General features: G+C 42.8%; 5 protein-coding genes across 9 annotated transcripts; 4 read left to right on the top strand and 1 right to left on the bottom strand.

The window, feature by feature from the left end:
- The first annotated feature begins 488 nt into the window (after positions 1-488).
- On the top strand, positions 489-6332 carry LOC111586054 (potassium voltage-gated channel subfamily G member 3-like). Of its 2 annotated transcripts, XR_002747925.3 has the most exons (3): positions 489-1875; positions 2951-3707; positions 5694-6332. XR_002747925.3 is itself a non-coding variant. In XM_035941752.2 (2 exons), the coding sequence occupies exons 1-2, from the start codon at positions 1220-1222 to the stop codon at positions 3594-3596; spliced, it is 1302 nt and encodes a 433-aa protein (XP_035797645.1). In that variant the 5' UTR covers positions 491-1219; the 3' UTR covers positions 3597-6332. The 2 variants fall into 2 exon arrangements, 1 of the variants encoding a protein (XP_035797645.1); XM_035941752.2 differs by having other exon boundaries at positions 491-1875; positions 2951-6332.
- Positions 6333-11198: 4866 nt separating this feature from the next.
- Positions 11199-16016, top strand: LOC111586055 (cytochrome c oxidase subunit 7A-related protein, mitochondrial-like). Its single transcript, XM_023295734.3, has 3 exons — positions 11199-11534; positions 13143-13277; positions 15806-16016. The coding sequence occupies exons 1-3, from the start codon at positions 11487-11489 to the stop codon at positions 15944-15946; spliced, it is 324 nt and encodes a 107-aa protein (XP_023151502.1). The 5' UTR covers positions 11199-11486; the 3' UTR covers positions 15947-16016.
- Positions 16017-19214: 3198 nt separating this feature from the next.
- On the top strand, positions 19215-30696 carry tspan14 (tetraspanin 14). 2 transcript variants are annotated; one of them, XM_023295731.3, is made up of 9 exons: positions 19215-19278; positions 20195-20275; positions 22190-22240; positions 22380-22526; positions 22658-22828; positions 24644-24769; positions 25355-25405; positions 25560-25673; positions 29926-30696. In XM_023295731.3, the coding sequence occupies exons 2-9, from the start codon at positions 20195-20197 to the stop codon at positions 29989-29991; spliced, it is 807 nt and encodes a 268-aa protein (XP_023151499.1). In that variant the 5' UTR covers positions 19215-19278; the 3' UTR covers positions 29992-30696. The 2 variants fall into 2 exon arrangements, with proteins under 2 accessions (XP_023151499.1, XP_023151500.1); XM_023295732.3 differs by having other exon boundaries at positions 19259-19345.
- Positions 30697-30941: 245 nt separating this feature from the next.
- LOC111586050 (EMAP like 4) lies at positions 30942-54322 on the top strand. Of its 3 annotated transcripts, XM_023295725.3 has the most exons (24): positions 30942-31232; positions 32882-33067; positions 33759-33879; positions 34385-34552; positions 38166-38306; positions 39485-39510; positions 40883-40918; positions 41892-42012; positions 45386-45535; positions 45626-45695; positions 46139-46249; positions 46383-46478; positions 46611-46745; positions 47383-47518; positions 48693-48841; positions 49152-49277; positions 49657-49788; positions 49870-49937; positions 50685-50773; positions 50863-50960; positions 51306-51393; positions 51467-51565; positions 51843-51973; positions 52258-54322. In XM_023295725.3, the coding sequence occupies exons 1-24, from the start codon at positions 31208-31210 to the stop codon at positions 52708-52710; spliced, it is 2955 nt and encodes a 984-aa protein (XP_023151493.2). In that variant the 5' UTR covers positions 30942-31207; the 3' UTR covers positions 52711-54322. The 3 variants fall into 3 exon arrangements, with proteins under 3 accessions (XP_023151493.2, XP_023151495.2, XP_023151494.2); XM_023295727.3 differs by lacking the exon at positions 34385-34552; XM_023295726.3 differs by lacking the exon at positions 40883-40918.
- Positions 54323-56371: 2049 nt separating this feature from the next.
- On the bottom strand, positions 56372-57969 carry wu:fj16a03 (uncharacterized protein LOC335475 homolog). Its single transcript, XM_035941751.2, has 3 exons — positions 57809-57969; positions 56880-56981; positions 56372-56622 (listed from the first exon to the last, which is right to left on the bottom strand). The coding sequence occupies exons 1-3, from the start codon at positions 57852-57854 to the stop codon at positions 56537-56539; spliced, it is 234 nt and encodes a 77-aa protein (XP_035797644.1). The 5' UTR covers positions 57855-57969; the 3' UTR covers positions 56372-56536.
- Positions 57970-70171: the final 12202 nt, after the last annotated feature.

Here is a 70171-nt window from a genome sequence, read left to right as displayed (position 1 = left end):
TTTGCTTCCTTTGAGTTTCTTGATAAAATCATGTGTATCTTTCACATAACTGGCATGTTTCTGTGAAACTGGTGGACTCTGCTGTCTGATACAACTCTGAGCCACAGTTCCTGACGATGGGTCGACCGCATGGAACCTCCTGAGGGAACGTCCACTTCTCTGGAGGTTTATGGAGCTTCAGCAGTACGAAGAACAGCTTTGGTCTGGACCCAGGAAGTATTGGAACTGTTTGGATGAAATGAATTTGTTTTGATCTAATTTTACCGCAGTGTCCTGAATGATGCTCTGTGTTTCTGAGTGAATGGAGTGAGACAATAAGGCAGTGTTTGTGTTGCTCAGTTGTTTGTTATATTTGCAAATCTAGAGCAGAACATGTAAAGGCAGCGGTGCATTCATTCCACTGAGGCTGGTAGTTTGATTCATCTGATGGATGTGAGAAACAAACAGTGAAGAATAAGAAGCTTCTCCAGCAGAGGGAGACGTTTCTGCAGAAGCAGCTCTGAGTTCCTCACATCATTATTCATCTCTGCTCTGATGTTGACTGAAACATGAATCTGTGATGTGCTTTAATGTTTCATCTGTCAGCATGATGAGAGAATGAAGGCAGAACAAAGCAGGATGAGGAGAGGAGGAAGGAAGATGAGGAGGTTCACATTCAGTTTGTGAATCAAACTGTTGGAATCATCGACTGATCATCCTCCTCAGACAGGAGGAAGAGGAGGACGAGGAGGAGGAGGAGGATGGAACAGGATCCTCAGCTGTGATTTGTTCTGCTGCTGTTGAGGATTTAAAGCTGATTTCTGGTGAGTGTTGAACAGAGTGAACTCCGTCTGTCAGCTGTTCGCTCTGGTTGGATTTTGGCTCAGAGTTCGACTGAAAATATCCGATGATGCAGGAAGTGAGGTCGTCTGAAATGAAAAATCTGCTTCATGCTGGTTTTTGACACATTCTCTGTTTCCTTCAAGATGTAAAGAAGATGTTTGGAAGAAACGGATGTTTTCTCATGAAGATGAAAAGATGTTTAAGATGAAAGCAGCAGAAAACTAGATGCTTGCTGGTTTCATTGGAAAGAAGAAGGTTTGGGAGTCGCTTCAGTTGATGAAGCTTGTGTTTCTACAGAAGATAGACTCTGACTTTAACAGCAACAGAACGGCTGTAGCAGCAGACAGCATCTCCAGCAGACATAAGCTGCATGTTCCTCTAACAAGAAATCATCTCCATGTTTGGATCACAGCAGATGAAGTTTGGAAGCAGCCTGTGGTCTCCTCAGCAGAGGACAGAGTCTGGGAACCGACTGAAGATGAGGTTTGGAAGCCGTCTGTGCACCCTGAACGTTGGAGGTCGCAGGTTTTCCTTCTCGGCGGAGCTCATGAAGCACCTCCCTCTCAGCAGACTTAGCCGGCTGCATCGCTGCGTGTCGGAGAGCGAGCTGCTGGAGCTCTGCGACGATTATGACCGTGACCGGAACGAGTTCTTCTTCGACCGCCACTCCGAGGCCTTCAGCTTCATCATGCTGTACGTGCAGCACGGGAAGCTGCGCTTCGTACCGCACATGTGTGAGCTGTCCTTCTACAACGAGATGCTGTACTGGGGCCTGGAGAGCTCTGACCTGCAGCCCTGCTGCCAGCGCCGCCTTGACGACCGCATGTCCGACTGCTTCATCCACTACTTTCCTGAGAAGGAGCCGCGAGGCCCCGAGGAGCCCCGGAGCCCCTGGCTGGAGAGGATGAGGAGGACGTTCGAGGAGCCCACTTCCTCGCTGGCAGCGCAGATCCTGGCTTCGGTGTCGGTGCTGTTCGTGGTCATCTCCATGGTGATGCTGTGTGCCAGCACCTTACCGGACTGGACGGCTGCTGAGACCGTGGAGCAACAGAGGTAGGCGTGTGGATAGACACACGTATGACACATGTTCACCCTGGAGGCTTTATGTGTTTCACTGTGAATGAATCTGACTCAGCGGACAAAAGATGCATTTAAAAATCTGCCAGAGGCTGAGAGTTTCTCAAGGTTTTCTGCTTCTCTGTTTTTAAAATCCCATTTATACAGAAACACAAAAACCTGTGAGCAGCAGCCGACACACTTCTACACTTTATCAGACGCTTTAGACCCCAACCCTAACCCAACAACCATCTGGTTTCAGTCAGAATATGTCGTGCAGTAAAGCAGCTCTGCTGGCTGGTTTTAGTTCATTACTTACTTTAATCACAGAACTCCCTGCTGCAAATAATCCATCCAAACTGTTTCTCCATCACCATCTGAAGCTTCATCCTTAGTTTAGCGGCACCAACAATGATTGTGTTTGGTTTAAAGAGCTGCAGCAGAGACATCGTGCTCAGCCACATGCATCAGATCCACATGTTATTATAGAGGTATTATAATAATAATAATACCTTAGTCATGCTATATATCAGTTGACTGTATTCTGTGAGGAGGAAGCCATGCTCTGAGCAGAATCCTGGAGGTTGATCAGCTGGAAGAGCCAGAAACAAACCCCCTAAAAACATCTAACAGGAAGAAGAAACAGAAAATGGAAATAGAGCAGGAATACAATACAATAACTTTATTAGGGTTAGTTTAAATAGATTTAGAATACCTTCAGTTCTTTCAGATCAGCTGATGTCGGCCATGTTTGATGCTGTCAGAAACAGCTGATCAGTCATGTGACTGTTTGCTACTTTATTCTGAAAAGGTGTTTCCTTCTCCCATGAAGCTCAGCAACTTTTATGGAAAAACACGATGACAGAGCCGGAGACATTTGGTGTTGTGTGTTTCTGTGAACTTTTTGGAAGAGAAGCTTTAAATGTGAATGAAACTCTGGAGGCTCTGATGCTGAGGAAACACTCACTAAAACACGCTGCTGGTGCTACGACAGCTCTGATTGGTCCTCTTGTTTGTCTAGACGTTCATTGGTCCTCTCTGTCTCTTCTTTGTGATTGGCTCCTGTCTGCAGGGTCATCGAGGCGGTTTGCATTGGTTGGTTCACAGCTGAGTGCATCGTCCGTTTCCTCGTGTCTCGTGATAAATGGGAGTTTGTCCGTCGTCCTCTGAACATCATCGACCTTCTGGCCATCCTGCCGTTCTACGTCTCCGTTACCGTGACGTTCCTGACGGGGGAGAACTCCCAGATGCAGCGTGCCGGCGTCACGCTGCGCATCCTGCGCATGATGCGGATCTTCTGGGTGATTAAACTGGCGCGTCACTTCCTGGGGCTGCAGACGCTCGGCCTGACGCTGCGGCGCTGCTACCGCGAGATGGTAATGCTCCTTGTCTTCGTCTGCGTCGCCATGGCGATCTTCAGCGCGCTAGCACAGCTGCTGGAGCACGGCCTGGACGCGGAGACCGGAAGCCAGGACTACGCCAGCATCCCCGCCGCCTGCTGGTGGGTCATCATCTCCATGACGACGGTGGGATACGGCGACATGTATCCGGTGACGGTGGCGGGCCGAGTGCTGGGCGGACTCTGCGTGTTGAGCGGCATCATCCTGCTGGCGTTGCCCATCACCTTCATCTACCACAGCTTCGTCCAGTGCTACCACGAGCTGAAGGTCCGATCGGCCCGCGGAAACCGGGTCGTATCGGCCGAATACGTCCACTGACCTCAGCGCTGGACCAATCAGAACAAGGCAGCAGGAAGAGAGGAGAGTTCTGACCTATCAGAGGCGTCTTGTCCCAGGACACTCTTCCTGTGTCCACCTGTTGACTCGCAGGTGAGCCAGGTGTTCAGGTGTTCAGGACCTTCAGTCTCAGGCAGATGGTTCCTGACACAGCAAACAGAACCACTAAAGTCCAAGGAGTTCATCTGAACCGCTGCTGGTTCAGATTTTGTCATTCTGTGTTTGAACTGAGCGCATCAGCAGGAAACAGTTGTTTAACCCTCGTGTCGTCCTGCGGGTCAAATTGACCCGTTTTAAAGTTTGAAAATGTGGAAAAAAATACATTTTCACAGTGAAACTTCTGATGTCCACATTTTCAACATTTTTGGGAAATCTTTGAACATTTTTTGGTGGAAAAAAGAAATCTTAAAAATGTCTCTTAAGAACATTAACCAAAAAAATCAACCAAAATCCAGTGAATTTCGCTGGATTTTGGTTGATTTTTATGTGAATGTTCTTAAAGAAAATATTAGAAGTTTTACTAATACATATGGAATCACTTTAGATATTTATAGGATTTTTTTGGAAGGTTTTTACTAATTTTTTGAAAATATTTACAAGAATTTTCTTGCCAAATTTGGGGGATTTTTTTTTAAAAGTAAAACTTTCAAGGGAAGCTTTTCAGGAATTATTGGAATTTTCTTCCTGAAGGTTTTGCAAATTTTCAGAAATTTGGGGAATTTTTTTGCTGAATTTTGGGATTTTTTTCAGACAAGGAAACAATATTTTTTGGCGCCCATAAATGAGGACAATGGGAGGGTTACATTCATCTAATTTCTCTTGAATTTCCAGTGAGGTTTCCTGGACTGCACTCTGGAATGTGACCCAGCAGAGTTGGTGTTCTTCCAGAGGAGCGTTTCACTCTCTGAGTTTTTCTTCCCACACAGCCGTATGCAGCCTCAGGTGAAAATAAACCCACTTTATTCTGCAAGTCTTCAACTGTGAGGATGGATAATAAAGTGAGCAGCTTTTTCCTTCGAGGATCACCAGATCTGAGCGTTTCTGAGCGCTCCGTGATCCGACCGATGAACCGCTCAGAACATTTAAAGCTAAAGACACTAAAAACCTGAGCTGCTCCTCACTCTGTCTGTCAGGCCCTGCAGCGCCCCCCTCAGGATGGACTAAACCAGCAAGCTGGACACTGTCCTTGGTTTCCACAGCAACAGCAGACTCAGAGACAGGAAGTTGAAGTGTTGAAAACATTTGGTTTGAATGTCAGGACAGAAGAGCTGTTGTAGTGTGAAATATCTCACTTCCTCTTCTTCTATGTGAAACTGCAGAGTTTCGACCAAAGCTCAGCTCTGAGTCCCTTTAATTGACAAAAACAAGAAGAACCAGACACATTTACAGACAATAAACTGCTGGGTTTAAATAAATCTATCAGTAATGTCTGGCATTCGGGTTTGTATCCATCTTGCTGTAATTTTACTGAATATTTTAAGGTCAGAGTTCAACCAGCTGATTGGTCTCATATTGTCACATTTGTTCGGGGGTTTCCTGTTTAAGGAATAATATAATTAGAAGAATAGATGATGGGGAGCTCATTCTGAAAAGCCTCCAGAACATTTACAGGAGTGGTGCTAACAATTAGGTTTTAATTTTCCTGTACAAATCAGTTCTGAAAACATCTGGTCCTGCCCTTTTTCCAGGTTTCATACAGTCAGTCACACTTCCAGTTCATTCTTTGGTAGAGTCTAAATCCAGTTGTCCTCTGGGTTCTTCTGAGATGGACGCTGTAGTTCACCTGTCTAGGTGTCCCGGCTCCAGGTAGCAGCAGGACTCTCTCCCTCCCTTCCTGAGTCAACCACCAGGTTAGCAGGAGGCAACAGGTGTTCCTCACCTGTAATCAGCTGACCTGGAGTGAGCAGGCGGATTGGTTCATCATCTACTCCCTGGGATCCAAACCTCAGCAGGTCTACAGGCTAGTATCAGTCACATAACCAGACCGTGAACAAGCAGCAGTCAGTCAGTCGAGATTCTTGTTTAGTTCTGCTCTCTGTGGGTTTTGTCTTGGCTGATTTCCACTCTGTGTTTTTCCAGCCTGGACTCAAACCCTGGATCCATTTCCCTTCAGTCCTCAGCCGTTTGTAGCCACGCTGTCCCCTGGATTCTTCCTCATCTCGGAGCATCCACGCCTCACCTGGTTCTGGTCTCCTCACGCCGTCTCCTGCTCCACTCCGCCGTCCACCTCCTCACCTCCTGATGACTCCCCCGGCTTCCCACTCGGTTCCCTGTCAGCTGAGTTACCGGTCCTTAGCCAGGCTGGCAGCTTATTTAGCGTACTGTTAGATTCAGGGTTTTTTATTTGCCTTTGTATGTCTTGTGCAGTCGTGTAGTGTTTTGCTGCTTGTACAGCTTCCGTTCTATTTCGTATTCCCGCTTTCGTATCATCTTTGGTTGTTTTTTCTCTGCTAGGGTATTCCTAGAGTTGCTTACCCGCCCTGTTTAGCGGAGCATTTCCAGTCCTGATTAGTTCTACGTAATGTAGATTCTGCCGTAGTATTTCCTGTGTACTTTACTCTCCTGCCTAGGTAGTACCTTCCATGGATTAGCCACTTCGTTCCTGTTGGATTAGAGTTAGTGTATTTGTTCCGCCTGCCACTTCCAGTTGTAGTTCTTAGTTCAGATTTGTAGTTTGCTTTATTTTTCCATTATTGTAAATAAAAACCTTAAACTGTTCCTGGAGTTTGTTTCTCATTCCTGCACCTGAGCCTCCCCAAGAACTGAAACACTTCATGTTTTTAATGTCTGTCTTCAGGTTTGTAATGGAAGCATTAATGTTTATAACTGCTGTAGTTGAGCTTTTAGTTTCCAGGTGTTTTATTTGCCAGTAGTTTACTTGCTTTATCTCCTTGTTCATGAAATGTTTGAGTCTTTAGAGACTTGCGGCGGCTCTAAAGGCTGTTAGCTCGTCATACTCTGCTCTCAGAATTACTAGTTCTTTCTGTTCATGGTCACTTTGCTGATCAACTTTTTCTTGGACGATTCTAATTTTATCCTCCAAAAATTGTCTTTTTTGTTGTGCTCTTTTAGAGTTAGAGCAAGTGTAGCTTATTATATGTCCCCTAAGAAAAGCTTTAAATGCTTCCCACCTGGTACTGGCATAAGTTTGTGTCATATTCATTTTAAAGAACTCATCTATGCATTTTCCTAAATAGTCTCTAAAGTCCTGGGGCCTCATTTATAAAGCTTGCTTACGCACAAAACAGGGCTAGAAAGTTACGTACGCAACTTCCAAAGCAAAGGTTGTGATTTATAAAATAAACTTGGCGTGAGAATATGTGCACTGCTGCCCCAACATTGATGCTTGCTTACAGACATTTTGGAGACAGAGGGAATGGCAGTGCCAGACGGTGAGGTGGTGAATTGAAGCCAGATTCATCTCAAACCTTTATTGTCATCACATATTAGACTTGTAGAGCCGGATAATCATAAACCCCCATTGTTATATATGTTCCTATAGTGTGCCATTCGGCCTACGACTGTATTTGCAGAACTATGTTCATATATCAAACTTCCATCTTCAAATGATATAGAGCAGTGGATGGCACTGATTGATTACTAATTGGGACAAGGCATGTAACAATCAGTCCAATTGCTGACCAAGCGGATAAATAGCGGGTGACAGCTGTGCGTAATGTGGCACAATGGATGCGCTGGCATTGCTGGAAGATCACATAAATGGTAGAATAAGAATGGAAAGAGTTTTTAGGGACCACGGAGATATCCTGGCCCATGATGATGACTGGCTAATAAGCTGATTTAGATTCGCCAGAGCAGTGCTCTTGGATCTATGTGCTGAACTGGGCCCTGTCTTAGACCGACCTACCTGCCAAAACCACGCCATCCCGGTACAGACACAGGTGCTGACCACTCTGGGGTTTCTGGCGACCGGCTCCTTCCAGCGGGAATTGGCCGACAGATATGTGTTTTATATGAAGAATATATAAGGTTACATTTTTTGTCTAAATCCTCTTTGGGTCTGATATACAGTTAAATGATGTCCTTTAGCTCTGGGATATCACAACCATCCCTCAATATCCTGCCATCCCGCAATAATGCCAGCTGTTTTGGATGGCATTATAAACATGACCAGTCGATACATCAGGTTTCCTTACACTGTGGGTGAACAGGCCAACATTAAACGGCAATTTGCAGCAGTGTCCGGTTTCCCAAATGTAATCGGCGCAATGGACTGCACTCATGTTGCTATAAGGGCTCTGAGTGAAAATGAATTTGTGTATGTGAACCGAAAAAAATGTACATTCAATCAATGTACAAATTACTTGTACATCGGACATGATCATAACAAATTTAGTGGCACGGTGGCCTGGGTCAACACATGACTCATTCATCCTGACACACAGCAGTGTAGGGAAAAGACTGCAGGCCAGCGCTGTGGGGATGGCTAGCTCCTGGGTAAGTAGCTACATGAACACCATTGTAGTGATTCTACCCATTAAAGCTGAGTATTTATTTACTCTTCTGTTAGACCTTGCAGATGACAGTGGCTACTCCCTCAGACACTGGCTTCTAATCCCTTTCACCAACCCGCAGAGTGCAGAGGAGGAGCGTTTTAATGTGGCACACTCTCGTGTGCGCTCGATTGTGGAGCGAGCCATCGGCCTCCTCAAAGGTCGGTGGAGGGTTTTGGATGCCTCGGGGGGCAGACTGCTATATCACCCCAAGAAGGCGTGTAAAATCATTAGGGCTTGTGGAGTTCTACACAATGTTGCTCTGAGGAATGCCATTCCCCTCCCACCTGGCCTCCCTCTCCCACACCATGAGGACCCCGACCCACAACCATCTACCCGACATGAGGAGTTCTAACACGGAGCAAGGCTCCATGAGGGTGTTATGCAGCGTTTACAATAAGACCGAAAGTAAGTTTCATTTTTAAACAAGATCTTTAATAGAGGCAGCAATGTCAGACAGGACCTCACACATGTTGTTCATTACTGCGTATTTGCTGGAGCTCATCCCGCACTTCATTTATGGCACCGATGGTGTCCCTTTGTGTTTGTAGGACTCTGTCTGTCAGGATCTGACCACTTCTAGGTGTGCCATGGTCTCAGGATGTACTTGTACTGGGGACAGCCAGGCTTCATCCACGCTGACAGGACACGCTGTGGTCAGAACCTCCTCGTCAGCCAGTGTTTCCAACTCTAGAGTGACTGAGGACAAAAAGCATAAGTTCACTGCCTTTTTACAAGTCCATTTAAATATCTAATAAACAGATAAAACTGTACTTTACCGGTCTCCTCTGTGGGCTCTGCCAAATCGGTGTCTCCTTCCTTCTCTAACACGATTCCACACACGCTGGCCGTCCCGAGGATGGATGCTATCCTGCTGTCCAGAGGTGTGGGCTCAGGTTTGCCCCTATCCCCACCTGTAGCAGACATGCTTTGGCGATGGCATGTCACTCTCTTCTTGGCCTCCACCTTCAAATCAGACCCCTTCTTTTTCACCTCTGCCACAGTTCTCTCTGTGGCACTCACTGTTGACAGAGGTAACAACGTGCTGCCACTCAGTGCCTTTTCTTTTGTTAGTGATGCCACTACTATGACCACCAAACAAGATACTCTTCCTGGCCTCCACCTCATCCACAAGCACCTCTATCTCGGGCTCCGAAAATGTACATTTTCTTTGTTCTGCCATGACTGAGCGTAAAATGCTGTGGATCAGCAGCTTATTTATATGTAAATACATTCATGAGTTACTTTACATTGACCATTCATGGTAAAATGTGGGTGTGTTGTGGGCGGGATGTGAGGTGGATCCACCTGCACAATCTTCCAGCTGGAGTGTGATTTATAAATGGGAAATTGTGTGCAGCTGTGCGTAGGCACAGTTTTATAAATCAGAATATTTTTTGGCGTACACCTATTTCAGATTTTCGGCGTAGTCAAACTTTTAGTGTGGATCCTACGCAATGTTTTATAAATGAGGCCCCTGGTCCTGTAGGTACCTGAGCTGAAAGTCCATCTAGGTGGGTCACCTTAGTGTCCTCATATACGACACGGTCTGAATTTAAAATCATAGGAACAGTTTGTATTTTGGAGAATAATCCCACAGATATTAAGAAGTAATCAATATGTGAGTATGTATTGTGTGTACTGGAGTAACATGAACAATCCTTGCTATCTGGTTCAATTCCCTCCATGTGTCTATCAGTCCTAGTTCTTCAGTAAAACATAGAATAGTTCTGCATCGGTTCTGACTGATTGTAGACCTGCTGAGGTTTGGATCCAGCTACAGTTAGCATCTCCTGCTATTATCTGTTGAGAGAGGAAGAAACAGATTTGTAGAGAAGTCTGGATCATCTACAGTAGGACCATACACATTTACTAAGTTCACATGTTCTGACCAGAGTGAACCGTGGATAATAAAGTATCTGTCCGTCTTAGCTTGAAATGGGATTAATTTATGCATAAATAATAATCTTACTACTTTCCTCTTCCAGAATGTGTTTCTTGTAGGAATATGATTTTAGAATTCAAATCTTAAAGGTCAATCCTAACCTGTTTAATTTTGTGTAAACCTGCAGTTCCCAGAGATGAAGTTAAACTTTGCTCTTTGAGACATCACTGATAAAATACTACAGGTCTCCATCTGACAACTTCTACTCTTCAAGGATCCAAACTAAAGTGGATGCCACAGCCTCCATCCACCACCCTGAACCTGGTGAAAACATTCCCCGTCTTCCTGATACCCAAGAATCCACTGGAGGGTTGAAGGTAGGAGTCTAACTGGATGAACCAGGGTTAGATCTTCAGGTTCTGCTGATGGACCGGGTCATGTTCTTTCCTCTGCTTGTGGATCTCCTCAGACAGATCAGTCTCACTGCTGGTTCTCATATTTAACGTCTTTCTTCACCCGTGCAGCGCAGATTATCATCAGTTGGTCCCTTTGGTTGAGTTACTTCATTATTAATGATCTTGGTGGGGAGTTAGTATCTATATCTATCTCTATCTATCTCTTTATCTCTATATTTCTATATCTCTATCTCTTTATCTCTATCTCTATATTTCTATATCTCTATCTATCTCTCTATCTCAATTTCTAGCGCTCTCTCTATTTCTATATCTCTATCTCTATTTCTATCTATCTATCTATCTATCTATCTATCTATCTATCTATCTATCTATCTATCTATCTATCTATCTATCTATCTCGATTTCTGTCTCTGTACTTCTATCTCTCTCTCTATTTCTATATCTCTATCTATCTTTATTTCTATCTATCTATCTATCTATCTATCTATCTATCTATCTATCTATCTATCTATCTATCTATCTATCTATCTATCTATCTATCTATCTATCTATATCGATTTCTGTCTCTGTATTTCTATCTCTCTCTCTATTTCTATATCTCTATCTATCTCTATCTATTTCTATCTATCTATCTATCTATCTATCTATCTATCTATCTATCTATCTATCTATCTATCTATCTATCTATCTATCTATCTCGATTTCTGTCTCTGTATTTCTATCTCTCTCTCTATTTCTATATCTCTATCTCTATTTTGATGTCTCTATCTATCTTTATCTCTATCTCTGTTTCTCTCTATCTCTCTATTTCTATAACTATCTATTTCTACATAACTATCTATTTCTATATCTCTATCTCTCTATCTATTTCTTTATCTCTATCTATCACTATCAATCTCTATCTATCTCTATCTCTAACTACCTATTTCTATATCTCTATCTCTCTCTCTATCTCTCCTGTGTTTTACTTCAGGCCATCCAGACAGCCGGTGTGATGTCATGACGCAGCGCCGTGCTGTCAGCGGTCCGACAGGTAACGTCCGCAGACCAGGTGAGGATGAACGGACTGAGTGGAGGGAAGCTGAGACGCTCCGCGGCTCCTCAGGTGAGGCTGACAGATGCTAATGCTAATGCTAATCAGAAACAACGGAAGCTCCAGGTGATTGTTAGTGAGCTCACATATTGATTGTCAGGTATCGATTATTGATCACACCCGATCTGATCAGCTCTGACAGTAATATCAGCTCATAGTAATCAGATTACTTCTCACAGTAGAGTAACTTCTGCTATCAGATTACAACCACTGATCTCATGTACTCACTGCTGATCAATATAGTTATCGATTAATGTTCATGCTGATCAGTGTAAAGCTGATTGAGCTGTAATAATCAGTATGTGATCGATTATTATTACTGATTACTGATAATTGATCGTTCCGTTGAACAGTTTGCAAACAGCTGGTGGTTCAGTTTGAACCAACAAATTGATCAATATTATTGATCGATGAAGTCTCTTCTTACTGAGATCAATAATATTATCAATTAGCTGATTCAATAATTGAAAGTTAACCAGCAGCCAATCTAATAATTAGTTATTTCTGTCAGAAAATGTCTGAAATATTTTAGTAAAAGCTCTAATCAATAATCAATAGTTTGAAGTTTGTTTCTGTGAGCTGCTGTTGGTTTAATGGAAATGATGTTTATACTGAATGCAGATCTGTTGGTTCTCCTCAAACAGCTCAGAGGAACAAAATAAACATTATAAAGAACTGAACACAGAAATAATCTACATCTATAAACATACCAAAATAAAAGCACAGACATAATCTACATCTATAAATATACCAAAATAAAAGCACAGAAATAATATACATTGACAAACATACCAAAATAAAAGCACAGAAATAACCAATATCTATGGACATACCAAAATAAAAGCACAGAAATAACCAATATCTATAGACATAGCAACATAAAAGCACAGAAATAATCTGTCTATAATCATACCAAAATCAAAGCACAGAAATATCAATATCTATAAACATACCAAAAATAAAAGCACAGAAATAACCAATATCTGTAGACATACCAAAATAAAAGCACAGAAATGGTCAATAGCTATAAACATACCAAAATAAAAGCACAGAAATAATATACATCGACAAACATACCAAAATAAAAGCACAGAAATATCAATATCTATAAACATTACCAAGAACTGAACACACAGAAATAATCTATATCTATAAACATACCAAAATAAAAGCATAGAAATAACCAATATCTATAAACATACCAAAATAAAAGCATAGAAATAACCAATATCTATAAACATACCAAAATAAAAGCACAGAAATATCAATATCTCTAACCATACCAAAATAAAAGCACAGAAATAATCTTCATCTATAAACATACAAAAATGAAAGCACAGAAACAACTATTTAGATTTATGAACTACCAAAACAGAAGGCAGCACAGTGGACCAGTGGTTATTACTGTGGCCTCATAGCTAGAAGGTTCAGGTTTGAATCTGGTTCTGTGTGGAGGTTCCATGTTCTCATCATGGTCTTCATGTTCATCATGGTCTTCATGGTCATTTTCGTTATGGTCTTCATGTTCATCATGGTCTTCATGTTCATCATCATGACCTCACAGTGAACCTCCAGGGGCTGATCACATGACCCTGCTCCCACCTGTCTGTCTGTTCTCAGGGTCTACGTCCAGGTGTTCCTCCTGTCAGTTCACCTGCCATCTTTGTGACTTCGACCAAGCTGGGATGTGAAGCAGGACGTCAGATGGAGTACCTGGCAGCCATCCGAGTCCCGGCGATGCGGAGGCTCATCCAGGTAGGACTGCAGTTCAGGTTCCACAGAAGAGGTTTTAGGCCCCCTAGAGGGGCCCTGAATGTGGCTCAGGTGTGGTTCTTGAATGTGGTCCAGACCTCCTGAGGAGATCTGAAATATGCTGTGGGCCCTCTGGGGTCATGCAACTTGTATGATGATTCTATTACAATCAGAAGTGATTTAAGTGTCTTCCTGTGTAGTGCTGCTCTGGTCCCAGAGCTCCTGCATCACTTTAACTCTCTCTGAAGTCCTGATCTGGAAACAGCTCCATCGGGAATGAAACTACTAAACTGAGTCCAAACACAGAAATCTTGAGGCCATGTTTACTTTGGGGAATAGGAAGTCACAGAGAGGTGTAAAGAGTAGAGCTGAAACCATTTAGTGGTTCTGAACTATGCTGTCAGCAACAACACACCTGAGCTCCCACAGCTCAGGTAAGAGCTGCACCAGATATCCTTTCAGCATCGTGATGTGAAGTGACAAACACATCAGGTTCCAACTATTTCTGCTACTAGGTACAAAACGGTTCTCATTTTCCAGGACTGATCTCCAGCAGAGGTCTGTCTGACAGAACATCGTGACGTTTTTAAAACTTTGTTTAAAAGAGTTTGTTGACAAACAGCTCCATGTTTGCAGAGCAGAATGAACTGGAAAAGGAGCAGAAGTCCAGAGAAAGAATTGTCTGTTAAAAGAAATCAACTGTGGGTCAACTGGTTGGGGAGGCAACCCATAAAAAGGAGCTATAGTCCCATAAACAGGAGCTATAGTTCCATAAACAGGAGCTATAGTCCCATAAACAGGAACCGTAGTCCCATAAACAGGAACCATAGTCCCATAAACAGGAACCGTAGTCCTATAAACAGGAACTATAGTCCCATAAACAGGAACCGTAGTCACATAAACAGGAACTATAGTCCCATAAACAGGAACTGTAGTCCCATAAAGAGGAACTGTAGTCCCATAAACAGGAGCTATAGTCCCATAAACAGGAACTGTAGTCCCATAAACAGGAACTATAGTCCCATGAACAGGAACCATACTCCAATAAACAGGAACTGTAGTCCCATAAACAGGAACCGTAGTCCTATAAACAGGAACTATAGTCCCATAAACAGGAACTGTAGTCCCATAAAGAGGAACTGTAGTCCCATAAACAGGAGCCATAGTCCCATAAACAGGAACCATAGTCCCATAAACAGGAACCATAGTCCTATAAACAGGAACCATAGTCCCATAAACAGGAACTGTAGTCCCATAAAGAGGAACTGTAGTCCCATAAACAGGAGCTATAGTCCCATAAACAGGAACTATAGTCCCATAAACAGGAACCGTAGTCCCATAAATAGGAACTACAGTCCCATAAACAGGAACTATAGTTCCATAAACAGGAGCTATAGTCCCATAAACAGGAACCATAGTCCCATAAACAGGAACTATAGTCCCATAAACGGGAACCGTAGTCCCATAAACAGGAACTATAGTCCCATAAACAGGAACCGTAGTCCCATAAACAGGAACCGTAGTCCCATAAACAGGAACTATAGTCCCATAAACAGGAACTATAGTCCCATAAACAGGAACTATAGTCCCACAAACAGGAACTGTAGTCCCATAAACAGGAGCTATTGTCCCATAAACAGGAACCATAGTCCCATAAACAGGAACTATAGTCCCATAAACAGGAACCGTAGTCCCATAAACAGGAACCGTAGTCCCATAAACAGGAACCGTAGTCCCATAAACAGGAACTATTGTCCCCGACGCAGCTGTCTGGGTTTGATTCCAGCTCACAGCTCTTTGCTGCAGGTCCTCCCATCATTCGTCTCCCTACTTTCCTGTTTGACTCTTTGGAAACCCTAACTCAAACCCTACAGAAAAGATGATGTCGACCAAAAACAGGTTCTCTGTCAGCAGTTGTGGATGTTAATCAGATGGAACATTTAAATCAGCAGCTCCAAGTTCTGTTTGACGACATCAAAGATCTTAGTCAGGGTTAACCATTCAAGGTTCCACGCTGCTTTTTCCAGCTATTTAAAGAGATTTTTATCATCCATTCAAAATCACACCAATCATTCTACGACCATTCATCCTGTACTCAAGTCATCTACTGACAGTTCCTGCGTTTCTAATATAAATTGCAGAGAAACTAAACAGGACAGTGTCAGTTTATTCCACAGTTCAGCTGGTTGAATGTTCTCAGGACGTTCTCTTAGACCTCTGAGTTGACAGTCTGGAGGATGAACTGAAGGCAGCAGCAGCTCCTGACCTTCTTCTCTGCTTCTTCATTGTTAAAATGCTGTTTGGTCTCTGGGTGGTAACCATGGTAACCACAGACCCTCCTCTGGTCACCATGATGATCCTCCACATGAAGGTTGATCTTCACTGATGCTTCAGAAACATCTGAAATCGGACTCCTCACCTGTCTGCTGATGTTCCTGCTGTGTACATTCAGGGATGTGTTTGAATGCACCTTGTATATATCAGTGCAATAAGCCCCGCCCCCTCAGGTAACTTGTCTTGCTCTCTGTCAGGTGTCGGACGGTGTCTCGGTCCACCTGAAGAAGGATCTGATAGACAAGCTGCTGTACCGGACCACAATGGGGCTGAGGGTGGGGGGCGTGGTCTACTGCCTGGTGGCCCTCTATGTCGCTGCTCAGCCCAGCAACAAGTGATGTCGCCCTGCTGCTGTGCTCTGATTGGACCAGAGGTTTCTGTGGAGATGTTCACCAAGCTTTATAGAAACAAAACACTTTGTACAGAAATATTGGTACGCAGAATAAATAAACTATTCAGCTGTTAAAGAGTCGCTGTTTGCTTTAGTTGATGAAATGTAACTTTGACTGACTGATGTCAAATATCAGTTTCATCTCCAACTACTTTGATTCATCAGTTTGAGCAGACAAATTCAAGGACAACGGTATCTGACCACAGTTTCATATTTCATATCTATCAGAGTTGGCCTGCAGGTATTTTAGGTGTGCCCCATTGATACTACAAATCCCAGACTGCACTGCAATAGCTGGAGGGTGGTGCTCTGGTCCACACTCCAACATACATGATGCACCTTTACGCTGGATGCATAGACTGTATATATATATAGATGGATGGAGATCATAGACTGTATATATAGATGGATGGAGGTACCGGGACGTCACCTGTTGGGTTCTGCATTGAGAAAATGAAGCCAGGATTTAGCTACTTCCTGGTTTCCGTCTTAGATTTCTGGGACAAGCTCTTGGACACTAGAACCTGCAGGAATCTCCTCTTGGAGATCTGCTTGGTGGCTGAAGCTGCTGGACCAACCAGAATCAAACCAACCAAACCTGTGGTTCTCCTGCAGTGGAACGATTTATTTCAGATCATCTGGAGATTTTTGTTCCAGACTCATGGAGGTTCTAGTCTGGATTCCTGGTTCTCTTGATAGCTGTGATAGAAACGTTCTGTGGGCTGTCCATCCATCAGCTGATCAACGTTTCTTTACTGATGTGATCTTCTTTAAGGGAACCATGTAGAACAGAAATGTTCTCATTCAGGCACTTAGCTTCAGGCCACCTGTCTGCAGGTAACAGGAGAGCTCACCTGGATCCTTCAGTTCTTTGTTCCTGAAGCAGCGTTTGGATTTATGAAGGACCGACAGACTGACTGCAGATCTGAGTTCTATTTTAGGTGGAACAGACTTAAAAAAAATGTCTGTTACACAAACACCGAGCGTCACGATTCACCCCAGAGGACAGACTCGTTCTAGTAATGCTGGTTTAGGGTTTTAAATCACCTGATAGAGTACACACAGAGTACACACAGTACACAGAGTACACACAGAGTACAGAGTATGCACAGAGTACACACAGAGTACACACAGTATACAGAGTACGCACAGAGTACACACAGTACACACAGAGTACACACAGAGTACACAGAGTACACACAGAGTACACACAGAGTACACATAGAGTACACAGTAGAGTACACAGAGTACACACAGAGTACACAGAGTACACACTGAGAACACAGAGTACACACACAGTACACACAGAGAACACAAAGTACACACAGAGTACACGCAGTGTACACAGAGTACACAGAGTACACACAGAGTACACACAGAGTACACAAAGTACCAGAAGTCATTAGAGTTCACTAGAGGTCACTATAGGTCACTAGAGGTCACCAGGGTCACTGGAGGTCACTGGAGGTCACTAGAGGTCACTATAGGTCACTCCCATCTGAGGTGAGTTCTAACCTGCACCAGCTGAATCAGTCCTGGTCTTAAGTCACTGACGGCTGGTGATGCGTCGGATCTCCACACACCGCATCTAATTTGCATAAAGAAGAAGTCGGGTCTACTTTATGCAAATGAGCTGCGGGTAAACACACTGAAACTAGACCAGCGTTCACCGCGGTGCGCTTCACATAGACAATGAATGGGATGCTGGAAGATCTAGTCTGACCTTTGTCCTGGTTCAGCAGGTCTGACCAGGACTGGGACCGGCACCAGGACCAGGACCAGATGTGGATCTGAAAGTATCAGTGTGACTGATTCACTCTGAACTGACAGAAGAACCTCTGATTAGTTCTAATGATTACGGAGTATTGATCGATCTGATTGGTTTTCCTTGATTAGAAGGTCAGCTGATGCGCTCTGTTGGTCATGTGACCTTCACCTGTAGAGAGTCTGTGTTCCCATGAGAAGCGTCCGTGTTGCAGGGAGAACCGTCCATGTTCCAGGAGAATGGTCTATGTTTTGGGTAGAACCGTCCGTGTTCCTGGGAGAACCGTCCGTGTTCCATTGAGAACCGTCTGTATTCCATTGAGAACCGTCTGTGTTCCAGGAGACACGTCTGTTTACTTTCTGTTTGTTGTTGTTTGTTTGTGTTGTTTTGAAAAACTGCAGCTGATCTTCAGTCTGACCCAGAATCATCGTCACCATGGTGACAGAGCATCAGAGCCTGTCTCTATGGTAACAGCAAGATCCAGGCTACAGGGGATAAAGAATGAGAGTGATGTATTGATCCATTCTCATTGATTATTGGCTCATTTTATTGATTGATTAAACCAGTGAAGTCACATGTGCCTGGTTACCATGGTAGCAGTGACAGACCATGTGACCCTGTGACCTCATAGGATGTTAATTACATGCAGCAGTGACCCTAATAAACTGAGTCATTAACCGGCACTGATTGGCTGTTGTCATGGTAACACAACAGAGAACCAATCATGTACCAGAGATTACAGCCAAGTGTCAGACTATGTGACATCATCATCGAATGGTAGTACAATAGTACATAGTAGTACACAGTAGTACACAGTAGTACTAGTACACAGTCATACACAGTAGTACTAGTACACAGTCGTACACAGTAGTACTAGTATACATTAGTACACAGTAGTACACAGTAGTACATAGTAGTACACAGTAATACTAATACACAATAGTACATAGTAGTACCAGTACACAGTAGTACTGGTACACAGAAGTATATAGTAGTACACAATAGTACTAGTACACAATAGTACACAGTCATACTCAGTATTATTAGTACACAGCAGTAGTAGTACACAGCAGTACTACTATGCAGTAGTATTAGTACACAACAGTATTAGTACACAACAGTACTAATATGCAGTAGTATTAGTACACAGCAGTAGCAGTACTCAGTAGCACTACTATACAGCAGTAGTAGTACACAGCAGTAGCAGTACACAGCAGTACTAATATACAGTAGTATTAGCATAGAGGAGTAGTAGTACTCGGCAGTACTACTATACAACAGTAGTACTACAAGAGAGTAGCAGTACTCGGCAGTAGCAGTACTCGGCAGTAATACTACTCGGCAGTAGTAGTACTCGGCAGTAGTAGTACTCTTCAGTACACAGCGTGTTTTCGGGCTACAGTTAATCTCCTGTCCAGCAGGGGGCTCTGACACAGTTTAAACTGTAAACACCACAGAAGAAGAGAAAGTGGCGTTTGTTTTGGAAACGGCAGCAGAAGACGACTGGCAGCAGGGTGTGTTATTGATTATTGATTATTTTTGGATTAACAACTGTTGTTCTGTCGTTCACAGTGTCCTGAGGTTAGTCTGACCGTCTCCGACTAACCGATAAATCTTCTGTTTCGGACAGTTTTGGTGACTTTAAACCGTTTATTCAGTAGTTTTCTCTCTGTTAGCCTCTCTGCTAGCATTAGCATCAGTCACTTCCTGTTCTGAACGAACTGCTGAGAAACAAACCGGACTTTACCGGTTTATACCGGGTCAGGACCGGATCAGGACCGTCAGCACACTGCACCGGGCAGTCTACCGGGGCTGTCGGTGATTTATTACAGTTAAAACGGTGAAACGGCTCAAAAACACTTGATAACCAGTACTGAATAACCGGTACTTGATGACTAGTACTTGATAACTAGTACTTGATGGCCGGTACTTGATGACTACCAGCTAGTATCCAGTGAACGTTTCCAGTCAAACCTTGAATTAACGTATTTTTAATCACTTAAAGGAGTTTCTGCACTATGTTCATATTTCAAAGACTTTATGATTGTGAAAAGTATCTGTCAGGTTCTGGGTCCAGCACCGGTCCAATACGGGTCCAGTTCCGGTCCAGTACTGGTCTAGTCTGGACATGAAGGAACGTTATGTATTAGAACCACCTGACTTCAGTGCAGCACCTTTACATGCAGCTGTTTACCAACGTCTTTAGGAGGCTTCAGTTTCCGTAGCAACACTGATGACAGACGGCTATCAGTGGTGTTTACTGTGTTTATTGTGTGTTTACTGTGTGTATCAGTGTGTTTATTGTGTGTTTACTGTGTGTATCAGTGTGTTTATTGTGTGTTTACTGTGTTTATTGTGTGTTTACTGTGTATTGGGTGCTTACTGTGTGTATCAGTGTGTTTATTGTGTGTTTACTGTGTGTATCCACAGATGTACTACTATCGCTATGAGAACGCAGAGGTCAGCTGCTTCTACAAATACTTGATGTTCAGCTACAATATCATCTTCTGGGTGAGTCACCTGATCAGTTGTTTACATGTTTACAGAGTCCCCTGATCAGCTGTTTACATGTTTGCAGTCACCTGATCAGTTGTTTACATGTTTACAGTCACCTGATCAGCTGTTTACATGTTTACAGTCACCTGATCAGTTGTTTACATGTTTACAGAGTCACCTGATCAGCTGTTTACATGTTTACAGTCACCTGATCAACTGTTTACGTTTGCAATCACCTGATCAGTTGTTTACATGTTTACAGTCACCTGATCAGCTGTTTACATTTTTACAGACACTGACGGTAAACATAGCTCACATATGAGGAGCTGTTCTGTATTTCATCTTTTTTTTTTTTTTTTTAAAGTTATTTTTTTGGCTTTTTTTTCAGCTTTACTTTCATAGGCACAGTGAGAGACAGACAGGAAACAGGGGAGAAGAGTTGGGGGAGGACATGCAGCAAAGGGCCGGGAGCGAGAATTGAACCCGGGCCGCTGCGTAGGGAACCAGCCCTGTACATGGGTCGCCCGCTTAATGCGTTGAGCTATATGGGTGCCACTGTTTTCATCTTTATTTAATTTAAATAGATTTAATCTTATTCCAGGTAATTCTATTCTTCATATCTTTACTTCAGTGAGTTCAGGAGAACATCTCAGATTCTTCTACCCTCATGTTTCTCATCACAGAAGTCTACATTCATACTGAATATCTGCTGTGGAACCACTGTATCTACTATCTCTGGTTCCAGATGTCTGGTTCCAGATGTCTTCAGTTCGTTAGATCTACCTCGTCATGTTTAGATGCTGTGATTTAATTGGAACTGGTCAGAAAGATGCCGTTGGAACTCTGTCCCCTCAGAATGTTGAGATGTTCAGACGTGTAGAATCAAGGGTTAGGTAAGGGGCCTGCTGAGTCATTTATCATTAGGTAGGGGGGCTGCTGAGTCGTAGAGGGATTGTTAGTGATGTTGACATGTTGGACTGCGTGTTGTGTGTCTGTGCAGAAACAGGCAACAGGACTGAAGTTTGTTTCCTGTCTGTCTTTACTTCACAGGAAATGATGTCACTGACATCCTGTGTGGTTGAGGAGCAGGAAGTGACATATCACCAGTATTACATGACTGAGTTTACAGCAGCTCATCAGTCTGTTGTCAGGAGCATACATGTTGTCGGGAACAAATGTTGTTGGGAACATATGTTGATATGTTGTCGGGAACATACGTGTTGTCGGGAACAAATGTTGTCGGGAACATATGTTGATATGTTGTCGGGAACAAATGTTGTCGGGAACATATATGTTGTCGGGAACAAATATGTTGTCGAGGACAAATATGTTGTCAGGAACATACATGTAGTCAGGAACATATATGTTGTTGGGAGCATGCATATTGTCAGGAAAATATATGTTGTTGAGAACATATTGTCAGGAACGTACATGCTGTTGGGAACATGTTGTCAGGAACATATATGTTGTTGGGATCATACATGTTGTCAGGAACATACATGTTGGGAACATATTGTCAGGAACGTGCATGTTGTTGGGAACATATTGTCAGGAACATACATGTTGCTGGGAACATATATGTTATCAGGAACATACATGATGAACAATGTAAATTTCCCCTGGCGTGGGGAGAAATAAAGGACTTATCTTATGACCTTCCAGAGCTGTGTTTCTGCTGCGGGTTTCTGGATGTGTCTAATTGCTGTTGTGTGTTTGTTGCAGCTGGCTGGAATTGCCTTTATCGCGGTTGGTTTCTGGATGTGTCTAATTGCTGGTGTGTGTTTGTTGCAGCTGGCTGGAGTTGCCTTTATTGCGGTTGGTTTCTGGATGTGTCTAATTGCTGGTGTGTGTTTGTTGCAGCTGGCTGGAGTTGTTTTTATCGCGGTTGGTTTCTGGATGTGTCTAATTGCTGTTCTGTGTTTGTTGCAGCTGGCTGGAGTTGCCTTTATCGCGGTTGGTTTCTGGGCCTGGAGTGAAAAGGTGAGCGAACACAACTAGGACAGAGAAGACTGAAGAAAAACACGTTTTCTCTCTAATCCCTTTTAGAAAACATGAACATCCATGTGGTTCTGCACTGGTTCTTTACTGGTTTGACTGGTTCCCCCGTCTCTGTTCTCAGGGAGTCCTGCTGGACCTGACCCAGGTGACCCGGCTACATGGTTTCGACCCAGTCTGGTTGGTCCTGGTGGTCGGTGGAGTCACCTTCATCCTGGGCTTCGCCGGCTGCGTGGGAGCTCTGAGAGAAAACATCTGTCTGCTCAAATTCGTACGTTAAAACGTGTGTTAAAACGTGTGTGTTAAAACATGCATGTGTTACAACGTGTTCAGGTTCTGTGTTCCCAGCTTGTTGCTGTATGTTCTGTGCCTCACTGGAACCCTCTCCGTGTTCTGGTCCAGTTCTCAGGCGTGATCGGTCTGATCTTCTTCCTGGAGCTGACTGCAGCCGTTCTGGCCGTGGTGTTCCAGGGTCAGGTCAGAGAATGGATCAACGAGTTCTTCCTGGCAAACATCAGAGCGTACCGAGACGACATCGACCTGCAGAACCTCATCGACTCCCTGCAGCGCGTGGTAAAGCTCCTCACACCGGTAGAACCACAGGAGGCTCAGACACATGTTCTCCTGTAGAACCTTAACATCAGTAGAACCACTGGAGGCTCAGACACATGTTCTCCTGTGGAACCTTCACATCAGTAGAACCACAGGATGCTCAGACACATGTTCCCCTGTAGAACCTTAACGTCAGTAGAACCACTGGAGGCTCAGACACATGTTCTCCCATGGAACCTTCACATCAGTAGAACCACAGGACACTCAGACACATGTTCTCCTGTGGAACCTTCACATCAGTAGAACCACAGGACGCTCAGACACATGTTCTCCTGTAGAACCTTAACGTCAGTAGAACCACTGGAGGCTCAGACACATGTTCTCCCATGGAACCTTCACATCAGTAGAACCACAGGACACTCAGACACATGTTCTCCTGTGGAACCTTCACATCAGTAGAACCACAGGACGCTCAGACACATGTTCTCCTGTAGAACCTTAACGTCAGTAGAACCACTGGAGGCTCAGACACATGTTCTCCCATGGAACCTTCACATCAGTAGAACCGCAGGAGGCTCAGACACATGTTCTCCTGTAGAACCTTCACAACAGTAGAACCACAGAACGCTCAGACACATGCTCTCCTGTGGAACCTTAACATCAGTAGAACCACTGGAGGCTCAGACACATATTCTCCTGTGGAACCTTCACATCAGTAGAACCACTGGAGGCTCAGACACATGTTCTCCTGTGGAACCTTCACATCAGTAGAACCACAGGAGGCTCAGACACATGTTCTCCTGTGGAACCTTCACATCAGTAGAACCACTGGAGGCTCAGACACATGTTCTCCTGTAGAACCTTCACATCAGTAGAACCACAGGACACTCAGACACATGTTCTCCTGTAGAACCTTAACATCAGTAGAACCACTGGAGGCTCAGACACATGTTCTCCTGTGGAACCTTCACATCAGTAGAACCACAGGACGCTCAGACACATGTTCTCCTGTAGAACCTTAACGTCAGTAGAACCACTGGAGGCTCAGACACATGTTCTCCCATGGAAACTTCACATCAGTAGAACCGCAGGAGGCTCAGACACATGTTCTCCTGTAGAACCTTCACAACAGTAGAACCACAGGACGCTCAGACACATGCTCTCCTGTGGAACCTTAACATCAGTAGAACCACTGGAGGCTCAGACACATGTTCTCCTGTGGAACCTTCACATCAGTAGAACCACAGGAGGCTCAGACATATGTTCTCCTGTAGAACCTTCACATCAGTAGAACCACAGGACACTCAGACACATGTTCTCCTGTAGAACCTTAACATCAGTAGAACCACTGGAGGCTCAGACACATGTTCTCCTGTGGAACCTTCACATCAGTAGAACCACAGGACACTCAGACACATGTTCTCCTGTAGAACCTTAACATCAGTAGAACCACTGGAGGCTCAGACACATGTTCTCCTGTAGAGCCTTCACATCAGTAGAACCACAGGACGCTCAGACACGTTCTCCTGTGGAACCTTAACATCAGTAGAACCACTGGAGGCTCAGACACATGTTCCCCTGTAGAACCTTAACATCAGTAGAACCACTGGAGGCTCAGACACATGTTCTCCTGTGGAACCTTCACATCAGTAGAACCACTGGAGGCTCAGACACATGTTCTCCTGTGGAACCTTCACATCAGTGGAACCTTCACATCAGTAGAACCACAGGACACTCAGATACATGTTCTCCTGTAGAACCTTCACATCAGTAGAACCACTGGAGGCTGAGACACATGTTCTCCTGTAGAACCTTAATGTCCTGTTCTGTCAACAGAACCACTGCTGCGGTGCTCAGGATCCGGTGGACTGGGATCTCAACGTGTACTTCAGCTGTAACGGAACCCATCGCAGCAGAGAGAAGTGTGGAGTTCCGTTCTCCTGCTGCATCACGGATCCTGCTGTGAGTTTATCCCTGATCAATACTGATCAGTACTGATCAATACTGATCACCTCTGATCAATAGGTTTACTCCGTGGCACGGTAGCATGTGTTTAACGGTAGCGTGTGTAACGGTAGCGTGTTTAACGGTAGCGTGTTCAATCAATCAATCAAGATTTATCTATAGAGTACTTTACAACACTCAAAGGTGACCAAAGTGCTTTCCAGTTAAAATCAAACAATAAAGTTAGAATAAAAGCAAATTAAAAGAAAGGAACAATAGAACACATGTCAACAAATAAAATCAAATCAAATCAAATGTTTTTAACGGTAGCGTGTGTGTAACTGTAGCGTGTGTTTAACGGTAACGTATGTAACGGTAGCGTGTTTAACGGTAGCGTGTGTGTAGCTGTAGCGTGTGTTTAACAGTAGTGTATGTAATGGTAGTGTGTTTAACGGTAGCGTGTGTGTAACTGTAGCGTGTGTAATGGTAGCGTGTGTTTAACAGTAGCGTATGTAATGGTAGTGTGTTTAACGGTAGCGTGTATGTAACTGTAGCGTGGGTTTAATGGTAGCATGTGTTTAACAGTAGCGTGTTGTGTTGCAGGACTCAGTAGTGAACACGCAGTGTGGATATGACGTGAGGAGCAGACCGAAGGTGAGCTGTCAGTGTGAACACCTGGTGGACAGGTGAGGGTTTCTGCAGCAGACTGCTCAGGAAACCTGCCGCTGACGGTTTGTGACTGTGACATCACTGTGACATCACTGTGACATCACATGGCTAGTTGTGATGAGAACCCTGTCTTCTGCAGAGGGAGTGGAGCGACCACATCTACACTAAAGGCTGCATCGTGGCGCTGGAGGACTGGTTACCTGGAAACCTGTACACCGTGGCCATCGTGTTCATCGTCATCTCTCTGCTGCAGGTACAAGTACACGCAGTACTACAGTACTACAGCAGGACTACAGCAGTACTACAGTAGGACTACAGCAGTACTACAGTACTACTACAGCAGTACTACAGCAGTACTATAGCAGTACTACAGTAGGACTACAGCACTGCTACAGCAGTACTACAGCATTACTACAGCACTACTACAGCAGTACTACAGCAGTACTATAGCAGTACTACAGTAGGACTACAGTAGGACTACAGCACTGCTACAGCAGTACTACAGCACTACTACAGTAGGACCACAGCACTACTACAGCAGGAGCACAGCATTATTACATTAGGACTACAGAACTTCTACAGTAGGACTGCAGTACTACAGTAGGACTACAGCACTGCTACAGCAGTACTACAGCATTACTACAGCACTACTACAGCAGTACTACAGAAGGACTATAGCAGTACTACAGTAGGACTACACCACTGCTACAGCAGTACTACAGCAGTACTACAGTAGGACTACAGCACTACTACAGCACTACTACAGCAGTACTACAGCACTACTACAGTAGGACCACAGCACTACTACAGCAGGAGCACAGCATTATTACATTAGGACTACAGAACTTCTACAGTAGGACTACAGCAGTACTACAGTAGGACTACAGCAGTACTACAGTACTACTACAGCAGTACTACAGCACTACTACAGCAGTACTACAGAAGGACTATAGCAGTACTACAGTAGGACTACACCACTGCTACAGCAGTACTACAGTAGGACTACAGCACTACTACAGCAGTACTACAGCACTACTACAGTAGGACTACAGCACTACTACAGCACTACTACAGTAGGACTACAGCACTACTACAGCAGTACTACAGCACTACTACAGTAGGACTACAGCACTACTACAGCAGGAGCACAGCACTACTACAGTAGGACTACAGCACTACTACAGCATGAGCACAGCAGTATTACATTAGGACTACAGAACGTCTACATTAGAACTACAGAACTTCTACAGTAGGACTACAGCAATACTATAGTAGGACTACAGCAGTACTACAGTACTACTACAGCAGTACTACAGCAGGACTATAGCAGTACTACAGCACTACTACAGTAGGACTACAGCACTACTACAGCAGGAGCACAGCAGTATTACATTAGGACGACAGAACTTCTACAGTAGGACTACAGCAATACTATAGTAGGACTACAGCAGTACTACAGTACTACTACAGCATTACTACATCAGTACTACAGCACTACTACAGTAGGACTACAGCACTACTATAGTAGGACTACAGCACTACTACAGTAGGAGCACTGGAGTATTACATTAGGACTACAGAACTTCTACAGTAGGACTACAGCAGTACTACAGCACTACTACAGCAGTACTACAGCAGGACTATAGCAGTACTACAGTGGAACTACACCACTGCTACAGCAGTATTACAGCACTACTACAGCAGGAGCACAGCAGTATTACATTAGGACTACAGAACTTCTACAGTAGGACTACAGCAGTACTACTACAGCAGTACTACAGCAGGACTATAGCACTACTACAGCAGTACTACAGCAGTACTACAGCACTACTACAGTAGGACTACAGTAGGGCTACAGCACTACTACAGCAGTACTATAGCAGTACTACAGTAGGACTACAGCACTGCTACAGCACTACTACAGCAGTACTACAGCACTACTACAGTAGGACCACAGCACTACTACAGCAGGAGCACAGCATTATTACATTAGGACTACAGAACTTCTACAGTAGGACTACAGTACTACAGTAGGACTACAGCAGTACTACAATACTACTACAGCAGTACTACAGCACTACTACAGCAGTACTACAGAAGGACTATAGCAGTACTACAGTAGGACTACACCACTGCTACAGCAGTACTACAGCACTACTACAGTAGGACTACAGCACTACTACAGCACTACTACAGCAGTACTACAGCACTACTACAGTAGGACCACAGCACTACTACAGCAGGAGCACAGCATTATTACATTAGGACTACAGAACTTCTACAGTAGGACTACAGCAGTACTACAGTAGGACTACAGCAGTACTACAGTACTACTACAGCAGTACTACAGCACTACTACAGCAGTACTACAGAAGGACTATAGCAGTACTACAGTAGGACTACACCACTGCTACAGCAGTACTACAGCACTACTACAGTAGGACTACAGCACTACTACAGCACTACTACAGTAGGACTACAGCACTACTACAGCAGTACTACAGCACTACTACAGTAGGACTACAGCACTACTACAGCAGGAACACAGCACTACTACAGTAGGACTACAGCACTACTACAGCATGAGCACAGCAGTATTACATTAGGACTACAGAACTTCTACAGTAGGACTACAGCAGTACTACAGTAGGACTACAGCAGTACTACTACAGCAGTACTACAGCACTACTACAGCAGTACTACAGTAGGACTACAGCAGTACTACAGTACTACTACAGCAGTACTACAGTACTACTACAGCAGTACTACAGCACTACTACAGCAGTACTACAGAAGGACTATAGCAGTACTACAGTAGGACTACACCACTGCTACAGCAGTACTACAGCACTACTACAGTAGGACTACAGCACTACTACAGCACTACTACAGTAGGACTACAGCACTACTACAGCAGTACTACAGCACTACTACAGTAGGAACACAGCACTACTACAGCAGGAACACAGCACTACTACAGTAGGACTACAGCACTACTACAGCATGAGCACAGCAGTATTACATTAGGACTACAGAACTTCTACAGTAGGACTACAGCAGTACTACAGTAGGACTACAGCAGTACTACTACAGCAGTACTACAGCACTACTACAGCAGTACTACAGCAGGACTATAGCAGTACTACAGTAGGACTACACCACTGCTACAGCAGTACTACAGCAGTACTACAGCAGGAGCACAGCAGTATTACATTAGGACTACAGAACTTCTACAGTAGGACTACAGCAATACTATAGTAGGACTACAGCAGTACTACAGTACTACTACAGCAGTACTACAGCAGGACTATAGCAGTACTACAGCACTACTACAGCACTACTACAGTAGGACAACAGCACTACTACAGCAGGAGCACAGCAGTATTACATTAGGACGACAGAACTTCTACAGTAGGACTACAGCAATACTATAGTAGGACTACAGCAGTACTACAGTACTACTACAGCATTACTACAGCAGTACTACAGCACTACTACAGTAGGACTACAGCACTACTACAGTAGGACTACAGCACTACTACAGTAGGAGCACTGGAGTATTACATTAGGACTACAGAACTTCTACAGTAGGACTACAGCAGTACTACAGCACTACTACAGCAGTACTACAGCAGGACTATAGCAGTACTACAGTGGGACTACACCACTGCTACAGCAGTACTACAGCACTACTACAGCAGGAGCACAGCAGTATTACATTAGGACTACAGAACTTCTACAGTAGGACTACAGCAGTACTACTACAGCAGTACTACAGCAGGACTATAGCACTACTACAGCAGTACTACAGCACTACTACAGCACTACTACAGTAGGACTACAGCAGTACTACAGTAGGACTACAGCACTACTACAGTAGGACTACAGTAGGGCTACAGCACTACTACAGCAGTACTACAGTAGGACTACAGCAGTACTACAGTAGGACTACAGAAGTACTTCAGCAGTACTACAGTAGGACTACAGCAGGTCTACAGTAGGATTACAGCAGGACTACAGCAGGACTACAGCACTACTGCAGCAGGACTACAGCACTACTACAGCACTACTACAGCACTACTACAGCAGGACTACAGCAGTACTACAGTAGGACTACAGAAGTACTACAGTAGGACTACAGCAGGTCTACAGTAGGATTACAGCAGTACTACAGCAGTACTACAGCAGTACTACAGTAGGACTACAGAAGTACTACAGTTGGACTACAGCAGGACTACAGTAGGATTACAGCAGTACTACAGATATACTCCTTTCTGCAGTACTGAGTTGTAGTAGTGTGTACTGGGTCACATTAAAGAAATCAGGAAAACAACCGTTGAACACAAACAGTTCAACATACTGAATGTTAACGTGTCTGTGTATACCTGTCTGTGTTTTACCTGTCTGTGTTTACCTGTCTGTTTATTACCTGTCTGTATTTACCTGTTTGTGTTTTTACTTGTGTACCTGTCTATGGCTCACCTGTATACCTGTCTGTGTCTCAGATGGTGGGGATCTACCTGGCCAGGACTCTGATCTCTGACATTGAGAAGGTCAGATTCAGCTACTGAAGCCTCCACCTGCAGGGGGCGGGGCTTCCATCAGCGAGGTGTGGAGCTTTTCCCAGGTGTTACTGGACCAAATCTTTTGAGTCAGATGTGCCTTCTTCTTTTTCTTCTTTCTTTTCCTTTCTCTTATTCTTCGTCTTCGTCGTCAGCAGTCTCCGTCTGTTGATGGCGTTGCCGTGGTAACTGAGAACAGACTAACACACCTGGCAGGTGATGTCTGTCGTGATTCTGCTGTTCTGGAAGAACGACGGCTTCTGTTGATTTAACTGATGTCATGTGACTGAGCTCTGCACCAGAGAGGCCTTTTACCTGAACAGGTGTGACCTGAGGGCTGTTTACTGCTCACTGCCTGCTTCATCACCATCTTCATCATCCTCACCTGAGGTTTGTTCTTCCTCCAATCAGCTGATTGATTGATCTGCAGGTGTGGAAGTAGCAGACAGATGAAGAGGATGATGAAGATGCCTGTTCACTGGATTCACGTTAACAAGCTGAAATAAAGTTTAACTGATGTGTGAATAAAGACTTAAGGGTGTCTGACCAATCAGATTTATTGATTAAATGTTCTGTAAATCTGAGCCGATCAAACAAACCAATCAGATTTATTGATTATGTGTTCTGCTTTTCCTTTTATTCTGAAGGAACTGTTTTATAAAGTGAATTTTTATCTTTTTGTATTTGAGAAAATAAACGTAAACTTTGGTCTCAGTCTGTTTTTATTGATCAGAAGGTATCGATCAGGAATCCTCCAGAGGAATGATGAAGCATCGATTGATTTTTGATTGGAAATCAGAAGCTGCTGAAGCTTCAACATTTTTGAGGATTTTTTAAAAAATTGATCAATAAATGTTTAAATGAAGTGCGATGTGGCGTGATTACCGCCAGGTGGCGCTGCAGCACCTGAGCGCGCGCCGCTGAAACCGAGCCCCCCCCTCAGGGGAAGCGCGCGCTGCCAGAGGGGCGGAGTCGGAAGTGGCCGTCGGTCCGTCGAGTCTCCGCGGTTCTTTCTCTCGGATCCTCCGGAGCTTCTTCAGGCGCAGCTCAGCGGCGGATCTTCGGTCTCACAGACGGACCGTCCCGGCAGCGCCGCAGGCACAGACCCAGCTCGGCTCGGCTCGCCTCCTCCCCCCGCTGCAGTGGAAAAACCCGGACGGAGGCCCGCAGTGCGCGCTGAGGCTCCGCAGGCCTCCGGCCCGGACTCCCGCTTTTCTCCTGGAAAATGGACGGATTCACCGGCAGTTTAGGTGAGTCCCGCCGCACGCGGCCTCTCCGTCTGTCTCACTTGTCCGTGCGGCGTCGGCACCGTGGCGGCCGCACGCGCCACCGGCAGCTTTACACGTGTCACTGCTGTATTTATCAAAAAGGCTGCACCGCCCCTCCGGCGGCTGCAGGGCCGCAAAACCAGCGCTCCATCTGAAGCAGCGGCTGCAGAGACAAAACACAGAGAGACCCGGTTCTAAGGGGGTCCAGCTGAGTCCAACAGGGTCCAGCTGAGTCTGACAGGGTCTAACAGGGTCCAGCTGGGACCATGCAGATCGAGATAGGGGGGCAGATAGAGGGTCCAGATAGAGATAAAGGGGCAGATAGCGGGTCCAGATAGAGATAGAGGGTCCAGATAGAGATAGAGGAGCAGATAGAGATAGAGGGGCAGATAGAGATAGAGGGGCAGATAGAGGGTCCAGATAGAGATAGAGGAGCAGATAGTGATAGAGGCGCAGATAGAGGGGCAGATAGAGGGTCCAGATAGAGATAGAGGAGCAGATAGAGATAGAGGGGCAGATAGAGGGTCCAGATAGAGATAGAGGAGCAGATAGAGGGGCAGATAGAGGGTCCAGATAGAGATAGTGGGGCAGATAGAGGGTCCAGATAGAGATAGAGGGGCAGATAGCGGGTCCAGATAGAGATAGAGGGTCCAGATAGAGATAGAGGGGCAGATAGAGATAGAGGGGCAGATAGAGGGTCCAGATAGAGATAGTGGGGCAGATAGAGGAGCAGATAGAGATAGAGAGGCAGATAGAGATAGAGGGTCCAGATAGAGGGGCAGATAGAGGGTCCAGATAGAGATAGAGGAGCAGATAGAGGGGCAGATAGAGGGTCCAGATAGAGATAGTGGGGCAGATAGAGGGTCCAGATAGAGATAGAGGGTCCAGATAGAGGAGCAGATAGAGATAGAGGGGCAGATAGAGGGTCCAGATAGAGATAGTGGGGCAGATAGAGGGTCCAGATAGAGATAGTGGGGCAGATAGAGGGGCAGATAGCGATAGAGGGGCAGATGGAGGGTCCAGATAGAGATAGAGGGTCCAGATAGAGATAGAGGGGCAGATAGAGATAGAGGGTCCAGATAGAGATAGAGGGGCAGATAGAGATAGAGGGTCCAGATAGAGATAGAGGGGCAGATAGAGATAGAGGGTCCAGATAGAGATAGAGGGGCAGATAGAGATAGAGGGGCAGATAGAGGGTCCAGATAGAGATAGAGGGGCAGATAGAGATAGATGTTACTGTGTGTTATTGTGTGTTGTGTTAGTGTTGTGTTTTTTGTCTTACTGTGTGCTGCTGTGTTATTTTGTTATTGTTGTTTTATTGTCGTGTTGTTGTTGTTGTGTTGTTGTGTCTTACTGTGTGTTACTGTGCTGTTGTGTTATTGTGTGTTGTGTGTTATTGTTGTGTTCTTGTTGTAGTGTGTTTTGTTGTTGTTCGTTGTTGTGTTATTGTGTTATTATTGTGTCTTACTGTGTGTTGTGTCTGTTATCTCCTGGTTGATCTTGTGGACATTAATGTCTCTGCAGACGACAGCATGATATTGTGTGTTGTTGTGTCTTACTGTGTTTCGTGTTACTGTTTGTTGTTGTGTCTGTTATTCTGGTTGAACTTGTGAACATTAATGTCTCTGCAGACGACAGCATGTCCGGAACGAGTGTCTCAGACGTCAATGATCGTCTTTCTGCTCTGGAGCTTCGCGTCCAGCAGCAGGAGGACGAGCTGACGGTGATGAAAGCTGCTCTCGCCGACGTCCTCCGTCGTCTCGCTGCCTCTGAAGACTCTGCTGCCACAGCAACCAAGAAACAGCACGGCGGAAAAGGTACGTTCAGAGGTTCTATGAGGACGATTTGACGCTACAAGAACATCAAGGAACCGCCGTGGTGTTGCTGTCTCAAGAATTCCAATCAAAATCTCTGTTTTATGTCAGAAATGTGTTCCAGTACTGGTCCAGTACTGGTCCAGTTGTGGTCCAGTATTGATCCAGTAGTGGTCCAGTAGTGATCCAGTAGTGATCTAGTTGTGGTCCAGTTGTGGTCCAGTACTGGACCAGTACTGGACCAGTACTGGACCAGTACTGGACCAGTACTGGTCCAGTAGTGGTCCAGTAGTGGTCCAGTACTGGTCCAGTACTGGTCCAGTATTGGTCCAGTATTGGTCCAGTATTGATCCAGTGGTGATCCAGTAGTGGTCTTGTATTGGTCCAGTAGTGGTCCAGTATTGGTCCAGTATTGATCCAGTGGTGGTTCAGTATTGGTCCAGTATTGATCCAGTAGTGGTGCAGTAGTTGTCCAGTTGTGGTCCAGTAGTGGTCCAGTATTGGTCCAGTATTGATCCAGTGGTGGTCCAGTATTGATCCAGTGGTGGTCCAGTAGTGGTCCAGTACTGGTCCAGTAGTGGTCCAGTATTGGTCCAGTAGTGGTCCGGCAGTGGGACGCTGTGTGGTCCTGGACTGTAGTGGTCCAGTTGTTCCTGGTTGATTCGTGCCTAAAGCAGTGTGCTGCCCCCTGCAGGTGGAGCTGCTCTGCGTGAAGCCTACTCCATGTCCTGCATCGCTAATGGCGGAACATCTGGACGGAAGAGAGACTCGACGTCCGTCACCAGGAAGGAGACGGTGTCATCCGCTGCAAAAAGGTAAAAACTCTGAAGCTCATCCGATGGACTGATCAATGGACAATGGAGTTCTAACTAATGCCAGCTGGATCTGAAGTCCGTGATGTTTACCTGAGCGTCTGCTGGTTTTCCTCAGTTTCAGCCTGGAGAGCCACGACACACCAGATTTGATCGATAGAATCTCAGACTTAGGTGCTCCTACTTGTCCAGTCGAATCCAGGCTAGAATCCAGTCGAGTCAGTCAACAGCCTGAGACGGAATTTTTCTGTTTTATCTCTGCAATATCAGGGGAGAATCATCAGGAACCCAGTAGAACTGCTGTAGAATCACAGTAGAAATCCAGAAGAACTAGCAGAAACCCAGTAGAAACCCAGTAGAACCAATAGAAGTAGCAGAAAACCAACAGAACCAGTAGTGCCCCAGTAGAACCAGTAGTGTCCCAGTAGAATCAGTAGTAACCCAGTAGAACCAGTAGAAAAAGCAAACACAGCTGTTTTTGGTCTCACAGTCCTGGTTTTGTCCACAGTGGAGCAGACAGGAAGAAGGAGGTGAGCAGCCAACGCTCCCAGATGGAGGAGATCCAGGAACATGAGGAACCTCCTCACCCAAAGACCCCGTCCCCCTGTCCCTCTCCCCAGAACCCCCAGCCAAGACCATCCTCTGACTGCAGTAAAGGCCAAACTCCTCCGAAAAGGTTCCAGTTTGTGATTTGTTGGCTGCGTCTGACCTCACTTCCTTCTGATGCTGCTCTGAAATCCCTCTGTCAGCTGCTACTAACCCCGCCTTCCAGGGCCCACAGTCCTCCTCTGCTCCACCCACACCTGAGTCACCTGACCCACTTAGGTACAGGTGTTCCTGATTGGCTGGAAGTGCCTGGTCTTCTTACGATGAACGGGATAGGTGTGGAAAGAACAGCTTGTTTTTTAGTTGGGTTTGGGTTGATCTGGGTCAGTTTGGTTTAGTTTGGGTTTGGTTCTGTTCTGTTTACTTAGGTTGGATTGATTTAGTTTGGGTTTGGGTTGGTCTGGTTTGGTTAGGTTTGGTTTGATCCTGTTCTGATGTGTTTAGGTTGGTATCGGTCTGTTTGGTTAGTTTGGGTTTTGTTCTGTTGGGTTGGGTTCTGTTGGGTTGGGTTCTGTTCTGTTGGGTTTGGTTCTGTTCTGTTGGGTTTGGTTCTGTTCTGTTGGGGTTGGTTCTGTTCTGTTGGGTTTGGTTCTGTGCTGTTCTGTTGGGTTTGGTTCTGTTCTGTTGGGGTTGGTTCTGTTCAGTTGGTTTAGGGTTAGGTTGGGTTTGGTTAGGTGTGGTTTGGTTTGGTTCTGTTCTTTTCTGTTGGGTTTGGTTCTGTTCTGTTGGGGTTGGTTCTGTTCAGTTGGTTTAGGGTTAGGTTGGGTTTGGTTAGGTGTGGTTTGGTTTGGTTCTGTTCTTTTCTGTTGGGTTTGGTTCTGTTCTGTTGGGTTTGGTTCTGTTCTGTTGGGTTTGGTTCTGTGCTGTTCTGTTGGGTTTGGTTCTGTTCTGTTGGGTTTGGTTCTGTGCTGTTCTGTTGGGTTTGGTTCTGTTCTGTTGGGTTTGGTTCTGTTCTGTTGGGTTTGGTTCTGTGCTGTTCTGTTGGGTTTGGTTCTGTTCTGTTGGGGTTGGTTCTGTTCAGTTGGTTTAGAGTTAGGTTGGGTTTGGTTAGGTGTGGTTTGGTTCTGTTCTTTTTTGTTGGGTTTGGTTCTGTTCTGTTGGGTTTGGTTCTGTGCTGTTCTGTTGGGTTTGGTTCTGTTCTGTTGGGGTTGGTTCTGTTCAGTTGGTTTAGGGTTAGGTTGGGTTTGGTTAGGTGTGGTTTGGTTCTGTTCTTTTCTGTTGGGTTTGGTTCTGTTCTGTTGGGTTTGGTTCTGTTCTGTTGGGTTTGGTTCTGTTCTGTTGGGTTGGATTCTGTTCTGTTGGGTTTGGTTCTGTTCTTTTCTGTTGGGGTTGGTTCTGTTCTGTTGGGGTTGGTTCTGTTCTGGTCCTTATTCAGATCCCGATTAGGCCGGTTGGTTGCAGCTGAGAAATGATGAGAGCAATGAGAGCAGAATGCAGCGATTCTAAATCCCGTTTAAAGCAGAGTTGGTCAGGAAATGTGGAATGATTTCACGTTTTCTGAAATGCTGTTTAGTGTGTTTTTATGTGTGATATTTAAATTACCCAAATAACCGATTATTGGGACGTTGTGGAGGATGGTTCCTTCAGGGTTCTGTTGATATTAACGGATCTCTTGTTTCCATGAGAGTCATAAAGACTGTTCTAGAAATTCTGATGTTTAGGGAGCGAGGAAGCCAGTTTCACTCTGACTTCCTCCAGTTAAAACTCTCCCAGGCTGGTAAAGACTGAACCTGCTGGAAGGTGGAGTTAAACTAGGAACCAGGACTAGGAGGTCTATGGAGCAGGGCCTTCACTCTAAAGCTGCTTCTCTTCTTTAAAACTACTAACAGATTCTCCTCCCAGCTTCACCTCAGAACCTACTCCCTAACGCCTCCTCCTCCTCTCCTCCAGCAGGCCTCATGCAGCCTGGGTCTTGAGTTTCTGCCGTGTCCCAGATCACTAACCTGTTTGTGGCTCGTGTGATTGACTTTGTGTTGCTGAGTTTGTGGAGACAGAAATCTCTGAGTTGAATCTGCAGAATCTCACTGAGCTAAATGACCTTTCAGGATTGGTTTATTTAACCCTCGTGTTGTCCTGCGGGTCAAAAGTGACCCGGTTTAAAGTTTGAAAATGTGGGAAAAAATATTTTTTCACAGTGGAACTTCTGATGTCCACATTTTCAACATTTTTGGAAAATCATTGAACATTTTTTGGTGGGGAAAAAAGAAATCTTAAAAAAAAGTTTCTTTAAGAACATTCACAAAAAATGTATTTTTATGTGAATGTTCTTAAAGAAAACAGAAGTTTTACTGATATATATGGAATTACTTTAGATATTTTTAGGATTTTTTTTGAAGATTTTTACTCATTTTTTGAAAATATTTGCAAGTTTTCTTGCCAAATTTGGGGGATTTTTTAAAAAGAAAATTTTTAAGGGAAACTTTTAAGGAATTATTGGCATTTTCTTCCTGAAGGTTTTGCAAATTTTCAGAAATTTGGGGGATTTTTTTTCTGAATTTTTGGATTTTTTTCAGACATGGAAACAATATTTTTTGGTGCCTGTAAATTCAATTCAATTCAATTCAATTTTATTTATATCGCGCCAATTACAGTCAAATTGTCTCGAGACGCTTTACAGAACCCATATGCCTGAACCCCCAGAGCAGCCCTAAGGAGACAGTGGCAGGAAAACACCCTTTTAACAGGGAAAAAAACCTGGAGCAGAACCCAGCTCTAATGTGGGGGAACCATCTGCTGCTGGCCGGGTGGGTTGAGAGGGACAGAAGAGGTAGAGAGGTAGAGATAGAGGGGTAGAGGTAGAGATAGAGGGACAGAGGTGGGGGGGGACACAAGGACCATAAAACACACAGTATAATACATGCATGATAAGACAGATGATACATGCAAAGTACAACTAACATGGAAACTAATTATAGTTTACTGCTACGGTGTATGGCTCTGGCATTAAATATACTACATATATAGCTGGTGGTAAATTCAAAAATATGTAGATGAGCAAATCAAGTGTAGTGAGGGTGATGCAGAGTAGATTGATGGAAATGGACAGCTGGAGGAGGGAGAACAACCACAGATCTGAAGCATCCAGCTCTGGGATCAGGGACACTCGGAATGAGGACAAGAGGAGGGTTAAGAGGAACAGACTACACGGATGTGCAGCAGAACTGGTTTTAATGTGTTCCACCTAAAAACGTGTCAGTTCATTATCATCAGCAGAGTAGAGAAACTCTGATCTCAGTCAGTCTGTGCTTCAGGTGTGTGAAAAGCACCAGATAGGTCAGATCTAGCAGTCTGGGTCACATGGACGTTCTGAGCTTCACGTGGTTCAGTGTCAGGAAATCAGATGGAAGTTAATCTGAGCAGGTTTCAACCAGCACAAGAACACCTGGAGTCCACAGGAAGCAGACAGGTGAGTCCCAGCGTGGAGGGGACGTCCTCTAGGGACTGTCTCATGTTTCATGAAGCACAGATGTGTTGCAGCAAAACACGCCTGTTCAGGAAGTAATCAGTGATCAATGATTCATGACGTCAGACGTGTTCAGAGATGAGTCGAGATGAAGCTCAGAGACTCCTGATGACGCAGCAGCTGCACACACGTTTACGTGTGTACTGACTGTGTGTGTGTGTGTGTGTGTGTGTGTGTGTGTGTGTGTGTGTGTGTGTGTGTGTGTGTGTGTGTGTTCCAGGGGTCCCAGTGTGAAGCGGTCCTCAGGTATGGAACGTTCTCAGAGCAGCACCTGGGAGAGTTCAGAAGAAAACCGGAACAAACTGGTTAAAGCTGCATCCACCTCCAAGCTGCTGGCCAAAGTGGTGAAGAACGCAGAGAGGTGAGACGGAAACAAGTACTCAGTACGTACAGTACATATCAGTACATATAGTCAGTACATTTGTTTGTTTATTTTTAAAATGGGACAGTTCGTAGTAATGTACATTTCCATGTAAATAGAGAGATTGTAGCCATACAGCTAGTTTCCATCTCGTGTCCATTGGCAGATCAAAAATAAAGAAACTACAAACAACATAAAACCATAACTGAACAAAAATATCCAAAAAAGAAAAACAAACAAGCGAGAACACGTAGTGCACATAACAGACAAAAACTGAGGGACCAAGACAAGCGACCAAGCATTAATTAATTAACATTTACACATGGTTATATTGCACACATCCCTCTACATTATTGCACACTGCTATACTACACTAACCCCTCTGTCACTAGAACATAAGATTCTACTACATATATCCCTCTGACACTATTACATAGTACTGTATTGCACATTTCTCTTAATCATTACTGCACACATCCCATTATCACTATCGCCCATGATCCTTTAACACTACTACACATGACTATATATTATGTATTGCACGAAGCCCACGTCTGCACATTTAAAACTAATTACAGAGTCCTCAGGAACCAGCCCCATCAATAGACAAACAGATTTACAGTGTTCTGATCACAGATCTGATTTTCCAACAGCCGTGCTTTGAGATGTTTAGTAAATGAGTTAAGATGTGGTTTTTCACGAATGGCACTTGGTTTAGTATTCCAGGTTTGTGATGCAAGAAAAGAGAAAACTGACTGCCCAAGAGCACTTTTCCTAAAAGGTTCAATGCAATTACCTCTCGAGCTGCTCTGGTTGATTTGCTGGAATTTTTTTTTACAAATTCTAGTAGCGGAGGGGGAGTGTGGCCATGAAATGGGGTAGGGGGGCGAATATTCGGATCTCAAAATTAATATCCGCATACCACCAGCCCGAGCAACAGGTTGAAGTTTCATGGAGAAAAGTAAGCAATGACATTTTTGTCAAACTTTTCAGAGAATAACTGAAAACACACTTTATTGTGGTATATCGGTGATATATATCGTTATCGTGATATAAAATAATCCATATCATGATATATGATTTTTTCCATATCGCCCAGCACTAGTACGTAGTACATGCAGTACATACTCAGTACATGGACTCAGTTTAAAGGAAATATTTGTTTCCTGTTCTTTCAGACACAAAGACCCGGTGGTGAACCAAGGTAAATACATCGTCTTCATCAGAACCATACCATAGTCATCATCGTGTCATCTTCATCATCATCATGGGCAGCAGCCAATAGGAAGCCAGAATTTCCAGCAGCACCACCTCTGACACATGAAAACTTTTGTTCATTGATTCCCTAACTTATTTTCTGTCACAAGCCGTGCGTCCACTAGATGTGATTTTCGTGCACGGCAACGCACCGCATCTGAAAATCACACAGATGGGAGGTCACTAGCGGACCACAACACTGTCACATGACAGCTCTGGACCAACAGCGGACCACAACATGGTCACATGACAGAGCTTTCAGCTCGACAGTCTGGCAGATGAGTCAAATGAACACAGCGGCTCGGCCGCAAACTTTGTCTATTATTACAAAAACACTTTAGGGAAAAGTATTTCTGAAAGCATTTGAGGCGAGAAATAATCTGTATCAGCTGAATCTGTCCTGGTTTTATTTCACCGATGGCTAGTTTAGATGTTTGAGGACAGTTTCACGATGTGTGGAATCTCCACACACTGGAGTCCAGTCTACTTTATGCAAATGAGCTGCAGCCCTCTCCAGGTAAACACACCTGATCACAGCTGGAAATGCGCTGCATGTGGCATGCTGGTCCGGTTGCAGTGCGTTTCCAGCTGTGATCAGGTGTGTTTACCCGGAGAGGCTGCAGCTCATTTGCATGAAGTAGACTGACTTCTACTTTATGCAAATTGGATGCAGCGTGTGGAGATTCCACGCATCATGAAACTGTCTTCAAACTTCTAAACTAGGCGTCGGTGACCTAAAACGAGGACAGATTCAGCTGCTGCAGATTATTTCTCGCCTGAAATGCTTTCAGAAATACTTTTTGCTGACGTGTTTTTTGAAATAAAAGGGAAAGTTTGCGGCCGAGCCGCTGCCTTTATCAGACTTGTTTGCAGGACTGTCCAGCTGAAAGCTCGGTCATGTGACCACGTAGCGGCCTGCTGTTGGTCAGCGCTGTCATGAGACCATGTTGTGGTTCGCTAGTGACCGTCCGCCGTCTGTGTGATTTTCAGATGCGGTGCGTTGCCGTGCACGAAAATCACATCTAGTGGACACGTGCCTTCAGAAGTCCTGTTGTTGTTGTTGTTTTTGTTACTTTTGTGTTGTTTTTTTGTAGTTATTTGAGTTGTTGTCATTGTGTGGTTGTTTTTATTATTCAAGTTGTTTGTGTTGTTGAGTTGTTTGTTGTTGTTGAGTTGTTGTTGTTGAGTTGTTTGTGTTGTTTGTGTTGTTGTTGAGTTGTTTGTTGTTGTTGTTGTTGTTGATTGTGTTATTTTTGTTGTTTATGTTGCTGTTGTTTGTGTTGTTGTTGTTGAGTGATGATGTCTTTGTCTCAAACCAGCTAAAATGTCGACCCGAGAGAAAAACAGCCAGGCTGGTAAGTTCTGAGTGGTCTCAGTGAGCTAGCAGGCTAACATGCTAACTGCAGCTAAATGAGTGCTTCCTGTTTCTGAACCAATCACATCTCTCTCTGCTTTACACCAAAGCCTCGCTCGACCACCTGCTGTCTCTGCTTCAGAGTGTTCAGGTGAAGTCACACCTGTCTGTGGCTCCACCCCCTGCCAATGATTTACCTCCATATAAGGTCAAACAGCATCACCTGTAAATGGGTGCCCCGCCCACGCTTCAGTGTAGAAACATGATTGGATGCTTAACTTTTGACTGACAGGTCATTTTTCATAAGATACCTGAGATATTTGACCCTATGGAGGTATTTCTGTGCCCTGCCTGTGCAGCATACATGTCTTTTTACCCGTCTCACCTGTAATCACCTCCCTCTGACCTGTATCACCTGTCCTTCACCTGTAGCACCCGTCTAATGTCTTTTTTTGTGTTTTTTTGCTCCATGATTTTTCTTGACTCATCAATTTGAAACAGATTTTAATGTGAACCGTCTCTCCTCTGTCCCTCACCTGTCCTCACCTGTCCTTACCTGTGCTCACCTGTCCTTACCTGTGCTTAGACTAGTGTTTGCAACTTTGTCTTTTTTTTTAAATCATCAGGACTTTTCAGATCTCAGGATTTATCAGAAGATCAGCAGGCAGTTGTAAAGAGACCTAACAGTTAGCTAGCTTTAAAATGTTAACCATGTCTTCTTATTGATGCAGTAGTTTAGACAGATGTTGATCAGCATCTGTCTATTCACCTGATGTCTGAACAAAAGAACTTCAATCTACTAACTGTTGCCTGTTCAGTCAGCTGTAATCAGAGAAAACCTGGTTAGAGTTGGACTTAAACAGTTCAGAGAAGTCAGGATGTTCTGATGTTAGCGACCGTGTTTTCAACACCAACAAAGAGACTTGAATGAAAGCCACCCTGAGCTGCTTGATGACGTCTGTCTGGTGTTCCAGAGGGGACTCTGAAGATGTTCATGCGTGGGCGACCCATCACCATGTTCGTCCCTTCAGACGTGGAGAACTACGACGACGTTCGGACAGAGCTGCCTCCAGAAAGACTCAAGCTGGAATGGGTGTATCCTTCACTGCATTTAGAATTTATACAGCAGGTTTCAAATGAACAAACTGTACATACGGAAAACAACTTAAATTTATTAGAAAAGAAACAAAGGAAGTGTACAATGCTCGGAATTGTGTTTCTCTGTGGTGACGTGATTCTTCAGTGTGTTCTGGTAATTAGAGACTCTGGATAAAAGGTCACAGAGTATACATGTAGAGTTAAAATCCTCAATGGAGGAGAGAGCCGTACTCAGACATTTAGATGTAAAGATCAGGAAACTACGTGGACCAGTGCCTGTAGTGTGATCAGCTGAGGGAAGTAGGAGTCCTTACTGTGTTTGGGCTCCGTTGATGGAAAAGACATAGAAATCAAAGCTCCTTGAAAACCCTGCAGCAGTTCCTTCACTTCCAGCTCTGGATGTGATGAATTATTGGGTTGTGGATGGCAGAGGTTCTCCTCATACCAAACGCTTGTATTCAGCACTACTTGTTTTCCAGTCACGGTATTTTATCTACACAGACCCTCATGGATCTGGGTGCGTGATGAAATTTACGTCACATGTTCCCTTGCCGATGTGTACCTGGCCATGAAGAGTTGGCCTGAAAGGAAGCTTAGATTATTTCCATCAACAGGCACTGAGTGCCCAGTGTCGTCTGCATAGAACAGTAGAACCACTGAAGAAACATAAACACTAAACTAAGCTTCAGCAGAACTCCAGTAGATCCTCACAACACTGTTTATCGAGCCGTAATAGATCCCCAAGATATGATCATTTATTTGCTGATCTAACAAGGTTCCTCGCTAGATCTCCAGCTGTTGTACAGGTGCTTGCCTGACTTCAATTCAATTCAATTCAATTCAATTCAATTTTATTTATATAGCGCCAATTACAGTCAAATTGTCTCGAGACGCTTTACAGAACCCATATGCCTGACCCCCAGAGCAAGCCAAAAGGCGACAGTGGCAAGGAAAACACCCTTTTAACAGGGAAAAAAAACCTCGAGCAGAACCCGGCTCTAATGTGGGGGGACCCATCTGCCTGCTGGCCGGGCGGGTTGAGAGGGACAGAAGAAGTAGAGAGGTAGAGATAGAGGGGTAGAGGTAGAGATAGAGGGATACAGATAGAGGGGTAGAGATAGAGAGGTGGGGGGGTGGGACACAAGGACCATAAAACACAGCCACACATCTGAAGCATCCAGCATCCAGCTCTGGGACCAGGGACACTCGGAGAAAGGACACAGAAAGAAACAGAGTGAATGTAATGCAATAATGGTATATATAGTAAATACATAGGTAGTTAGAGAAGGGCTCAGTGCATCCAGAGAGGTTCCCCAGCAGCCTAGGCCTATAGCAGCATAACTAGGGGCAAACTAAAGGGACGTCAAGAGGGGAAGTCAGTTGTGCAAATGAAAACACCAGCTCACCCCGTCAGGGTCACCCAGTCAGCCCTAACTATAAGCTTTGTCGAAAAGGAAGGTTTTAAGCCTGGTCTTAAAAATAGAGAGGGTGTCCGCCTCCCGAACCCAAACTGGGAGCTGGTTCCACAGGAGAGGTGCCTGATAACTGAAGGCTCTGCCTCCCATTCTACTTTTAGAGATTCTAGGAACAACAAGTAAGCCTGCAGTCTGAGAGCGAAGAGTTCTGCTAGGGTAATATGGTACTATCAGGTCTTTAAGATATGACGGAGATTGGTTGTTAAGAGCTTTATATGTCAGAAGAAGGATTTTGAATTCTATTCTAGATTTAACAGGGAGCCAATGAAGAGAAACCAATATAGGAGAAATATGATCTCTCTTGCTAACTCCCGTCAGTACTCTGGCTGCAGCGTTTTGGATCAGCTGTAGATGTTTCAGAGAGCTATTGGGACAACCTGATAATAAGGAATTACAGTAGTCAAGCCTAGAAGTAACAAATGCATGGACTAGTTTTTCTGCATCACTCTGAGACAGGACGTTCCTGATTTTCACAATATTTCTCAGGTGGAAAAAGGAAGTCCTACAGATTTGTTTTATGTGCGAGTTAAAGGACATGTCCTGGTCAAAGATAACACCGAGCTTCCTCACAGTAGTACTGGAGGCCAATGTAATGCCATCCAGAGTAACTATATGCTTTGAAAGCAATTCTCTAAGATGTTTGGGGCCAAATACAATGACTTCAGTCTTGTCTGAATTTAGTAGTAAGAAATTATAGGTCATCCAGGTCTTTATGTCCTTAAGACAATCTTGCAGTCTAGCTAGCTGATTAGTTTCATTTGGCTTCATAGATAAATACAATTGAGTGTCGTCAGCATAACAATGGAAATTAATACAGTGCTTCCTAATAATGTTGCCTAAGGGAAGCATGTATAATGTGAACAGTATTGGTCCTAAGACAGAACCCTGAGGAACTTCATGATTAACCCTAGTATGCTCAGAAGAGTCATTGTTGACATGCACAAACTGGAACCTGTCTGATAAGTAGGATTTAAACCAGTCCAGTGCTGTCCCTTTAATGCCAATAGAATGTTCTAGTCGCTGTAATAAAAGTTTGTGGTCGATTGTATCGAATGCTGCACTAAGGTCCAATAAAATAAGTATAGAGACCAGTCCATTATCTGACGCTATGAGAAGGTCATTAGTAACTTTCACCAGAGCTGTTTCTGTGCTATGATGCACTCTGAAGCCTGACTGAAACTCTTCAAACAGGCTATTCCTTTGTAAATGTTCATATAATTGATTTGCAACTGTTCTTTCCAGAATTTTAGAGAGAAATGGGAGGTTGGAAATTGGTCTATAGTTGGCTAAAACATCTGGATCTAGAGTGGGTGCATGCAGGTATGGTTACCTTGATGAATATTTACCTCAGTGCACCTCACCTACACCTCAGTAGCCCTTTAGTAAACCCTAGTAGACCTCATTAGAACCTCAGTAGAACCGGGTAGCCCTTGAGTAAACCCTAGTAGACCTCATTAGAACCTCATTAGAACTAGGTAGCCCTTTAGCAAACCTTAGTAGACCTCATTAGAACCTCAGTAGAACTAGGTAGTCCTTTAGTAAACCTTAGTAGACCTCAGTAGAACTAGGTAGTCCTTTAATAAAGCTTAGTAGACCTCATACAATCTAAGTAGACATCAGTGGAACCTCAGTACATGTTGGTATCTCCTCTATAAATGTCAGCATCCGTCCATTAGCTTTACTGTGTTTGTTCTGTAGAAGACTGTACTCCAGCTGACCTGTGGTGAGAGTCGGGCCACGTCCTGAACATGTTACCGGTCCATCACAGTGCTAGAGTAGATCTTGGTAGTCCTTTGATGAACCTTCAGTAGATCTCAGCAGCCCTACAGCAGCTCTTGAGGAAACCATCAGTAGTTCTCCAATTTTTGTCCAGGTGTTTCCTTGACTTTGTGCAGGTATGGCTACCGGGGCAGAGAGTGCAGAGCAAACATCTACCTCCTTCCAACCGGAGAGATTGTTTACTTTGTGGCGTCCGTTGTAGTTCTGTTTAATTACGAGGAGCGGACCCAGAGACATTACCTTGGACACACCGACTGTGTGAAGTGGTGAGAAAACACTCTTAATCACCTGCTGCTGCCGTCATCATCGGTCTGTGGTGGAGGGTCTCTTAAGTTGTCTTTCTTCTGTTTCTTCAGTTTGGCCATCCATCCTGATAAGATCCGCATCGCAACAGGACAGATTGCAGGAGTGGACAAAGATGGACGGGTGGGGACACTTACATTCCTGACTAAACTTAAGTTATGTGTCACGAAGAAAAGCCTTCCGACTAGGAGGACCAAAAGTGTGAAGTGTTTGCGATGAACAGAATGATATGTCCCTAACCTAAAACAAAAGACTTCCTGTTACCTGCAAACTTCTTGTAGAACCACGGTCCTATTATCACTCTTGAACTGGTTTTATTGCTCTGATCCAGGTTGTTTTCTTCTGACTAGATGTGGTGGATCTACTCTCAGATGTATGTCGCTTTGGATAAAACCATCTGATAAATGAACGTTTAGAATATAAACAGAAACACCAGACCACCTGTAGCCATGGTAACTGTACACAACTAAGATGGAGACAGCAATAATGTAGAATATACTGTAATTAAAGATATCAGAATCATCAACACTACATTTATTAATGCTAGTTCTGTCCCTGGTCCTCAGGCTCTGCAGCCTCATGTTCGTATCTGGGACAGCGTCAGTTTGTCGACTCTGCAGATCATTGGTTTGGGAACGTTTGAACGAGGCGTCGGCTCTCTGGCTTTCTCTAAAGCCGTGAGTATCATGGAGCTGTAGTCCACAGAAAAGGGATTTCTGTTGATCAAACACACTGTAGCTCCTGTCTGTGTCTAGTGATGTCATCTGTCTCTCTGTCTCCTGCCGGTCTGTCCACCTGTCTGTCTCTCAGGACTCCGGTCAGCACCTGAGTGTAATCGATGACTGTAATGATCACATGCTGACAGTTTGGGATTGGCAGAAGAAGTCAAAGATTGCTGAGATCAAGGTGAACTTTTCAGACTATTTTGCTGCTGTTTTCTGCTGTTGCACCATTAAAGTAGATAAAATAAAATGAGGAGACGCTGCTGCTTCTTATCGGCTGTTTCTAACTAGTCTCAAACTGGTGGGTTTCTTCCAGACCACCAATGAAGTGGTCCTGGCTGTGGAGTTCCACCCCATTGACCCAAATACCATCGTCACCTGTGGAAAGTCCCACATCTTCTTCTGGACCTGGAGTGGAACCTCTCTGGCTCGTAAACAGGGAATCTTTGGGGTGAGTTCATCAAATATTTATTAAACCAGCATACAGTGTGTCAAAGACTGGGTGGTATAGACAACAGAAATAAAATGATGCAAGCACAAGAGAAGTGAAAACCAGAATCACTAAACCGTACACTCCAGTGCTCCTCATACACATCACAGAAAAATGGATTCTTGTTTCCAATTTATTTAAATGTTCAAGATGAGACAAAGTTACTGGATTGTTTCCAAAGTTTCAAGTTAGAGCCATCTAAGGCTCATTTTCATATTTGTTGTTGTGAGTCTAACTGTAGTCCTAGTCTAACCCTGTAGTCCTGGTCTAACCCTGTAGTCGCGGGCTAACCCTGTGGTCCTGGTCTAACCCTGTAGTCCTGATGCAACCCTGTAGTCCTGATGCAACCCTGTAGTCCTGGTCTATCCCTGTAGTCCTGGTCTAACCTTGTTGTCCTGATGCAACCCTGTAGTCCTGATGCAAGCCTGTAGTCCTGGTCTATCCCTGTAGTCCTGGTCTAACCCTGTGGTCTTGGTCTAACCCTGTAGTCCTGGTCTATCCCTGTGGTCCTGGACTATCCCTATGGTCCTGGTCTATCCCTGTGGTCCTGGTCTATCCCTGTGGTTTTGGTCTAACTGTCTTTATGTTGTGTTTGCAGAAATACGAGAAGCCGAAGTTCGTTCAGTGCCTGGCCTTCCTGAGTACTGGAGACATCCTGACCGGAGACTCTGGAGGAGTTCTGCTGGTCTGGACCAGGAGCATGGCTGAGACCCCGACCGGGAAGGGACCCAGAGGTGGGACCTGCTGTTCTGTATCCCAGCAGCTGAATCAGACATGTTGAGTAGACGTGTTGGGATTCATCTCCTGTCTTTGAGACGTTTTTATTTTCATATTCCGAGGAACTAAACTTTCTCCTGCTACAGAAACAGGATTAGTTCCTAAACGTGTTCTGTCTGTCAGGGATCCAGCAGACTGTTGGTGGGAGATGAATCCTGACAGGTTTTAGGGTTCTAAAGGCGGAACACGCTTTATGAACAATTTCAGTCTCAGCTGCCAAACTGTAGATTTCCATCAGGGGAATTAAAATCACTGAGATTCACAGAAACTGAAGTAGAAAGACGGGCGGATTCCTGTGGAACTGATCCTGTTCAGACCTGAGATCAGTTTAAAGCTGCGAGGAAAAACCACAGAGCAGCAGAGTTGGCCCAGTTCCAGTAATGGTTTTAGTGTCATGTTGTCAGACTGGTTTCCAGAGAACCAATGCCAAGACTTAAACGTTTTTCTGCTGAACTTCTGCTTCGTAGTCAGATCAGTTCATCAGATGGTACAGTTTAACAGAAAGAGTCGACCTGGAGTCAGTTTCAGTGTTTCAGACATTTAAAGACGTAAAACAGAGGGAAAATGCAGCAGCTGATTGGTTCACGGTTCCTCTGTGATTTACTGCCTCCTGCTGGCTGCTGCCTGTAATACCACAACTCATTACTGTTGGTAATCAAGATCAGATTCAGAGGAACAGGAGCTGATCCACGTTCTCCATGTTTCTGTGTCTAAACTGTAAAAACTAAACAGTAAAAACTGGATCTGAACCTTCTATGGAGGTCTGAGGGGCCATCAGAAGAAACAGTTTACAGGAGAGCAGCACATGAAGCAGGACACGTCTTTATAACAGCTGGTCTGTGTGTGTGTGTCTGTGTGTGTGTGTGTGTGTGTGTGTGTCTGTGTGTGTGTGTGTCTGTTGTTTGTGTGTGTGTGTGTGTCGTTTGTGTGTGTGTTGTTTGTGTGTGTGTGTGTGTGTGTGTCTGTTTGTGTGTGTGTGTGTGTGTGTCGTTTGTGTGTGTGTGTGTGTGTGTCTGTTGTTTGTGTGTGTGTGTGTGTGTGTGTGTGTGTCGTTTGTGTGTGTGTGTGTGTGTGTGTGTGTGTATGTGTGTGTGTGTGTGTGTGTCTGTGTGTGTGTCTGTGTGCGCGCAGCCTTCCAGATCAGTCGGCAGGTCAAAGCCCATGAAGGCAGCGTCTTCTGTCTGTGTGAGATGAGGAGTGGAGCTCTGCTGACCGGAGGAGGAAAAGACCGAAGGATCATCCTCTGGGACCACGAGCTGAGAGCAGACAGGGACATGGAGGTAACGCACAACACACACACAACAAACACACAACATAAACACAACAGACACACAACAGACACACAACACATACACAACAGATACACACATGCACAACAGACACACGCAGACACACAACACATACGCACAACAGATACACAACACGCACACAACACCCAACACACACAGAGACAGGAAGTTTATTCTTCAGACTTTCTGCTGTTTGCTTTTCTTCCAGTCATTAATGTGGACGTTCAGATTCAGTCCCTTCAGGCCACGTAGTTAAGAATGAGGTCACATGATGAGGTCACATGACTGTGTGCGTTCACAGGTTCCGGATCAGTACGGAACCATCAGAGCCGTGTCGGAGGGGAAGGGGGACGAGTTTCTTGTCGGGACGTCTCGTAATTTCATCCTGAGAGGAACCTTCAACGACGGCTTCCTGGTGGAGGTCCAGGTGAGATCGATGACATCATCATGACACATACATGTTGTAGGAAGGAGTAGGGACGGTACCGAGACCAGTCAGAGACCAGTCAGAGACCAGAGACCAGTCAGGGACCAGAGACCAGTATCCGTGACAGTAGTAATCCTGTTAAACTTTGCATGCATGCATTCAGGGTCTCTGTGATGCATTCAGGGTCTCTGTGGTGCATTCAGGGTCTCTGTGGTGCATTCAGGGTCTCTGTGATGCGTTCAGGGTCTTTGTGATGAGATGTGTTCAGGGTCTCTGTGATGTGTTGAGGGTCTCTGATGCGTTCAGCGTCTCTGTGATTAGATGTGTTCAGGGTCTCTGTGAAGTGTTCACAGGGTCTCTGTCTGTGTGATGCGTTCAGGGACACACAGACGAGCTGTGGGGTCTGGCGTCCCACCCGTCCAGAGAAACGTTCCTGACATGCGCTCAGGACCGCCTGGTGTGTCTCTGGAACTCTGTGGACCACAGCCTGCAGTGGAGCCGCTCTCTGGAGGTGAGTATTGATTATTGGCTGCTGATTGACAGCTGACTGATCGATGATTGGCTGATGATGGACAGTCTGTCTGTCCTCCAGGAACATGGACACTGTGCAGACTTCCATCCCAGCGGAGCTGTGGTCGCCATAGGAACGCACTCAGGAAAGTCAGTCCTACCAGTTATAGATCTGTACCCCTGTTTCTGATGGTCTGTCCCCTGATGTCCTCTGATGGTCTGTCCCCTGATGTCCTCTGATGATCTGTCCTCTAATGTCCTCTGATGGTGTTCCTGTCTGTCCCCCGATGTCCTCTGATGGTCTGTCTGTCCCCTGATGGTGTTCCTGTATGTCCCCTGATGGTGTCCTGTCTGTCCCCTGATGGTCCATCTGTCCTCTAATGTCACCTGATGTCCCCTGACAGTGTCCCTGTCTGTCACCTGATGGTCCGTCTGTCCCCTAATGTGCCCTGATGGTCCGTCTGTCCTCTGATGATGTCCCTGTCTGTCCCCTGATGGTCCTTGTGCCCCCTGATGGTGTCCCTGTGTGTCCCCTGATGGTCCCTCGGTCCTCTTATGGTGTCCCTGTCTGTCCTCTGATGGTCCGCTGTTCTCTGATGTCCCCTTATGGTGTCCCTGTGTGTCTCCTGACAGTGTCCCCTAATGTCCCATGACGGTGTCTCTGTCTCCTTAAGGTGCCCCTGTGTGTCCCCTGACGTTGTCCCTGTGTGTCCCCTAATGTCCCCTGATGGCGTCCCCTGACAGTTTCCTTGTGTGTCCCCTGATGTCCCCTGACGGTGTCCTTGTGTGTCCCCTGACAGTGTCCCTGTCTGTCTCCTGTTGTCCCCTGATGATGTCCCTGTGTGTCCCCTGATGTCCCCTGATGATGTCCCCTGATGGTGTCCCTGTCTGTCCCAGGTGGTATGTCCTGGACGCTGAGACCACAGACCTGGTTGGGATCCACACTGATGGGAATGAGCAGCTGTCAGTGATGCGTTTCTCCGTCGGTGGGTGGAGCTAAAGTTGTTGAACGCTGTTTCCATGACGACATGAGAAGCCTACACATCCCAGCATGCCTCTCTCTGTGTCCCTGCAGATGGTAGTTTGTTGGCTGTTGGATCCCATGATAACTTTATTTACCTCTACACCGTCTCCGAGCGAGGACGCAAGTACAGCCGATATGGGAAGTGTACCGTAAGTAGAATATTAATTAAAGACATTTAATCAGTGAGTAGAATATTAATAAACTACAGATTAATTAAACATTTAGTCAGTGAGTAGAATATTAATAAACTACAGATTAATTAAACATATTTAATCGGTGTACCGTGAGTAGAACCTTCTAGAATAATAAATAGTTCTAGAATATTAAATCTTGTTGTAGTGTTCTGTGTATTTTCTGAAGTCGTCGGGGCTCTGACAGGTACAGGGGAGGTTACCTGTAGAGCAGATAACAGATTACAGCTCCCAGGGTTCCCAGTTGCTGACAGTGATGATGACATTCAGGTGTGTTCATAACTTACCTGAATGTTTCCTTAGGGCCATTCCAGCTACATCACACACCTGGACTGGTCACCTGACAACAACTTCATCATGTCCAACTCTGGAGACTACGAGATCCTCTACTGTGAGTACCGTGTACTACTGTGTACTGTAGTACTGTTATGTACTGTTGTGTATTAACGGTTGTGTGTCTCCAGGGGACGTTCCAAACGGCTGTAAACTGATCAGAAACCGTTCAGAGTGTAAAGACATCGACTGGGCGACGTACACCTGCGTACTCGGATATCACGTGTTCGGTCAGTACCTGGACCTGTCTCACTCTGTGTTGTGTTACTTTGTTATTGTGTTACTTTGCGTGTCCATATTGTTGGTGTTAACCCAAACACCTGCCAGCTCAGATTCACCAAGTCTTTCCATCTCTCTGTCCACCTGTCTGTCTGTCCCTCTTTCCCCCTGTCTGTCCCTATGTCCCCCTGTTCACCTGTCTATCCCCCTGTCCGTCTCACCTCTCTGTCTCTCTGTCCACCTGTCTGTCCTTCTGTCCCTCTGTCCACCTGTCTGTCTGTCCTCTAGGTGTGTGGCCGGAGGGTTCTGATGGAACCGACATCAACGCTCTGATCAGATCCCACAACAGGAAGGTGATCGCTCTGGCTGACGACTTCTGTAAAGTTCACCTGTTTGCTTATCCGTGTTCAAGAGCCAAGGTACACGCACGCACGCACGCACACACACACACACACACACACACACACACACACACACACACACACACACACACACACACACACACACACACACACACACAGACCAAAGACCGGCTCCGGGTTAGATAAACAGGAAGTTCATTAATCTATTATCATGTAAATCCTTGGGTTAATATTAGATGTTGGTTCATTAAATGTTCATCTGTGGTTTCTAATAAAGTGCTCAGTGACTGCATGTTATTTCACATGTTCAGACCAATAATCGGTCATGCGTGTGCCTGCAGGCCCCCAGCCATAAGTACAGCGCCCACAGCAGTCATGTGACCAACGTCAGCTTCCTGTACAACGACAGTCACCTGATCTCCACGGGGGGGAAGGACACGAGCATCATGCAGTGGCGTCTGGTGGAGAAATCCTCGCTGTGCCTCACCGACGGCCTCCTTGCTATCTCCGCCCCCCGCCGGGTGGATGCCGTCTTTGCCCCGCCCACTCCCGCAGGAACCACACCCACACAGGAACCTTCTCCTCCAACAGCCAATGGGACCCAGGAGCCCTTCCCTGAAACCCCGCCCCCAACAGATATAGCCCCGCCTTTGTCCGAGTTGACCCCGCCCCATTCTGAGTCGACTCCGCCCCCCTCTGACAGCACAGTGAGCCTGAAGGACAGCCTGGAGCCCAGCGACGACACGGCGACGCCCAGCGACGAAGGGCTGCCCCCCCTCACCCCCCCGTCTTAGACACACACTTCGTGTTCCTGTCCAGCTGTCTTTGCGGGGACCAGACACGTTGTGAGCCTTGTGAGGACATGTGTACAAAGTGAGGACATGGTGTTGGGCGTCAGACCTGTGGGTGTCTGCTCGACGCTGTCACTCGGTTTAGGGTTAACATTCAGTTTAAACATGATGTCAATCGTGGTTGGATGAGGATAACTGTCAGATGTGAAATCACACACATGAAACACGTATGATCAGATTTAGGGTGGACATCATCTCTGGTGTCCATCAGTGTAAACCTCTAGAAGACAGAATCAGAGACGTCCGTCTGGTGGGGGACGTGCACATAATTTATCTCAGTAATCAACTGTTCCTTCATTTAAAAAACATGAGGTCACAGTTTGAAACACCTGGAGAGTCAGATTCACCTGAGTGGAAAAAAGGTGGGAGGGGCTTACCTGTCTCACACACACCTGTCTCACCTGCAGTCACTATCATCCTTCAAAGCTTTTTCCTGTCATGGGGAGTCACTAGAGTGCCAAGAACAAGCAGGTGGTTTACCTGAAGAATAGAAGCTACAGTCCAGGTGAGACAGGTGTGTCAGTGTTGCTCCACCAATCAGAACAGAGGAGGTGAAGAGGAAGTGTTGTGGGTCCAAGAGATGTTGTCAATCTGAAGTCTTTTAGAATCTTGTTTTTAAATTCTCTGGAGATGAAAACTCTGTTTTTAAAACCGCTGAAGTTCTTTTTTATGAAATACGTTGAATCTGTTCCTCCGACTCGAGAGACAAACTGGAAAAATACAAAATAAGGTTTCAAAGGGTTTGAAAACCAGAAGTTTTATGTTTTTTTCAGGTTTTAAACTACAAACAGTCGGTTGTTGCTGTTTGGAGAGTTTTAGTCCAGAGAGTTTTTAGAATGGAATCTGAAGTTGAGCTGACGTGATGTAAACAGGAAGTGGCCTCCAGAATAAAAGCTGTGACTGACATGTTTTAATCAGAGAATCGATGATCTGTGCAGCACCTGTTTGTATATACTGCAGATGTCTGTGTGTATATTTCTGTTCACCAATAGGAGGCAGCAGTGGAAATCCGCAGTCACATTCAGCATCCAATCAGGCAATGGGACATGAGATCCTCTGCTCTGATTGGCTGGTTTCGGTGACTCATTGAATGACTGCTGGTGATGTTTTTATTTCTTTTGGACCATTTCTGTTCAAAAATGTTTTCTGAATGTCAGGATGATGATGTCACTTCGTGGGCGGGGCCTATCAGGGTGGGGTGGGACGGGTTCGATGGGTTTGGTTGGGTTTTTTGTTGCCTTTTTAATACGCATCTATCTTCATCGTTTCTTCACTCGTCTCTGAAGGGCTCGTGCAGAGTTCAGGAATCACGTGGATTTTCGGGGAGCGGTGGGGCCATACGGGGTGTGGGCGGGGCCAGGGGTGGGATTGGTGGGGGAAGTTTCTGGAGGAAAGTGTTTATTTTCAGTGTTCAGTAATAACATTGATACTCATGATGATGTTCATGTGACTGTTTTGAGCCAATCATGTCTTCTCTCATGCATTCCTGTCAGACGACAGACTGTACTGAAGATTTCAACAAAAAAATGCAAATAAATGTCTTCAAAACTGACAATCAGTTTATTTTTTCCTAGCAGTTGCAGCAGCTAAATGACAGTCCAACAGACTGATCATGTCATCGCAGTGTGTAGCGCCACCTCTGGCTTTTAGCGGTACACCCATCAGCCATAGAGTTACTGTGAAGCCGTGTCAACTAGCGGTGTGTGATACTGCAATATTCAGTATCGATCCGATACCAGGTAAACACAGGGCCAGTATCGCCGAGAATGATCCTGATACTCAGACTGACTTTTTCAGTAGTCGATAGGTTTAGAACAGAGGTTAGGTGCTACATTTGGTCATCCACATCTGGAATGAAGATGGGGTTGTAAATGCTCGCAGGGTTTAAGGATCAGACTGATTCCTGGGTAGGTTTTCTGTGGGTCAGATGAGGAAGAATCTGGGTTGCCAATGAAATCCCAAAGTGAGGAATAACCTCCTTAACCCTCCTGTTGTCTTCATTTACAGGCACCAAAAAATGTTGCTTCCTTGTCTGAAAGAAATTCAGCAAAAAAAAATCCCCAAATTTCTAAAAATTTACAAAACCTTCAGGAAGAAAATTCAATAATTCCTTAAAAGTTTTGCCTTCAAAGTTTTATTTAAAAAAATCCCACAAATTTGACAAGAAAATTCTTGTAAATATTTTCAAGAGTAAAAATCTTCCCAAAAAATCCTAAAAATATCTGAATTGATTCCATATATATCAGTAAAGCTTGTTTTCTTTTTTCACATAAAAATCAACCAAAATCCAGTGAAATTCGCTGGATTTTGGTGGATTTTTTTCTAAATGTTCTTAAAGAAACATTTTTAACCAAATTTTCCACCAAAAAATGTTCAAAGATTTCCCAAAACTGTTGAAAATGTGGACATCAGAAATTTCACTGTGAAAATCTTATTTTTTTCCACATTTTCCAACTTTAAAACGGGTCAATTTGACCCACAGGACGAAAGGAGGGTTAAACAGTGATCATTTTTGACAGTTTGGTCAAAGAAACTTCTGTCACTGAAATAGGAAATGCTCTTTTAAGATGCATTTTTAAGATTTTTTTTTTGTTTTTTGCAGTGTTATTTTTGTAATGATGAATACGAAAAAAAATTCCCCCCGATGGTTATTGTCTTTGATACTAAAGCGTGACAGACTTTGTCAGTTCGTCACGCCCACCTGGTCCCACCTGGTCCCACCTGGTCCCACCTGGTTACAGGGGAAACATCTCACTAGCTGAACATTTGCTTTTGGACAGACCCTACATTTACCGATGTTCCCTAAACGCCTCACAGTGCAGACTGATGTTGCTCAGATGGCTCTAGTCTTTGTAAAAAAGGAGAGAAGCTGAAATTAAACTATTGATCTTGTTCCACTGATCTCGTTCAATATCGATATGATCCATATCTGGATCGATGTGCCCCCTTTAGTCGTCAACATGCCAGAACATCCCCTCGTCGTATGGCTTTATCAGTCACCTCAAGCTGGTTATCGGCTCGATAAGTGAACCAGGGTGTGTGAACCTAGTCTGATGTATAGAACTACAGTTTACATCATTGAATAGTGAAACTACCGATGCAGTCCCTTTATGCTGCTCACCTAAAAGACAAACAGAATAATCAAGTAGTAAACATGAAACTATCTTTGTTGTGATGTGGGTGATCACACCTTCAGTCTGATCTTTATCACTAAATAGTCAAACCTGGCCATTTGAAATGGTTTTTGTGAGCAAAACTCCCTTACGGCCGATCTTTAAAGGTCAACAATCAAACTATAAGGCTTTAAATGAATTTCTTTTTCAGGATTTCATTGTTCTATAAAGGCAGAACAATGTAATCACCTGCAGATCTAAAAACTTTGACCTTCCGCTCCCACTATCTGCAAACAGAACTCTGCAGGATCTTCCTGGAGTAATGATGTTCCAGCTAACTGAGGTCTTCATCTGTTATCTGAAACATCAGCTGCTCCTCAGCAGTTGCCATGGTGACATCAGAAGTGAATGAGCATCTTAGTCATGAAAAGCCAGAGTTTGATCTGAGGTTACCTCCAAAATGTCAGACCAGCTCTGAGCAGAAACACGGGTTCAGATCGATGAAACTTTATTTACACAATTCAAAGTCCAGACTGTAGATAATCACGTTTACAGTGAACTCAAAGAAACAGGACCTCAGATTCTGGGAAATCTCCCACAGCTTTATTTACATCATGTGGGCCGATGATGTCGGCGTTTCCTGGCCTGTGATGGGTTCAGGCGTTGCAGCTGTTGGTGTTGCAGCAGTTCCAGCCGGGTCGAGAGCAGTTCTCCAGTCGAGTGCAGCCTTTCTCACCGTTATCTGCAAACAGGAAAGGCTTGTCCTGTCACCAGAATTCTGCTGTGAATCTAAAAGACTCATTAAAATGTCCTACCTGCTGCTTTAACATCACTTCCAGAAAAGCTTCAACTTCAAACATATATAAAGACTCAGAAGAAACTCTGGATTTTTCTGTTTATGTTCAGTTTTTTTCATATTTCAAAAACTGTATTTCCACTTTCACATATATGCACCTTTAGACCAACAGCCTGAGCTGAACGTTGTCCTGTAGGACTCACCTCTGGTGTAGCAGACCTGCTGGACCTTTCCAGTGCACTGCAGCAGCTGGTTGTTGACCATCAGGAAGTCGTGACCGTAACACTCGATGTAATGCTGCTGAGCTGCAAGAAAACACAAAAACACAAGTAGCATTTACTCCATGTTCAACTGAAAGAAGCACTTTTCTTTCAGCAAAGCTTTCACCATTTTATTTTCTTTTTACAGAAAAATCTACAGCCTGGTCCTGTACAGTCCTGAATGTGTTGTTGACCTGTCTGTGTTTGATCGAGTGCTTCAGTCGTTATACAGGTTTCAGAACTTTTCATTTCATTTCATTTATTTATTTCGAACATGTATTTTAAAAACATTCAACGAATGATTCACAAAAACAACTAAAATAGTCCATCATGCTTCTCATATAAGGAGAATGAGAGGAAAACAAACTTCAACATGTTCAAAAGGGAGTGGGAAGAAGTTAAAACTTATTTAATCCCACCCCTTATAATAATAAAGCAAGTTAAAATATGTTACTTGTTTCTTCAGGTAAATAGAGATTTAACACTGCTGCGTCTGACAGTCCTCCAGTTACACGACTTCTTCAACTCTTTGCATAGACTGATGTAGAAATAACATGTGAACATGTGTCTCATATTAGACTGATCTAATGCTGGAGTCAGATGCTTCTGACATGAAATACTAACATCAGTGTGGACATGCAAATCTGGCTTCAGCAACAGCTGGCTAAGTGTAGCAGAAGTAATTAGTCTGATCATTCCACTGGACTGATCTTCCTGTTGGTCGTCAGTTATTACTACAAGTCTGGTAGTATGAGTGTGTTGCTCTACCTTCACTATAAACAGTTACAGGTGTGTGTGTGTGTGTGTGTGTGTGTGTGTGTGTGTGTGTGTTGCTCTACCTTCGGTGTAAAGAGTTACAGGTGTGAGTGTACCTGAGCAGAGAGGCAGCAGGAGAAGCAGCAGCAGGTAGAACTTCATGTTTCTGGTTTTGTATCGATGCGATTCAACCAGCAGCAGAAACTGAGCGGAAAGCAGGACGAGCTGGACTTTTTGTCCTCTGCTAAAACACACACAGACAGGAACAGATAACTGATCTGAACGCAAAGTGTACTGAACTCACGTCGGTTCACAAACATTGATGTGTTGTTTTTTTAAACTTTGTTCAGTCCCAAATGCTTCTGACGCCATCGCTGGTGCTGAGAATGTGCTATCGACAGGAGAACTGACTTTGTGCAGATTGATCTTCACATTTATTTCACCTCGTGGCAAACTATCATATGAAGTGTACTGTACCAGAAAAGGCCATTAAATCTCTTTAACTTTTCTAAGCTGTTTTTGTTCAGTTTTCTAGCAGCAAGGGTGCGTCCTAAATGTTATCTTAGCATTAGACTAGAAGCTGCTGGCTTAATGCCGTGCGCCTTCAGTAGTTACTCATTCCAGTCAGTCACGTTCTTTAACATCTTGTGCAGGAAAATATTATGTCATCATTCATGTCCAGAGGTTAGGGTTAGGGTTAAGGAAAGCATCATACCGCAGAAAGACATGATGGAGGCAACAGGTTTAAGACATTATTTTAAATTCTATTTGGTAGGTTGATCTATTCTTTAAAATAAATCTAAGTTAAAAATAAAAGCTGGGAAAGGAATAAAATTTGTCTATTTTATTTAAAAGAAAACTTTAAAAACAGTTTAAAAATCAATTTATGTCTAAAAAAAAGGAGAATTACTCTGAGTCCACCTATTTCAAAGGGAAGATGGGTCCAAGGTTTGGGTTAGGGTTAGTTAGGATTCGCTTTAGGGTTGGTTGAAGTCGAGGTTAGGGTGGGTTAGGGTCAGTAAGGTTAGTAGGGTTAGGTTTAGGTAACCCTTAGGGCACGGGCTCAAGGGGGCTGCTGGATTTAAAAATCTTAAAATTCCTTTAAAAAAGCCAAAGATGGTGTGTCAAAAACCCATCAAAATCGTCCATGTAAGATAAACTGGGCCATCATACAGCAGGATCCTGATCTGTTAACAAACTTGTCTGCTTTTCCCGGGGTCTCAATAAAGAGAGTATCGGTCTGTAGATAAAAAGATCCTGGAGAATAAGTTACAATAATTTAGATTATGAAATTAATATACATGTTCACATATAAATGAATAAATAAATAAAATACATAAAGAGAAAACATGAAATAAGTACTGAATAATAAGTGCTAAAATTAAAAAGTGCTAAAGGAATACATGCACACATAAAACCAACTTCACAATATAAAAAACAATTTAACAAGTGTAAAATATCTACATTAAAAAAACATGCAAATCAGAGAACCATTATATTTGAGGTTTTAGGTGGAATATTCCTTTTAACCAGCCCCTCAGGTCTCTTTGAGGATTTTGGATGGAATACTCAGTTAAACCAACATTTTAGGTGCATGTCCAAGGATTTTTGGTGGAATGTTCCTTTAAGGTGGATGTTTGAGGACCTTGTAGGTGGAATACTTCCTGAAACCAACCTTTTAGGTCAACATTCAAAGATTTAAAGTGGATTATTCCTTTAAACCAACCCAAACTTCATGTTTTGATCATTATCAAATGAGAAACCTCAATCCAGAATCCTCATAATGACGTTTGAGATTTATGCTGCTGTTATTTGTTTAGTCCAGACTAAATGACAGAAATCCACAACTGTAATTTTATTTCAGGACTCGGTTATTAAATGTCAAAACAATCCATGTGACTCTAAAAACTCAACAGCTTTACAAACTCTAAGATTAAACTCTCCACAAGGATCCAAAATAAGTTGGACTTCTACATGAGAGCTTTAATTATTCTTCATCTACTTCCTGAAAAGTTTGGTCAATAAAAAAGGCAAAAACTAATATTTTCAGCTGAACTAAAGACAGACTGTGATTTTTCTGCTCACATGTTGTGTTGTTGTAAACTTCCTCTTTCAAATAAATAGCCTCCTAACCCCCTGGAAACCAGCATTTGTCCTGTTTTTGTGTTGCTCCTCTGCGACCCTAGACAGCTGGGTCCTAATGTTTTTGGAGCAACACACCATACTATGATGTCTTTACAATGATGGTTCTACTATGGAACCAGTTTGACATGTTCAGGTGTTCTTTGTGTGAAAACTCAGAGATTTCAGGGATCAGAAGGTGGTTTTCAACTTTCTTTGTTAACTTTCTGCTTCAACTTTAAAGTAAATTTCCTTCACTAAGCCAGCCCTCTGGACTTCCAGTAAGCTGTGTTCCTATTGGCTGTCCAGGTGGCTGCTTGGTGTTATCAGGAACACCTGAGCAGCTCAGTGTCTTCCTGCTTTATTTAGCTGCAGACAAACATTTCCTCTGTTTCTCTTCACCAGTGAACTGGGTTTGGCTCCATTGCTTTAGTTTGTTCTTTAGGCGTTGGCTTGCAGCTTCCAGCAGTAAAATCATCTTTAATGTGTTTCTTGGTGTGTTTTAGGGCTTTGTACTGGATAGTTGTCTTGGTAAAGGTGGTTCTTTAGCCACAGTTAGCACATGGCATTTTTTTGTCGACATAGTATACTATGGCGTTTTTTTGCGTCAAAATTCATGATGATTTTTTTTCAAAGAAAAACTTACCATAGTGTTTTTTGTGGCCTCCTTTACCTTATTTCATCATATGGCACATTTTTACAATCATGTTGAAAAATCGCGGGGTTTATTTCGACATAGTGTACTAGGGCGTTTTTTTACGCCAAAATTCATGATGATTTTTTTTCAAAGTAAACCTTTCTGGAGTGTTTTTCATGGCCTCCTTTACATTATTTCATCATATGGCACGTTTTTACAACATGTTTGAAAACTGACATTTTTTTTCGACATAGTATAGAAAGGCGTTTTTTTTGCGCCAAAATTCATGATGATTTTTTTTTCAAAGTAAACCTTTCTGGAGTGTTTTTCACGGCCTCCTTTACGTTATTTCCTCATATGGCACGTTTTTACAACATGTTTGAAAAATCACATTTTGTTTCGACATAGTATAGTAAGGCGTTTTTTTGCGCCAAAATTCATGATAATTTTTTTTCAAAGAGAACCTTACCATAGTGTTTTTCATGGCCTCCTTTACATTATTTCATCATATGGCATGTTTTTACAACATGTTTGAAAAATCACATTTTTTTCATCATAGGTTAGTATGTTGTCCAAAATGTGACAAAAACGTCATAGTTTAGTATGTCGTCCAAGAGGTGAAAAAAAGCTGTCCAGGTAGCTCAACTGGTTAAGTCACATTTTTTTTTGACATAGTATAGTATGGCGTTTTCTTGGCGCCAAAATTCATGATGATGTTTTTTTCAAAGAGAACCTTACCATAGTGTTTTTCATGGCCTCCTTTACATTATTTCATCATATGGCATGTTTTTACAACATGTTTGAAAAATCACATTTTTTTCATCATAGGTTAGTATGTTGTCCAAAATGTGACAAAAACGTCATAGTTTAGTATGTCGTCCAAGAGGTGAAAAAAAGCTGTCCAGGTAGCTCAACTGGTTAAGTCACATTTTTTTTTGACATAGTATAGTATGGCGTTTTCTTGGCGCCAAAATTCATGATGATGTTTTTTTCAAAGAAAACCTTTCTGCAGTGCTTTTCATGGCCTCCTTTACATTATTTCATCATATGGCACATTTTTACAACATGTTTGAAAAATCACATTTTTTTTCGACATAATATAGTAAGGTTTTTTTTTGCGCCAAAATTCATGATGATTTTTTTTTCAAAGAAAACCTTTCTGGAGTGTTTTTCACGGCCTCCTTTACATTATTTCATCATATGGCACGTTTTTACAACATGATTGAAAAATCCCATTTTTTTTCAACATAGTACAGTAAGGTGTTTTTTTGCGCCAAAATTCATGATGATTTTTTTTTCAAAGAAAACCTTTCTGGAGTGTTTTTCACGGCCTGCTTTACATTATTTCATCATATGGCACGTTTTGACAACATGTTTGAAAAATCGCATTTTTTTTCGACAGTATAGAAAGGCTTTTTTTTGCGCTAAATTCATGATGATTTTTTTTAAAAGAAAACCTTTCTGGAGTGTTTTTCACGGCCTCCTTTACATTATTTCATCATATGGCACGTTTTTACAACATGTTTGAAAAATTGCATTTTTTTTCGACATAGTATAGTAAGGCGTTTTTTTTGCACCAAAATTCATGATGATATTTTTTTCAAAGAAAACCTTTCTGGAGTGTTTTTCACGGCCTCCTTTTCATTATTTCATCATATGGCACGTTTTTACAACATGTTTGAAAAATCGCATTTTTTTTCGACATAGTATAGTAAGGCGTTTTTTTGCGCCAAAATTCATGATGATTTTTTTTCAAAGAAAACCTTTCTGGAGTGTTTTTCACGGCCTCCTTTACATTATTTCATCATATGGCATGTTTTGACAACATGTTTGAAAAATCGCATTTTTTTTTCGACATAGTATAGTAAGGCGTTTTTTTGCGCCAAAATTCATGATGATTTTTTTTTCAAAGACAACCTTTCTGGAGTGTTTTTCATGGCCTCCTTTACATTATTTCATCATATGGCATGTTTTTACAACATGTTTGAAAAATCACATTTTTTTTTCGTCATAGGTTAGTATGTTGTCCAAAATGTGACAAAAACGTCATAGTTCAGTATGAGCAAGAGCTGAAAAAAAAGTTGTCCAGGTAGCTCAACTGGTTAAGAGGGTGACTCCTAAACAAAACTACGTTGGAGACGTAGGTTCGATTCCAGCTTTGGGAACAAAAAGAGAGAAAATATATTCTTTGTCATTGAAAATATTATTAAAACCTCATATTTTAGTATGCTGTCCAAAATATGGGAAAAAAAGTCCAAAATGTGACAAAAGCGCCAAAATTCATGATGTTTTTTTCAAAGAAAACCTTTCTGGAGTGTTTTTCAGGGCCTCCTTTATATTATTTCATCATATGGCACGTTTTTACAACCTGTTTGAAAAATCGCATTTTTTTTCGACATAGTAAGGCTTTTTTTTGCGCTAAATTCATGATGATTTTTTTAAAAAGAAAACCTTTCTGGAGTGTTTTTCACGGCCTCCTTTACATTATTTCATCATATGGCATGTTTTTACAACATGTTTGAAAAATTTCATTTTTTTTCGACATAGTATAGTAAGGCGTTTTTTTTGCACCAAAATTCATGATGATATTTTTTTCAAAGAAAACCTTTCTGGAGTGTTTTTCACGGCCTCCTTTTCATTATTTCATCATATGGCACGTTTTTACAACATGTTTGAAAAATCGCATTTTTTTTCGACAGTATAGTAAGGCGTTTTTTTGCGCCAAAATTCATAATGATTTTTTTTTCAAAGAAAACCTTTCTGGAGTGTTTTTCACGGCCTCCTTTACATTATTTCATCATATGGCACGTTTTGACAACATGTTTGAAAAATCGCATTTTTTTTCGACATAGTATAGTAAGGCGTTTTTTTGCGCCAAAATTCATGATGATTTTTTTTTCAAAGACAACCTTTCTGGAGTGTTTTTCATGGCCTCCTTTACATTATTTCATCATATGGCATGTTTTTCCAACATGTTTGAAAAATCACATTTTTTTTTCGTCATAGGTTAGTATGTTGTCCAAAATGTGACAAAAATGTCATAGTTTAGTATGTTGTCCAAGAGCTGAAAAAAAGTTGTCCAGGTAGCTCAACTGGTTAAGAGGGTGACTCCTAAACAAAACTACGTTGGAGACGTAGGTTCGATTCCAGCTTTGGGAACAAAAAGAGAGAAAATATATTCTTTGTCATTGAAAATATTATTAAAACCTCATATTTTAGTATGCTGTCCAAAATATGGGAAAAAAAGTCCAAAATGTGACAAAAGCGCCAAAATTCATGATGTTTTTTTCAACGAAAACCTTTCTGGAGTGTTTTTCACGGCCTCCTTTACAATATTTCATCATATGACACGTTTTTACAACATGATTGAAAAATCACATTTTTTTTTCGACATAGTATCGTAAGGTGTTTTTTTGCACCAAAATTCATGATGATATTTTTTTCAGACAACCTTTCTGGAGTGTTTTTCACGGCCTCCTTTACATTATTTCATCATATGGCATGTTTTTACAACATTTTTGAAAAATTGCATTTTTTTTCAACATAGTATAGTAAGGCGGTTTTTTTGCACCAAAATTCATGATGATATTTTTTTCAAAGAAAACCTTTCTGGAGTGTTTTTCACGGCCTCCTTTTCATTATTTCATCATATGGCACGTTTTTACAACATGTTTGAAAAATTGCATTTTTTTTCGACATAGTATAGTAAGGCGTTTTTTTTGCGCCAAAATTCATGATTTTTTTTTCAAAGAAAACCGTTCTGGAGTGTTTTTCACGGCCTCCTTTACATTATTTCATCATATGGCACGTTTTTACAACATGTTTGAAAAATCGCATTTTTTTTCGACATAGTATAGTAAGGCGTTTTTTTGCGCCAAAATTCATGATAATTTTTTTTCAGAGAACCTTACCATAGTGTTTTTCATGGCCTCCTTTACATTATTTCATCATATGGCATGTTTTTACAACATGTCTGAAAAATCACGTTTTTTTTTCGTCATAGGTTAGCATGTTGTCCAAAATGTGACAAAAACGTCATAGTTTAGTATGTCGTCCAAGAGCTGAAAAAAAGTTGTCCAGGTAGCTCAACTGGTTAAGAGGGTGACTCCTAAACAGAACTACATTGGAGATATAGGTTAGATTCCAGCTTTGGGAACAAAAAGAGAGAAAATATATTCTTTGTCATTGAAAATATTATTAAAACCTCATAGTTTAGTATGCTCTCCAAAATATGGAAAAAAAAGTCCAAAATGTGACAAAAGCGCCAAAATTCATGATGATTTTTTTCAAAGAAAACCTTTCTGGAGTGTTTTTCACAGCCTCCTTTACAATATTTCATCATATGACACATTTTTACAACATGATTGAAAAATCACATTTTTTTTCGACATAGTATAGTAAGGCGTTTTTTTCGCCAAAATTCATGATGATTTTTTTTTCAAAGAAAACCTTTCTGGAGTGTTTTTCACGGCCTCCTTTACATTATTTCATCATATGGCACGTTTTTACAACATGTTGAAAAATGACATTTTTTGACATAGTATACTGTGGCGTTATTTTGCGCTAAAATTCATGATGATTTTTTTCTTCCAAGAAAACCTTACCATAGTGTTTTTCACGGCCTCCTTTACATTATTTCATCATATGGCACGTTTTTACAACATGTTTGAAAAATCACATTTTTTTTCGACATAGTATAGAAAGGTTTTTTTTGGCGCCAAAATTCATGATGATTTTTTTTTTTAAAGAAAACCTTTCTGAAGTGTTTTTCACGGCCTCCTTTACATTATTTCATCATATGGCACGTTTTTACAACATGTTTGAAAAATGACATTTTTTTTCGACATAGTATAGAAAGGCGTTTTTTTTGCGCCAAAATTCATGATGATTTTTTTTTCAAAGAAAACCTTTCTGGAGTGTTTTTCAGGGCCTCCTTTATATTATTTCATCATATGACACGTTTTTACAACATGTTTGAAAAATCACATTTTTTTTCGACATAGTATAGTAAGGCGTTTTTTTGCGCCAAAATTCATGATGATTTTTTTTTTCAAAGAAAACCTTTCTGGAGTGTTTTTCATGGCCTCCTTTACATTATTTCATCATATGACACGTTTTTACAACATGTTTGAAAAATCACATTTTTTTTCGACATAGTATAGTAAGGCGTTTTTTTTGCGCCAAAATTCATGATGATTTTTTTTCAAAGAAAACCTTTCTGGAGTGTTTTTCACGGCCTCCTTTACATTATTTCATCATATGGCATGTTTTTACATGTTTGAAAAATGACATTTTTTTTCAACATAGTATAGAAAGGCGTTTTTTTGCGCTAAATTCATGATTTTTTTTAAAGAAAACCTTTCTGGAGTGTTTTTCATGGCCTCCTTTACATTACTTCATCATGTGACACGTTTTTACAGCATGTTTGAAAAATCGCATTTTTTTTTTTGACATAGTATAGTAAGGCGTTTTTTTGCGCCAAAATTCATGATGATGTTTTTTTCAAAGAAAACCTTACCATAGTGTTTTTCACAGCCTCCTTTACATTATTTCATCATATGGCACGTTTTTACAACATGATTGAAAAATCAAATTTTTTTTCGACATAATATAGTAAGGCGTTTTTTTGCGCCAAAATTCATGATGATTTCTTTTTTTCAAAGAAAACCTTTGTGGAGTGTTTTTCACGGCCTCCTTAACATTATTTCATCATATGGCACGTTTTTACAACATGTTTGAAAAATCACATTTTTTTTCGACATAGTATAGAAAGGCTTTTTTTTTGCGCCAAAATTCATGATGATTTTTTTTTTTAAAGAAAACCTTTCTGAAGTGTTTTTCACGGCCTCCTTTACATTATTTCATCATATGGCACGTTTTTACAACATGTTTGAAAAATCGCATTTTTTTCGACATAGTATAGTGAGGCGTTTTTTTGCGCCAAAATTCATGATGATTTTTTTTTCAAAGAGAACCTTACCATAGTGTTTTTCACGGCCTCCTTTACATTATTTCATCATATGGCATGTTTTTACAACATGTCTGAAAAATCACTTTTTTTTCGTCATAGGTTAGTATGTTGTCCAAAATGTGACAAAAACGTCATAGTTTAGTATGTCGTCCAAGAGCTGAAAAAAAGCTGTCCAGGTAGCTCAACTGGTTAAGAGGGTGACTCCTAAACAGAACTACATTGGAGATGTAGGTTGGATTCCAGCTTTGGGAACAAAAAGAGAGAAAATATATTCTTTGTCATTGAAAATATTATTAAAACCTCATAGTTTAGTATGCTCTCCAAAATATGGAAAAAAAAGTCCAAAATGTGACAAAAGCACCAAAATTCATGATGATTTTTTTTCAAAGAAAACCTTTCTGGAGTGTTTTTCACGGCCTCCTTTACAATATTTCATCATATGACACGTTTTTACAACATGATTGAAAAATCAAATTTTTTTTCGACATAGTATAGTAAGGCGTTTTTTTGCGCCAAAATTCATGATGATTTTTATTTTTCAAAGAAAACCTTTCTGGAGTGTTTTTCACGGCCTCCTTTACATTATTTCATCATATGGCACGTTTTTACAACATGTTTGAAAAATCACATTTTTATTCGACATAGTATAGAAAGGCTTTTTTTTGCGCCAAAATTCATGATGATTTTTTTTTTTTAAAGAAAACCTTTCTGGAGTGTTTTTCACGGCCTCCTTTACATTATTTCATCATATGGCACGTTTTTACAACATGTTTGAAAAATCGCATTTTTTTTCGACATAGTATAGTAAGGCGTTTTTTTGCGCCAAAATTCATGATGATTTTTTTTTCAAAGAAAACCTTTCTGGAGTGTTTTTCACGGCCTCCTTTACATTATTTCATCATATGACACGTTTTTACAGCATGTTTGAAAAATCACATTTTTTTTCGACATAGTATAGTAAGGCGTTTTTTTGCGCCAAAATTCATGATGATTTTTTTTTTCAAAGAGAACCTTACCATAGTGTTTTTCATGGTCTCCTTTACATTATTTCATCATATGGCATGTTTTTACAACATGTCTGAAAAATCACTTTTTTTTTCGACATAGTATAGTAAGGCGTTTTTTTGCGCCAAAATTCATGATGATTTTTTTTTCAAAGAGAACCTTACCATAGTGTTTTTCATGGTCTCCTTTACATTATTTCATCATATGGCACGTTTTTACAACATGTTTGAAAAATCACTTTTTTTTTGTCATAGGTTAGTATGTTGTCCAAAATGTGACAAAAACGTCATAGTTTAGTATGTCGTCCAAGAGCTGAAAAAAAGCTGTCCAGGTAGCTCAACTGGTTAAGAGGGTGACTCCTAAACAGAACTACATTGGAGATGTAGGTTCGATTCCAGCTTTGGGAACAAAAAGAGAGAAAACATATTCTTTGTCATTGAAAATATTATTAAAACCTCATATTTTAGTATGCTGTCCAAAATATGGAAAAAAAAGTCCAAAATGTGACAAAAGCGCCAAAATTCATGATGATTTTTTTCAAAGAAAACCTTTCTGGAGTGTTTTTCACGGTCTCCTTTACATTACTTCATCATATGACACGTTTTTACAGCATGTTTGAAAAATCGCATTTTTTTTCGACATAGTATAGTAAGGCGTTTTTTTTGCACCAAAATTCATGATGATTTTTTTTTCAAAGAAAACATTTGTGGAGTGTTTTTCACGGTCTCCTTTACATTATTTCATCATATGGCACGTTTTTACAACATGTTTGAAAAATCACATTTTTTTTCGACATAGTATAGTAAGGCGTTTTTTTTCGCCAAAATTCATGATGATTTTTTTTCAAAGAAAACCTTTCTGGAGTGTTTTTCACGGCCTCCTTTACATTATTTCATCATATGGCATGTTTTTACAACATGTTTGAAAAATCACATTTTTTTTTCGTCATAGGTTAGGATGTCGTCCAAAATGTGACAAAAACGTCATAGTTTAGTATGTCGTCCAAGAGCTTAAAGAAAGCTGTCCAGGTAGCTCAACTGGTTAAGAGGGTGACTCCTAAACAGAACTACATTAGAGACGTAGGTTCGATTCCAGCTTTGGGAACAAAAACAGAAAAAATATGTTCTCCGTCATTGAAAATATTATTAAAACCTCATAGTTTAGTATGCCGTCCAAAATATGGGAAAAAAAGTCCAAAATGTGACAAAAGCGCCAAAATTCATGATGATTTTTTTTCAAAGAAAACCTTTCTGGAGTGTTTTTCACAGCCTCCTTTACATTATTTCATCATATGGCACGTTTTTACATGTTTGAAAAATCGCATCTTTTTTCGACATAACAATCATAACAAAACAATCCATGTGACTCTGAAAACTCAACAGGTTTACAAACTCTAAGATTAAACTCGCCACAAGGATCCAAAATAAGTTGGACTTCTACATGAGAGCTTTAATTATTCTTCATCTACTTCCTGAAAAGTTTGGTCAATAAAAAAGTCAAAAACTAATATTTTCAGCTGAACTAAAGACAGACTTTGTGATTTTTCTGCTCACATGTGTTGTTGTAAACTTCCTCTTTCAAATAAATAGCCTCCTAACCCCCTGGAAACCAGCGTTTGTCCTGTTTTTGTGTTGCTCCTCTGCGACCCTAGACAGCCGGGTCCTAATGTTTTTGGAGCAACACACCATACTATGATGTTTTTACAATGATGGTTCTACTATGGAACCAGTTTGACATGTTCAGGTGTTCTTTGTGTGAAAACTCAGAGATTTCAGGGATCAGAAGGTGGTTTTCAACTTTCTTTGTTAACTTTCTGCCTCAACTTTAAACTAAATTTCCTTCACTAACCCCGCCCTCTGGACTTCTAGGAAGCTGTGTTCCTATTGGCTGTCCAGGTGGCTGCTTGGTGTTATCAGGAACACCTGAGCAGCTCAGTGTCTTCCTGCTTTATTTAGCTGCAGACAAACATTTCCTCTGTTTCTCTTCACCAGTAAACTGGGTTTGGCTCCATTGCTTTCGTTTGTTCTTTAGGTGTTGGCTTGCAGCTTCCAGCAGTAAAATCATCTTTAATGTGTTTCTTGGTGTGTTTTAGGGCTTTGTACTGGATAGTTGTCTTGGTAAATGTGGTTCTTTAGCCACAGTTACCACATGGTGCTACTGTGTGCAGTGATTAGTGGATTTGTTGCAGCTGAGTTGTGTCTTTATCTTGGCTGGAGTGAGTCTTCAGAGGTTTTTGGTCAGACACATTCTGTATTCTTGTTTGTGAACCAACTTTGGTTGTCCAGAAGGTAAGAGTTCCTGTCCTGATTCTCTGTTCTCAGAGGTTCTCTGGTAGGCTGCAGGAGACTTTAGCGTTTGGGTTGTGCTAGTTTGGTTTTTGTATGGTTTCATTTGGACGACTATCTTGAGGCTCCTCCATGTGGTTTAGTGAGGTTTTCTGGAACAGTTCTACAAAGCAACCTGCAGCAGAAGAGACTTTGAGAGTTTTTAGGAAGTTCTGGAGACCAGACTTTAGAGCAGCAGAAACATTTGTCAGCAGTTTGAGCAGGAGAAGGTGAGCTTCAGAGTAGAAATGAGACAGAAACCTTCTTGACCCATGTGGTGAGGTCCTGTACCAAGAGTTTGAGCAGGTTGTGAAGAGTCTGTAGTTCTTTGGTCTGAAAGCACAAGAAGAGTCGACTCATTAAATGAGAAAACAGGAGATATTATTCGTTCTTCTGTCGCTCTGCAGTTTCCAGTTTCCTT

The sequence above is a fragment of the Amphiprion ocellaris genome, chromosome 16 (genome assembly GCF_022539595.1).
Source record: "Amphiprion ocellaris isolate individual 3 ecotype Okinawa chromosome 16, ASM2253959v1, whole genome shotgun sequence".
Lineage (NCBI taxonomy): Eukaryota > Metazoa > Chordata > Actinopteri > Pomacentridae > Amphiprion > Amphiprion ocellaris.
The sequence above is the reverse complement of the archived record's forward strand: the minus strand, read 5'-3'. Positions and strand labels throughout refer to the sequence as shown.

Bases quoted from the DNA above. Each gene is read 5' to 3' on its own strand.
- LOC111586054 (XM_035941752.2), top strand. From the start codon at position 1,220: ATGTTTGGATCACAGCAGATGAAGTTTGGAAGCAGCCTGTGGTCTCCT. The intron at 1,876-2,950 runs GTAGGCGTGTGG...TCCTGTCTGCAG, and splicing joins GAGACCGTGGAGCAACAGAG to GGTCATCGAGGCGGTTTGCA.
- tspan14 (XM_023295731.3), top strand. From the start codon at position 20,195: ATGTACTACTATCGCTATGAGAACGCAGAGGTCAGCTGCTTCTACAAA. The intron at 20,276-22,189 runs GTGAGTCACCTG...TGTTTGTTGCAG, and splicing joins GCTACAATATCATCTTCTGG to CTGGCTGGAGTTGCCTTTAT. The intron at 22,241-22,379 runs GTGAGCGAACAC...CTCTGTTCTCAG, and splicing joins TCTGGGCCTGGAGTGAAAAG to GGAGTCCTGCTGGACCTGAC.
- wu:fj16a03 (XM_035941751.2), bottom strand. From the start codon at position 57,854: ATGAAGTTCTACCTGCTGCTGCTTCTCCTGCTGCCTCTCTGCTCAG. The intron at 56,982-57,808 runs GTACACTCACAC...GTTTTCTTGCAG, and splicing joins CCTGCTGCCTCTCTGCTCAG to CTCAGCAGCATTACATCGAG. The intron at 56,623-56,879 runs GTGAGTCCTACA...TCCTGTTTGCAG, and splicing joins GCAGGTCTGCTACACCAGAG to ATAACGGTGAGAAAGGCTGC.
- LOC111586050 (XM_023295725.3), top strand. From the start codon at position 31,208: ATGGACGGATTCACCGGCAGTTTAG. The intron at 39,511-40,882 runs GTAAATACATCG...GTCTCAAACCAG, and splicing joins AGACCCGGTGGTGAACCAAG to CTAAAATGTCGACCCGAGAG. The intron at 42,013-45,385 runs GTATCCTTCACT...GACTTTGTGCAG, and splicing joins AGACTCAAGCTGGAATGGGT to GTATGGCTACCGGGGCAGAG.
- LOC111586055 (XM_023295734.3), top strand. From the start codon at position 11,487: ATGAACGGACTGAGTGGAGGGAAGCTGAGACGCTCCGCGGCTCCTCAG. The intron at 11,535-13,142 runs GTGAGGCTGACA...GTCTGTTCTCAG, and splicing joins GACGCTCCGCGGCTCCTCAG to GGTCTACGTCCAGGTGTTCC. The intron at 13,278-15,805 runs GTAGGACTGCAG...GCTCTCTGTCAG, and splicing joins CGATGCGGAGGCTCATCCAG to GTGTCGGACGGTGTCTCGGT.